Genomic DNA, 72,089 nt, shown 5'->3' with positions numbered 1-72,089 from the left:
TTTGCAACTTCCAATAACAACTCACAATGATTCTTTCAGAGAGAGCAATAATCTGAAATCCACCTCGGATCCTACTTACCCTACTCCTAGATTCTCATGCAATGGAGTTGTGAAAAGTGTCCACAAACACTCGTTTTGTTGTCTTTTATGGTTTTTTAAGATCTTGAAACTTGTCTCATCTATCAATCATCATCAAAATCCTACTCTATTTCTACAATTCTACAATCCTAAAGGCACTCGACAAGTACGATTACTTTCAAGCTACCTCTACACAACACAAGACGACAATCTTAGGCTATGCGATCTCTAAAAGAAAGTTTTGAACTCTAGACGATCCTAGAGGAAGTTAAAGGATCACTTCACAAGACGTTCATGTTTTTCCTTAGTTTAGGTCTCTTCGATCCCCGACAGTGGCGCCAAATGTGAGACGCGTGTCTAATCTCACTATCCTATCTTATTGCAATATTAGCGAGAACCACGATTAAATTATCAATCCACGGGATGAAGCTGACTCGAGTAGTGTGTAGAGGCTACAAGAGGTTTTCAATCTCTCGAAAAACAATTAACAACTTGCATCTAACTCATGCTACACTCAAGTGACAAAAATCACTAAAAGCCAATCGCTCATCGACAAACAAATCACATCCGTTGCAGCATCAAACGACATCCAAACGTAACGAAACTTCTAGGACATGTTTATAAGGCCTAAGTACACATGCTTATGGTCTCAAATCCCACTTTAGGCCGAGTGTCAAAATCGCAATTATTAACAGCACTGGATTTTTGACCTAGTCGTTTTCGACCAAGAATGCATCTAAATGCTTAACAATGATGCCCAAATACCCCGCCTATGCTTAGTTTTTTATTTGAAAGTGTAAATTTCCAGTTATGATGAAATTAGGCCGTAGGTCGACGATGCCAAAAGCTACAAAATATCGTGATGTGTTTACGTCAATGCATAGAGCTCTTACCTGCGGTTGCAATGCAACAAACGCGACTGCAATGTGACAATCGGGGAGGGAGTAGGAAACTCAAGAAGGAGAGAAGTGAGCGCCGTTATCTCACGCTGTGTATTTCATTATCCAAAACTTAATAATAACTTACACAAATTGGCTTTTATACCTTAGCCAAGGTTTTTTGGTGGTCAAAACTAATAATCTGGGAGTTCTACCAAAGATGGGTAATGACAGGTTGATACAATCTGGAAACTTGTAGCCCCGGCTCATCAATTACAAGGTTTATCCGAAAAAATAGGAGTTACAATAATTCCGATTTATCAAAATAAGAAGTGTTTTTACAATGAGAACTCCAAAAAATGGTATCAATGGTATCCATGGTATCTGTGTTAGCTTGCTGCTAACATTCATTCCTTCCTTCAACCATCTTTTGATCTCAAATTCTAGAGATCCGAAATCATACGAAGAAGCTATGCATCACTAATCCAAATAAGAATGTATGAAGAGCATGCAAGTGGAGATGGACTCATTACATCACAACCAAACATGGGAGTTGGTTGAGTTGCCTAAAGGTAAGTAAGCACTACAGAACAAATGGGTGTATAAGCTGAAGAAAGAAGAAGGTGGGAAGAAAAGGACAAGTCTAAGCTTGGTAAAAGGGTTTTCTCAAAAGAAAGGTATTGGCTTCAATGAAATATTTTCTCCTGTTGTAAAAATGAACTCAATTAGGCTTATCTTAAGCCTTGTGGCTGCTCATGATTTGAATCTTGAGCAAATGGAAGTAAATACAGTGTTCCCTCACGGTGACTTAGAGGAGGAAATTTACATGCTTCAACCAAAGGGGTATGAAGTAAAAGGTAAGGAGAAAATGGTTTGCACATTAAAGGAGAGCTTGTATGGTTTAAAGCAAGCATCGAGACAATGGTACTCGAAGTTCAATTGATGGATGTTGGATCATGGATTTAGAAGGTGCAACTGAGATCACTGCGTCTATACGAAGAATTTGGCAGATGGGAAGTTCATCATCCTAATGTTGTATATTGATGACATGTTGATTGCAAGTGCTAACATGTAGGACATCAAAGACCTAAAATAAGAGTTGTCTAAATCTTTTTTAATAAAATATTTAGGTGTTGCATAGAGGATACTTGGTATGAAGATATCAAGGGAAAGGATGAAGAAGACAATAAATCTATCTCAAGAGGATTAAATCAAGAAGGTATTGGAAAGGTTTACAATGCAAAAACGGTTTCTACACCTTTGGCTGGTCACTTTAAACTAACCAAGGATATGTGTCCAAAGACACAAGAGGAGATTGCCTATATGTCTAAAGCTCCATATGCTGCAACGGTAGGTTCTCTAATGTATGCTATGGTTTGGACAAGGCCAGATGTTGCACATGCAGTGAGAGTTGTAAGTAGGTTCATGGACAACCCAGTTAAAGAGCAATGGCAAGTTGTGAAGTGGATACTTAGGTATCTGAAAGGGACAACAATAAATGCTTTTATTTTGGAGGAACTGATATTTTTCTTCAAGGGTATGATGATGCAGATATGCAAGTAATAAAGATACTCGAAGAAGCACTACTGGCTATGTCTTCACGGTTGGAGGCACAGTAGTAAGCTAAGCTTCAAAGCCACAGAAAGTGGTCTCACTTTCTACCACGGAAGCAGAGCATGTAGAAATGGCAGAGGCAAGCAAAGAAATTTTGTGGCTTCACAAATTCATAGAAGAGATTGGATTCAAACAAGACAATTGTGTCTTGTACAGTGATAGCCAAAGCGCTATCCATCTTGCAAAGAACTCAGCCTTTCATTAAAGGACAAAGCACATTGAGGTGAGATATCATCTCATACATAGTCTTTTGGAAGAGTGACAACTAAACCTAGGAAAGGTGCATGCAAGTGAAAATCCTACAGACATGTTTACAAAGGTGGTCAACAAGGAGAAGTTGAGATTTTGGTCATCTCCAATTGGCGTTCAAGGATAAGTGGCCAGGATGGAAAGCAATCACAGGTTTGGTTTGGAGATCAGTCTCCAAGTGGGAGATTGTTAAGTATGGAGCCTGATTTAACCCTTGTACTTTTTTGTATTAAAAACGTACATTTGTAAGGCCCCCATTATGAGGAGAAGCCATTGTGCGTGAAGAAAAATCACTCACCGAATACCAAAATTTCCACTGTCGGAATATTCCTTTTTGCCGGAATATTATGGCTAGCCGACGATCGAAAAGTGGTTGGAAAACGATCGGTCAGTTGGTAGTTGGCTGGTGGCCGGTGGCCGAAGGTCAATGATTGGTGGCTGAATTCAAACGCGGACTTGTCTTCTCAAGGGCGGCCACACATGGGCGGATTAGAGGGTCCGATTTGAACTTGTTTAAGAGGGCATCCCTTTTGGCCTATAAAAGGAGGCCATTTCTACACACATTTCAGAGTGTGAAGTTGATGCAACAAGGTGGGTGTGAAGTGGTGAGAGTGAAGCAAGGCGGGAGCTCTATTAAGGATATAATCCCTTTGTAACATACTTCTTGTTTGAAGTACTAAAGCCATTGAGTGACTGCTTTCTTGTGGATGTAACCCACATTGGGTGAACCACGTATATCGTGTGCTCTCTCTCTCTCTCTCTCTCTCTCTCTCTCTCTCTCTCTCTCTCTCTCTCTCTCTCTCTAATCTCGTGTGTAAAAATTTGTCTCTCTCCATTAAGTAAGCTACTCAAATATCTATTAGCTACATCTTATTTCCTAACACCTCTTATAGAGTATGCGTACAATAACATTGTACATACTTCTATGGGGAAAGCACATTTCAAGGTTAAAGAGGGAAGATTCAAAAGTCCCTTACTACTTAAAGTACATGGGAAGATCTTCGCTATTGATGATAATAGCCAAGACACGCAATAATCTTTTCCAAAGATTAAAGAGGCTATATCCATCTCGAAGTAAAGGCAAAAAGGGTTGCTGCTAATAAGCACAAAAGAGCCCTAACCTTTAAAGAAAATGATTGGGTCTTGCTAAAGTTTCTCAACGATTGTCTAAGGAATACTACGGACAAGAAGATCATTGTATGCATTTTGAATGAAAAATATTTTGTCTTATAAGACTAGTTCTCTTTTTATTGTGCACAAATTTAAATAGTATGCATGCTTAGAATCATGTTTGTGGTGACGACGTCTCTCAAACACCAAGTAGAACTTGTCACTCTACTTTGGAAGTATGATATGGACTAAAGAGCAGACATGCTTGCGGAATCTACATCTCCCAAGCACCGAATGGATTAGCCACCCATTTTGGAATGATGTCGTAGGGTAAAAAGGGATCCTCTACCCGCAAAGAAACATTGACTAATGACTAGGCTTTATCTTCTCTACCTTATAGTTAAGGATGACTATGATTTCAAGAGAGAGGTAATGTCATAAAATCTAATATCTAGCTAACCCAAATAATTTTCTCATATTAAACTGATCATTTAATGTGGGAGAATAAATGGGAATAAGAGTTAGAATAGAGACATGTGCTTCTAGACCTATCTCAGCAAGGGACCAAAAGAAGAGATGGTTGCATCTCAATAGGGGTTCAAAAGGAGATGGTCTACCAAAGAGCAATGTGTAATAAGTGCTTCTAAACCTATCTCAGCAGGGGACCAAAAGGAGAGATGGTTGCATCTCAATAGGGGTCCAAAAGGAGGCGGTCTACCAAAGAGCAATGTGCAATAAGTGCTTCTAAACTTATCTCAATAGGGGACCAAGAGGAGAGATGGTTGCATCTCAATATGGGTCCAAAAGGAGGTAGTCTATTAAAGAGCAATGTGTATCTAATGGAGCTTAAAAGACCTTAGGGTTAGCTTCATTAAAGACCTCCATGGGTTAGTGTTAAAAGTCCTTTGAATTCAAAGATTCAATAAACTTCAAGCTCCAAAGCCAAAAAGGATTTGCGTCTCGAATTCCAAAGGCAACAAGCAAGCTCAAAAGCTTACAGCTACTAGTGAAGGGTGACTTCACTTCCAAAGGTGAAAATGTACTTCACACGAAGCTATTTTTTTCAATAAAGTTGCCAATTGGTCCATTTTCCATAAAAAGCTCCCTCTAAAAGCTCTCTCCATTCCTCTACTCCTAAAGCTTGAAATGAAACTGAGATCTCTTTGATTGTTATGAGACTGGGCACCCTCTTGTTATATGTGGTGAATTGAAATTGGGATAGCTGGCTTAATGGTTAATTATGTGGTCTATTTGAATTTACTAATGGTGACTTGATAATGAATTGTAGATTGTAATTTTGGGAGTTGAAAAGGAGGTGCCAATAAATAATAATCCTCTTGGTCATTTTATTTTTGCACAGTATTTTAGATTTTTATTCAATAAGCCACTATGGATGCTTGTAACAAGCTCTAGTGAGAACTCACCCTTAGGGGACATGCAATAAGTGATGTGCTCCACTCAAGTACTAAAGTGGACTAGTTGTAAAAGAGAGGCCTCCAATTTTGGCACCCAAAACTCAAATAATAAATTAAATACAAAACTCCACAAGAAGGGTGCCGTGGAGTTTGGGGCTATGATTTTAGGCCTTTCTTGTATAAATTCTCTCAATTTTTCCTTGCCTCTCTCTTATGCTATGATGTGTTTTTTTGTGTACTCCCTAATATTTCTACATCTCTTACACTTTGTTACACTTTGTCCTTGTCAATATTTTCTGTTTTGTGTGTGTGTGTGTGTGTGTGTGTGTGTGTGTGTGTGTGTACTTGGATTTGGAGAGAAGGTGACATGTTGATGGTGAAGTTTGTGATGAATTGTTGAATTATCCAAGCAACTAGTTTTCCCACTCTCCCAACAATGGTATCAGAGTAGCAGGTTCGAGGAAACTGGCAATCGAATCCAAATTTTAAGGAGAAAATTGCGAATTTGTTGCCTCGAGTACCGCAAATTGAAGCTAGTCGACGCTTACCACCAATTACTTTTAATCATTGACAATTGAGAGCCGGTATGACCATGTTTAGAATTCAATTTTATGGCTAATTTTAGAGAATTTTGAAGATGAAGGAAGCAGGAAGACTCGAAGGTTTTTGAAGGAAGGCTATCACGAATTGATTGTCAAAGTGCTTACATAACTTGGAAAGGGTTGAATTTGGCTAAAGCAAAGGAATTAAGCAAATAGGTTTCAACTTGATTAAAGCTTTGAAGAAGGGATGGGTAGAAAACACGGCATTCGAGAGAATTCAAGTCTATTTTAAAGGAGAAATTGGGATTCGAAGCGAAGCCGGCAAGCAATTTGTGCATCCCTAATCTCCAATCTAAAGGATCAAGCTTGATCACATGCCCATGAAAATTTCGAAGCTTCTATGGCGATAACCATCACTGCATGGTATTTTTGGCGACCACCTTGCAGTGACACCAAACGGCCATGGAAATTGGGCCTTTCATGTGGAGAAGTGACTTTGTCGACCACGCCCAAAACGTGTTAGTTCTGCATCAAAAGGGGTGCCTAGGCCCGCTGGTCATTTTCTCCTTCTTCCTTGCGGTGTGACAAGGCCCTTGTCGGACGCCAGCTCTCCTTCTCTTCCATGGCGCAGTCATTTTCCTCATCTACATGCTGCCATGCCTTATTTCCTGCATGTACACACCTTTTCTTCAAAAGGTGTGGCTTAAAAATAAATTGAACTTCTTTTGGTCGGCCACCCATTGCATGCCATTTCAACCTCATGTTTAAGGGTGCAATCACGCCATAGCCCATTGTTGCCTGCTCGTAGACGACTTCATAAGATGTTGTTCCCACCTTTACTTTAAAGAGGTGTGGCTTAACTTAGCCATTCAAGTGGCCGGCCACCCACTGAACTCCCAAAGCCATGCAAATTAAAGAACTCATTCACACCCCTTTAAGCCCCATTGACCGATCGCAATGAGCATAAGGAGAATAAATATATCTATACAAAATAAGGTAGGTCGCCCATCATCTACAATCTTTGTAGGCCACCCTTAAAATACAACCCTTGCAGATCATCCTCAAAAACCTTCGGCCGCCCACTCTTCATATTTTCTTTGACCGCCATGACATTTTCAAGGGTGATGCATTAACCAAAGATAAGCCGACTCTACGAACCGAACTTCACGATGAAAATTAAATTATTTTGTCGATTGCCATTGCTTTTGGGACACGAGAGATTGAACGTCAGTGAAAAATCCAATTGCTCTGCAGACTAATTGCTCAATTGTTCATCGTTTTCAACCATACCTGAGTACCCCACATTTTGGACTGGACGCCGTCATCAATCTACGAGCTACATATCCATTACTTTGTTATTTACTTTATTTTTCTCATTAATTCCACATACCCAGCATACATCTATTACTACATAGTCATTTTATTTTATTTAAAAAAATAAACAAAAAACTATTAAAAAAAAACAAAAAGAAAAAAATTAAAGAAAGAAGAAGAAGAAAGAAAAGGATGCAATCACAACACACCTTCCACAAGCACCCATAGTTGCTAAGCAGCTCGCTAATTTACAACAATCTCTCACGTATGAACGCATGAGAAGGCAACAACTTGAAGATAAATTACTGCATTCTGTACGCATAGAATCTGCACCTGCACCAAAGCAAAACAAAATTAGCAGAAAAGCCTTCACTTTAAAGGATTTTGATGGCACTAAGGATGCTAGCATGATTCTTGCATGGGTTAGTCAGCTAGATGACTATTTTAATGATGAAGATTTTTTCGAATGTAAAATGGTAAAGTGTGCATCAAATGATCTCACGAGTAGCATTGAATTGTGGTGGAACACCCCCAAACAGCATGGTAAAAGACCACGTACCTGGCATGCATTCAAAAAGTTGTTTTTACCTCAATTTTTACCCACAGAGTATAAATCTAAAGCACGATATCAATGGGATTTGATTTGACAAGGTCGAAATGAAGATAAACAGGGCTACATTGATCATTTTTGGAACTGTTTAATTCAATTGTAAGCTATTGAACATGCAGTCGCAAGAAATTAAAGCGTAAGTATATATCTGGCTTAGCACTACAAATTGGTGTTGAAGTAGGTTTGTTTGAAATGGATTCACTATCAAAGGCTATTAATTTGGTTTTTAATGTGAGGAAGAAGAAAGGTGGACAACCTTCTCACATTGAATAGATTGCTAACACTAATCGTAACAAGAGAGCTTTTTTCTCTCCTAACTTTGACAGGAACAAACATCAAAGCCGTACCTTTTTCAAGAGACATAGATTTGACAATTTTTCTACTACAACTTCTCAACCCTATGGCAACAACAACAACAAACATCAGCGAGGCAACCAGAATTCTTCCAACCAATGTCCTGCTCAAAACTCTAATGGTATCAAAAAGGTGAAGTGGTCTAAATGATTTTAGTATGATCACTACCCAAATAAGTGTCCAGAAGGTCTTGCTAAGAGCAATGGCCAACCCAATGGAGTCACCCGAAATCCAAACCAAAGAGCTTTCAACAAAAACCACCCCAATGGTGCTACTGTTAACCTCATCGAAGATGCTAATTCCAACGACAATGAAGTGGAAGCTAATTATGGTGAGGGATATGATCATGAAAACAACCCGTCTTCAGGTACTTCTATATCTCCTCACACTCTGTTTAAAGTGCAAGGCACAATCAAGAGTGAAATTGTTACCATTCTTTTAGATGATTGCAGTAGCCCATGATTTTATGTCTGCATGACTGCACAACAACTCTCTCTCTTTGAAATTTCTTCTCCTCACAAAGTCAAAATTGTTTCAAATAATCAACGTTTTAATTGCAAAACCCAAGTCATTATTGAAGTTTGCATTGGTGAATTTACACAAGCACGTACATTTCTGATAGCACCATTACATGGTCTTGACATGATTTTGGGAATCCCATTCCGTCATGAATTTGAGTCGTTGATTAATTATAAAACACGTACCATGTCTCTCACTCATAATAATAAAAATTTCTCCATGAAGAAACACTAGCACATAAAAAATTTCCACTTCTCTCTCACACTCAAGCCAAAAGAGCAATTCAAAAGCAGGTGAAAACATATTTGGTGTTGGTAAATCAAATCTCCGCTAAAAATGAAACTCCACATAACTCCTCATATGATGATTTTCTCTCAAAATGTAAGAATTGTTTCATGCATGACTTGCCACTTGGAATTCCACCTTCACGCGCAGAAGACCACAAAATAGATATTATACCATGTAGTGAACCTCCTTGTAGAGCACCTTACCGTGTAAATTCCCGATTGCACAGAGGGAGACACAAACTCAAATCACTGACTTGCTTGATCAAGGACTTATAAGACCTAATAGTTCACCATAAGGAGCTCTAGTACTTCTTGTAAGAAAAAAAAATGGAAATTTTTGTATGTGTATTGACTACAGGGCTTTAAACAAGATCATCATCAAGAATAGGTTCCCTATTCCTAGAGTGGATGATCTATTAGACAAACTGAAAGGGGCAAACATCTTTAGCAAAATTGATCTCAAATCAGGGTATCATCAAGTCAAAATGTTTGACCAAGATGTCTACAAAACTGCTTTCAGAACACAAACGGGACATTATGAATTTCTTGTCATGCCATTTGTTCTAACAAATGCACCAACCACATTCACACGCATGATGAATAGAATTTTCATTGCCCATCAAGATTTTGTGATTATATTCTTTGACGACATTCTTGTTTTCAGTAATTCGGAACAAGAGCATAAAAAGCATTTAACACATGTATTTGATTGGCTTGCACACAAACACTTGTATTTGAGTCCTGAAAAGATATCATTTTTCCAATTTGAGATTGAATATTTGGGACACATTGTATCGAGAAAGGGAATACATGTAGACCCAAGAAAATTGAAGCCATTCAGTTATGGCCTAGACCCAAAAATTTGCATGAACTTTGAGTCTATGCAGTTATTACAGGAAGTTTGTATGTAACTTTGCTTACAAATCTCATTACCTCACTCTCTTGTTAAAGAAAAATTCTCCCTATGCATGGTCTGATTTGCAAGAAAGTTCCTTTAATGCACTCAAGAATGCTTTGATCAATGCACCTACACTACACTACCTTATTTTGATAACCTATTCTTTGTCGTAGTCATTGATGCTAGTGGAAAAGGTATCGATGCAGTTCTTATACAAGGTAACCATCCACTTGCATTTGAAAGTCGTAAGTTTAAACCGTCTCAAGCAAAATTTAGTACATATGACAAAGAGTTGATTATTGTTGTACATGCATTGAAACATTTGGAAACACTATTTAATGGATGTTGATTTAATAATAAAAACTGATCAACAAAGTATCAAATACCTACTCTCTCAATCCTTAATAGATGATAGACATATTAAGTGGATTGCCTTCATTCAAAGTTTTCAACCCAACGTTCAATACCAACCTGGTAAGGAAAATGTTGTAGTTGATGCTTTGAGTCGAAGATCCTCTCTTAATAATCATCATTTGATTCAATGCATAACACTTATACACAATATGATGATTTCAAAACCACATGGTTGCATATGATTGACAATTCTGTGCACACATTTTTGGAATACACTATTCAAGAAAACTTTCTTTCTTACAAACAAAAATTATGTGTAACTAAATCTTCTCGTACATTAATCATTGAAGAGTTGCACAAACCACCCTATGTTGGACATCGAGGATTTGCTACTATTTTTCAAAACTTATGTCGTGATTTCTATTGGCTTGCTATGGGAAGTGATGTTAAATAGTATGTTTCAACTTGTTTGATTTGTCAAAAGATCAAAGTAGCAACATATAAGAAATTGGGACTTTTACACCCTCTCTCTATTCCTAAAATACCTTGGGAACATATTTCAATGGATTTTGTTACTGGTTTTTCACTCACTGCTCATAAGCATGATATGATTTGGATTGTTATTGATCCTTTTTCTAAAAAAACATACTTTATTCCTTGTAAGAAAACACTCATAGCACGTCAAGCTGCACTTCTATCTCTTAAAACTGTCTTTCCACATCATGGTTTGCCTAAAGTCATAATATCTTATGGAGATTCCAAGTTTTGTAGTGCTTTTTGGACTACTAGTTTTGAAAATCTTGGAACTACACTTGATTTTACTTATGCATTCCATCTTGAGTCTAATGGTCAAACCAAAGTCATTGATCGCACTATCACTGGCTTGCTAAAAGCTTATGTTTTTTCTAGGATGATTACCTGCATTTTTTATAGGCTATATATAGCAACACCACTCACACTTTCACATGTACATCTCCATTTGAAACTGCGTACGGTCATTCTCTGCCTACTCCTGCTTCACGCATTTCTAATGTTGTGCCGCTGATGATTTTACTGTTAATTTTCATGATGTTTATGCAAGTGTGCATTCTAGCATTAAACACTCACATGGTTAGCTCGCTTAATGGTTAATTATGTGATGTCTATTTGAATTTACTAATAGTAAGTTGATGATGATTTGTAGATTGGAATTCTGGGAGTTGAAAAGGAGGCACTGACAAATAATAATCCTCTCGGTCATTTTACCTTTGCACAATATTTTAGACTTTATTCAATAAGCCACTATGGCTGCTTGTAACTAGCTCTAGTGCTGACCCTTGGGGGACATGCAATAAGTGATGTGCTCCACTCAAGTACTAAAGTGGACTAGTTGTAAAAGAGAGGCTTCCAATTATAGCACCCAAAACTCAAATAATAAATTAAATACCAAACTCCACAAGAAGGGTGTCGTGGAGTTTGGGGCTATGATCTTAGGCTTCTTTTGTGTAGATTGTCATAAAACCTAATATCTAATTCTCCCAAATGATTTTCTCATGTTAACTTGATCATTTAATATGGGGAGGTACCAGGGGAGTAAAAGCTAGAATATTGGTAAGGCTGTCAGACCGGTCTCAGGAGGGATCCAAAGGAGGGAAAATAGGGATCCAAAGGGGGTTGTCTGCCAAAGAGCAATGTGCATCATATGGCTTAAAGGACCTAAGGTTCAACTCCATTAAGACTTCCATAGGCTAAGGTTCCAAAATTTAATTATAAAGTCCAATGGCCAAAAGTGGGAATATTGGATAGTAATGGGAATACTAAAAAGTCTTCCCACATCCCTAGGAAGGAGGGGGATGAGCCCTAACGGTAGGGGAAGAGAGAGAAACACACACACACACACACACACACTCCCAAGCTCTTCCTTTACACAAAGGGAATAATGGACACATGGCAGGCTCCTAGCCCAGATGCCCCCAATCTCCCCTCAAATCCTATTGGGTGGCCATAGAGGTGGACCAATGAGAATTAAGCTAGAGTAAAATTAGTCTAATCAATTTAAAAATGCTTGATAAAAGAGCCAATAGAAATCAAGCTCCCTAGAAGACTATTGGACAGTCTACCAAGGGGTCCAATGAGCATCTAATGTTGTGCTTCACGCATGCTTCACGCCTTTCTAATGTTGCATCATTGACGATTTTACTGCTAATCCACTCCCGCTTCACGCTTTCTAATGTTGTGCTGCTGATGATTTTACTGTTAATTTTCATGATGTTTATGCAAGTGTGCATTTTACCATTAAACACTTACATGGTTAGTTGGATTAATGATGTCTATTTGAATTTACTAATAGTAAGTTGATGATGATTTGTAGATTGGAATTCTAGAAGCTGAAAAGGAGGCACCGGCACATAATAATCCTCTCGGTCATTTTACCTTTGCACAATATTTTAGACTTTTATTCAATAAGCCACTATGGCTGCTTGTAACTAGCTCTAGTGAGAACTCACCCTTGGGGGACATGCAATAAGTGATGTGCTCCACTCAAGTACTAAAGTGGACTACTTGTAATAGAGAGGCCTCCAATTTTGGCACCCAAAAATCAAATAATAAATTAAATACAAAACTCCACAAGAAGGGTGCTGTGGAGTTTGGGGCTATGATTTTAGGCCTTTTTTGTGTAGATTGTCATAGAAAAAAATAACTAATTCTCCCAAATGATTTTTCTCATGTTAAACTGATCATTTAATATGGGGAGCTACCAGGGGAGTAAAAGCTAGAATATTGGTAAGACTGCCATACTAGTCTCAGCAAGGATCCAAAGGAGGGAAAATAGGGATCCAAAGGGGGACAGCCTGCAAAAGAGCAATGTGCATCAATAGAGCTTAAAAGACCTAAGGTTCAACTCCTTTAAGACTTCCATAGGCTAAGGTTCCAAAATTTAATTAAAAAGTCCAATGTGGTATATTGGATGGTTAGTCTTCCCACATCCCTAGGAAGGAGGGGGTGAGCCCTAAAGGTAGAGAAAGAGAGAGAAACAAACACACACACACACACACACACACACACACACACTCCCAAGCTCTCCCTTTACACAAAGGGAATAATGGACACATGGCAGGCTCCTAGCCCAGATGCCCCCAATGTCCCCTCAAATCCTATTGGATAGCCATAGAGGTGGACCAATGAGAATTAGGCTAGAGTAAAATTAGTTTAATCAATTTAAAAATGCTTGATAAAAGAACCAATAGAAATTAAGCTCCCTAGAAGACTATTGGACAGTCTACCAAGGGGTCCAATGAGCATCCAACAGCCCAATGGTTGCTTGATTCCTATTGGCCAAAAGACTAAAAGGTCCAATGAGAGTCTAAATAAATTATTTTAATTACCTAAAGCTCTCACAAAAGGGGAAAAGGGGACACTTGTCACAAGACTATCAACTATGCTTCTTAATTGCTATTGGCTAAGCTTTGTAGGAGCCAATGGGAAGCTAGCAATAGCAAATGGGAAGAGTTGGCATTTTTAGGCTAACTAATTTTGCTACACACACACACACACACACACACACACACACACACACACAACTCATGTGTTGAGCAAGAACTTCATCTCTTTCTCCAAGCATTGAGAAGTAGAGGCCTACACCAACAACTCTTGGTTATGGAATGCAAATCCAACCAAGAGCCAAGCTTCAATGGCATGCTCATCTCCTCTACCATGCTAATTACTAAGCTAAACTATGCTATAAGAGTGATTATGTGAGGAGAATACTTCTTTCTCGTAAGATACACCTTCTTCCTCTTCATCTTTCCTCATTCCCTGCCAGCTCTCACCATCTTTGAAGGTGTGCGAGGTCTTGGGACTGAGGTTAGGCCCACTAGACGTGTTTTTCAAGCACAACTTGGTGCATGAAGCTTCAATCTTCATTGCACCAACGAGTTTTGTCAAGGAACACAAAGATTGTATTATACAAAAGTCTCCCTTGATGAGAGAAGCTATAATACAAAGCCTTTTTGGAGGGGGGACCGGCTCCATGTAAATCCGGTCCTCAAATGTTGTCAATTGTTCTATTTCTCTCTCTTTTCAAGTATTGTCTAGCTAGGTGTAATTTGTTATGTTGCTTTCTCCAACCAAGTACTCTCTCTATGCTCACTAGGAACTTGTTCTTAATGAAATGCTCACTATGTTATCATTTTCCGCTACACACAAGTTACTAGTGCATTAAATGTTACAGAGATGCTCTCAATTTTCCCTTCCCTCTCTCTTATGCTATGATGTGTTATTCTGTGTACTCCCTAATATGTCTACATCTCTTACACTCTGTCCAGGTGTGTGCATGTGCGTGTGTGTGTACTTGGATTTGGGAGAGAAGGTGACATGTTGATGGTGAAGTCTCTGATGAATTGTTGAATTATCCAAGCAACTGGTCTCCCCACTCTCCCAACATGGATAAAACGAAGTGGGCTAGGCCAACTAGCTAGAGAAAGTTTTGGATGCATACAGTGTGAGGACATCCTTCCTAGGTGTCCTTCCAAATGCAACAACACTCCTTTGCATGTGTAGGATAGGTCAATATATTGAGCAACAAAAGAGAGTAGGCTATGAGAGTGTAAAAACACGCACCTCTATGTGCAAGAATGGAAAGTGAGGTTTTGATAGAGAGCTTAATGGAATCTCTTAAAGATAGGTGACCCCCCAAAAGAAAAATCCCCTAAAGGAAACTTCAGAATCGATTTAAGAGTATACTCCACAAGTATCCCAAATACAACAGGTAACATCTAGGAAAGGGCTCCTTCCTAGAATACTAGCCTAACTCCAAACATCCATAGTGTAGTCATTATGGTATGGTGGAAAAGGACCAAGAACGGTTAAGTATGGAAGCATATATGATTTATAACGTAATCTAGAGTGTTTAAGTCGCATGATTGATGTTCTTGTACATGCTACACACCTAGAAAGTCTATATAAATTATCCAAGGCATGCCTTTTTCTCCTTGTGTGCTATTTGGCAGTGCCTTGGACGCTTGTTAAACTTACAAAATAATTGGTTTTTTGTAGGATTTGGATTGAAAATTGTAACTTTGATCATCTCTCATTTGTCTAGGTACTATAAGTATGACAAATCAAAAGAATTGACACTTGTAGGCTATTTATTAAGTTAATTGGGTTGTTGAATGCCAAATTTAAAACTTTACCCTTCACATTCTTAAGTTCTACCTTTTTCTTGGAAAGGACACACACCACACTTCCTCCCAAGCTTTGGATCTATGAGGATAGTCTCGATGATGCTTGAACCCCCAACCTTAAGGACTATATTCGAGCACCTCACCAACTGAGCTATCACCCAATGACTACTAGCTTTCTCTTATCAACCCATGCTTCCACTATAATATGCCTAGTAAATTTTCAACAAAATGTCATGAAACATTTACTACTCTTTGAAGATAGATCTACAAAGGTTTCTTGGGATTATTCGTACGACATTAAAAATCCTCTCTCTCTCTCTCTCTCTCTCTCTCTCTCTCAAACCTATTAAGGGGCCATTTCTGGTTGGATTTTTGTATACGCAGCAACCTCTGAGCGTGGGGGAGCCATTCTGCACAATTTAGGCTGCAATTCATGGCCGCGGTTTGAAGTCGACGAAATGTACAGGTCTAGCAGGTCTACTCCGAGCCTTCTCAAACACCGAAGTCTATGTGGGCAGCGTGGCAGAGAAAAGATTTTACATTCTAATGCAGCCCTTCTAGCAAACGGGCTCCATAGCCTTCAGTCTGATACATCCCTTCTTACGATTGGGGTCCATAGCCTTTGCTCTTCACCTTTCTTTGCTCCAGCTGCCTACCGACACAGTTATGCACTCTCGAAATACCTTTCCTCCCCCCATTTCTGGCACCATTCTCTACGGCATTTTTGTCGAAGCTGTGATGAGGATATAGATAAGAAAAGCTCACCCTTGGCGAGTGCTGATGCTGGTAAAGATGAGATCGATGAGTCCAAAAAGGTTGAGGCAATCAAGGCAGACTGTGAATTGCCCTCAGAGTCTGAGAGCACCCGTCGATCACGGTCAAAGGAATCACAGCAAGAACAGATATTGGCGGTACCACCCACAGGTGAAAATGCACAAGAAAACCAGGAAGTCCAGCAAGAAGACTTTGGAGGAAAGCCACCTGACAATGAGAAAAAAAAAGGAAATGGAAAAGTGAACCCTTTAAAGATGAAATTCAAAAAAATGCTGATAAGCTGGGATAAGATCCATGAAACATTTGACAATTTTCCATATTACCTCAAGTAAGTACTCCTTTAAGCAAGGTTAGGAGGTAGTTAAGATTTTGGATTTTGTTCTCGTGCTTTGGGGTGACGAGGTGCAAGTAGAGTGGTTGAGATTGTATACTCATCCTACTGCATATGTGCTCTTTTGCATGGCAAAACGGACAAGGTTGAGAGGTTGGAAAGATTTGTCTTTTTTGTGGTAGTTCCAAGTTATCATGCACGTTAAAGTGACACAAGTGGAGCGGTCCTGCACAACTTGCATGTATATCTTTGCGTGTATGTACATACACACGTGAGCATTATGATACACACATGTAACACATACAAGTCTATATGTAAATATGCTGTTAGGAGAATGATACACACACATACACCTGTGTTTATAATATATGTGTGTATGACACAAATAGTTATTCTAATGTTGTTTTTGACTATCTGTTTTTCAATTAGGTATAGAAAATCTACTAGAGTAATATAAAAGCGTACTTTTGTTGTCATTTTTTTTTGTATATTTGGAGTAGTTGGTGAAACATATGCTAAACTAGAGTTAGACTCGCATTGTCTATGTTGTGTACGCATATTAAAGTCTCTTATGAGGTTCTTGTCCAATCAAAATGAAGAATGGGGTACCTTTGATAAGTCTCCAACCCTACTTTTATAAACTGAGAGAGAACCAATGGACATTACCCTTGCCACACTTGTAGCTTTAGGCGCGAGCCACTATTGAAGGGTTGGGCTCATCTTGCATTGTGGAATCTAAGGAGAAACATAACCCGATAGTAATGCTCTATTTCTAAACTCTACATAGGCACCATAGGTTTGTGAGTCTCAACATAATAGATCCTCAAGCAAGAGGTAGTGACTGTTCAACTTTACTATAGGCTAGTCCCTAAGGCATAACACTGGCTACGCTAACAAAAAGAAAAAAAAAATAAATTGAAAAGCAACCCCATTGATCAGGTCAACTTGTCGGTAGAATGTTGCCGTCGGGGCTTCATTCTCCCACTTTCCAAACCATAGTCACACCACTTGGCTTTTTGTTTTCGAACTACTACCACGATGTAGAAAACATTCAAGTACTTATCAGTTTATCTCACATGTTGATTTCATTAGCCTTTCAAATAGTATTGGAGGCATTCATTTAAAAACAAAGGAGTAGATCAATTTTGTTCAAGACACTCTTGGAATAGATTTCTCTTAGAAATTCTACTTACCCAATCATGACAGATCTGTATATACATTATCCAAAAAAAAAAAAAGCCATTCATGAGCATCTCATACCGCTCGACAAGTAACTCGCTAAGACAACCTGGGTGTACTCCTGCCACAGCAATAGCGGTGGTAACTTGAAAGTCGTCTCACGCAACAACAAAATAAGAAGTGCCGTATTTCGCTGGGCCAACCCGAACGTACTCTCATTAGAGTGACAACGGTGCACCTGTCACGATTGTGACTATGTTAACAGTATTACATCTACTCCTAGTTGTAGATATGCGAAGTGCCATGCCAAGAAGGACCCCTGCGTTTGGATGGTCACAACCCTTTACCCAAAAGACGTGTCTCTTCGTCAAGAGCCACACTCCTTTGATGACTGGTCACACCTCTTCGCTATATGGTTGCGACTCTTCGTCCAATGGTTGCAGCTCTTCATCGAAAGGATGTATCTTTACGTCTAAAGTCGCGTTTCTTCACCATGAGACGAGTGTTTTATTTTGTGTCTCTTTGTCTCCTACATAAGGAGCCTATTGTACTTAGTTTTCAGGCATTTGTTTAATCAATCAAACATCAGTGTTCTTGTCTTTTGAGTCTCAGTTTGATCTTAATTATGAAGTTTTAGTCTTAAACTGTCACGTGACACATCCAACCGTATGTGCCCGTGGACAAGCTGCAGCACGATCATAAGCATTCCCATCAGAATCCATCAGAATCCTTCAGGGGAATTTTCTAGTGCATTTAGCCTAATTTCCCTATTTTTGACCATTTTCACTATTATGTTTAAGTGACTTTTGTTGGAAAGTAGGTAGGGCAATTTTGCTAAGTTTGTATATAAGCAAACCAGAGCTAGCACTTTCTGGCAGAAGAGGCAGCAGGAGCACCGCTCAACAGGCACCTCCTCAACAGGAACCCTGTCACAAAACGGGAGCGTACAGAGCACTTAGAAAATCTGAAAATTATAATTCTTTGAAAACATGAGAGAAGGGAGAAGATCGACACAGTATTGGGGACCAGAAGATGGGTTGGTCCCCCCCCCGTTAAGAGTATTCTTTTATTCAGGGAGAATTCTTATACAAGCACGAGAACCCGAGGAAACCCCTTCGTTCTGTAATCTTAGACCCGAAGGTCGTGCTTTCCCGTAAAGGGGCTTGGGCACAAGGCCGTTCCTTCCCGTAAGGGACTTAGGCGCGAAGCCGTGCTTTCCCGTAAGGGACTTAGACGTGAAGCCGTACTTCCCGTGAAGGGCCTTCCCGTGAGACGAGAGATTCCTGCAAAACAAACCACACAAAACAACAATTCTCAAAGCGTACCAACACCTTATACCTGTCGCTTCTTGCTCGGAGAATCGACCTCCGTACTCAGTCGTCACGCGAATACTTGCAGTTTCCGTCGCCAGACTTTGCTCCAAAATCCTAGCGCTGGTGCTTTTCTATTGCTTCCGGCTCTCTCAAACTGAAACGTTGGCTACCCTTTTATAGGGTCTGACACCCGGCAGGAATAGGGTCAAAAAGCAGAGCTTGGCGCTCCTACAGAGAGGAGAGAGAAAATCACGTTTTCTAGAGAGAGGAGAGAGAGAGATCGCAATTCAGCCCCCTCCCTTGATTTTAGCGCTGGCTTTTTTTATAAGGGCCTTGCTTGCTTTATTTTATTAATAAAAGCCTGGTCACCTTAATAAAATAAAGTGTGAACCTGTTCAAACTTTAAAAACTCACTTAGTTAGTGAAAACAATGCTTACACGGACACATTCCAGGCGTCCCCGGGTGTAGGGCACGACACAGATGCAATGCAGACACAGACTCCTCGCGGGAAAACAATTGTCTTCCCGCGACTGTTCATGCTTTTCGTAAAAAGCGTCATTGAACCCATCTTTATTCTTGTGCTTGCGTTCTTACGCGTACTTTCTTACTCAGTTCGGATTTCCTCCTTAGCCTACGGGATGCCCCCTTACTGATGCGCCCGTCACCCATCATGTGACGCATCAGGGGCACTCGTAACCCGGCCCTTTCCACCGAACTTATGGAAACTCCTTCGCGATGTTTACCGTCACCCATCAAATGACACATCAGAGTTGTCCGTTCCTGATGGTAGTTCCTGTAGCTACAATCTTTTAACAGTTCTTAGTGCACATAATAAAATATCCTAAAAAAAAGATTTAGTCATTAAAAATAAGAAAATAGTCCAATTAGCAACATTTCTCTGGCTTCTAAACAGTTGACCTCAACTGTAGTGCTTGGATATATACCTCCAGTATCTCGGGATAAGCTGCTAATTCCTCCTGCGTCATCCACTGAGCATCTAGATTCGAGTAGTTCTTAAACTTAACCAAATACTTCCGTGTTATCTTTCCGGATTTGAGAGACCGCTCCTGATGACTTACTATCTGCTCCGGTTGGAGTATTTCTTCCGTTTCCTCAACCTGAGGAGGTTCCTCAGGACTAGGTTGGCTTAGAGGCGGTCCCATATACGGCCGGAGTAAATTGACATGGAAAGCATTATGGATCTTCCAATTAGGCGGTAGCTCTAATCGAAAAGCAACATCATTCACTCGCTCAGTAATCTTAAACGGCCCATAATAACGGGTAGAAAGTTTTACCACTTTCCCCTTATGAGACGCTTGTTTCTTAAGTCTTGCCTTCTCAAACTTGAGTAAGACTAACTGTCCGACTGTTAAGTCTAGATTCCTTCTGTGCTTGTCTGCAGCTTTCTTATGCTTTTCCTGAGAGCGTAGAATAGCTCTCCTAACTTGCCCGTAGGCTGTGTCCAAATCCCGGACAAATTCATGTGCTGCAAAGATCTTATCCTTAGTTAAAAGGATCGGTGGAAGCAAAGGCTTACCATAGAGAATCTCAAAAGGTGCTTTCCCCGTCGATGAGTGTATGGTATTGTTATACGCATACTCGACAAGAGGCAAATATTTCTCCCAGTCAGATTGCGGGTCTGACACATAAGCTTTTAACATATCCAATACTGTGGAATTGGCTATCTCACTCTGCCCATCCGTTTGAAGATTGTAGGCAGATGAAAAATTCAGCTTCGTACCAAGATTATCCATCAAGGCACGCCAAAAATTTCCTGTCATGCGAGGATCTCGATCACTCACAATAGACTTAGGCATTCCATGATGCTTAAAGATCTGTGCTAGAAAGACCCTAGCCATATGATCTGCTTTGATCGTTTTCTTGACTGGTATAAAGTGTGCTTGCTTGCTAAACCTGTCCACCATGGTCCAGATCGCGTCATTTCTAGTCTGAGTTCTAGGGAGGTCCATGATGAAGTCCATGGCAATACTTTCCCAAGGTTCATTAGGCACAAGCAAAGTTTGTAGCAACCCAGGCGTCTTATGCCGATCATACTTCACTTTTTGGCAAACCAAGCATTCCTTGACATACTTATCAATGTCTGCTTTAAGGCTAGGCCAAAAGAAATATCTTTCCATTGCTAAGGTCGTAGGGAGAATACCCCGATGACCCGCATAAGGCGAAGCGTGTGCTTCATCCATGATCTTCTTTCTTAATGGTTCCGCCACACATATGGCCTGATGGTGGTAGAGATAACCGTCCCGAATGGAATAGGGAAACTCATTCTCTCCACGATGTAGCTTTCCCCAAATGGTGGAGAAATCTGGATCATTCGGATACAAATCCGGTAATGCTTCTAATTCTTGGTGGTACACCGAAGTGATAGCGTTCACCCTTGGCCGCCTAGACAATGCGTCTGCGACTACATTCTTACTCCCAGCCGTGTGAAGGATCTGGAAGTGAAACATAGACAAAAAGTTTGCCCATCTCATCTGCTTTTCAGATAGTTTCCTTTGCGTAAGAAAATACCGCAAACTCTGGTGATCAGTCTTGATCACAAAATCCGCTCCTAGAAGATAGTGCTTCCAGTTGGATAAGGCGTGAATCACAGCCGAGAGTTCCTTTTCGTAGATTGATGCATGCAACTCTGCATCCTTAAGCCGTCTGCTTTCGTATGCCACTGCATGGCCTTCTTGGTTTAACACTGCTCCGATGCAATCACCTGAAGCATCGCAGCGAACCTCAAATGGTTTCCTTAAGTCAGGCACTATCAAAATAGGTCCATGGCTTAGCAAGTACTTGAGCCGATCAAAAGCTCCTTGTTGTCTCGATCCCCATCTGAAAGGAATCTTCTTCTTTGTCAAATCATGAAGTGGTCCTGCTACATGAGCAAATCCTCGGACAAACCTTCGATAGTATGAACATAATCCCAGGAAGCTACGTACATCATGTACCGTAGTGGGAATAGGCCAATCTTCGACCACTCGGATCTTGGCAAGATCCATACTCACTTGATTGTGAGAGACTATATGGCCGAGATAGTGTATCTCAGAGAGAAAGAACTCGCTCTTCTTTGCATTCACATGCAACTCATGCTTTCGCAATTCTTGAAACACTAAGTCCAAGTGCTTCCGATGTTCCTCTTCTGACTTAGAGAAGATGAGTATGTCGTCAAAGAATACTCCCGTAAAAGCTCGATAGGGGCTGAAAATGCGGTCCATCATGCGATTGAATGTCGCAGGAGCATTGGTCAAGCCGAAAGGCATTACCAAAAATTCATATAGTCCAAAGGTTGTGCGGAAAGCAGTCTTATGGACATCCTCAGGGGCGATCCGTATCTGATGATACCCACTCTTTAAGTCTATGCGACTAAAGACACTTGCACCCTGCAACTTATCAAGTATATCATCAATCCGAGGGATCGAAAAGGGATTCTTGATCGTGATCTTGTTTAAAGACCGATAGTCTATGCACATTCGAAACGTGCCATCTTTCTTCTACACCAGTAGAACTGGAGAGCAGTAGGGTGAAGCACTGGGCCGTACTAACCCTTTCTCTAGAAGCTCGTTGACTTGCTTCAAAATTTCCTCTTGCTGAGCAAGACTCACCCGATAAGGGGGTTGATTGGGAGGTGAGCTACCCGGTATGAGATCTATGCGGTGATCTTCCGGGCGTACCGGAGGGAGTTCATCAGGAAGTGTTTCCGTGAAACATTCCTTGTACTTTTCAATAAATTGAAGACGCTTAATTTCCAGACTAGAGAGAGAGTCCCTACTAGTTTTATCCTTTGCAAAAATCAAGTAAGCAGAAACACACTTCTTCATTTCTTTCTTAATGGAGATATGGCTTACAATTGGGAACTGCCAATCTCCTGCATCAGCTTGAATCTTTATTTCTTACCCCCATGATCGAAAGTGAGGGTCTTTTCCACATAATCGGGAATAGATGTCATGTGAAAGTGCCATGGCATACCCAAGATGATATCACATCCCTCGATGGGTGCCATCAAAAATGATTCGCGGTCCTTGTACTCGCCAATCCGAAGATTGAGCTGTCCTTGCACGGGAGTTGCATTGGTTGTCAACCCCTCGAATGCCGATCTTGATGTAACCGGTGTGCCAAGCTGAGCCGGTGTGAGGCACAAACGTTCTGCAGTATCCAGGGAGATGAAGTTATCCCGTGGATCCTGGATCATAAAGAATCAATACTCGCTGGTTGTTCAAAGACCCCCAGCCCTTCAGAAGTTGACGCTTCCCTTTCTCAGATTCTATGTTTCCTTGAACATTTGGGATTGAGTTCGAACTTGGTGGTGCGGGTTCCTTCCTTGCTTTCTCTTGCCTCGTAGAGGCTTGTTCTTGCCGTTGCTGCTTTAGCAGGCAATCCGGTTTCATATGTCCTTTCTCGCCACAGTAGAAGCATCTTCCTTCCTCTCTGAAAGTTTGAAGTTGAGTAGGAGAAAGATACTTAGTTCGCTTGCCAGTGCCCTCTGGCTTCTTAGAATGATCATCGTCTCCAGATGGAGGACGTTTTCTTCCTTGGCCCCCATGGTCATCGTAGACCCCTCTTTGTCTTGCACGGTAAGTGCTATGCTCCATCTTTCTGGGCGTCCCAGTTGAGTGCAAATCCTTAGCAATGATTGCTGATTCCATCATCCTTTGAAGAGTATCATGCGGATACACCTTCATACTCTTTCGAAGCTACGGTTGGAGACCCGCTTCGAACTTTCTCTTCTTTTCCTCGTCGGCAATCTTCTTGAAGGGAGTGACCTTCAGAAGAACCGACCAATACTTGTCCACATAAGTCGTTACTCTTTCATGTTCCTTCTGGGCAAGCCAATCCCATTCCTTCCGTATGTCCTGCTCGAAGTCAGGTGGAAGAAATTGTTCATAAAATTCAGATTTGAAGCTCTCCCAAGTTTTGGCCTGAGAACCTTCCAGAATCTTGGCTAACCACCAATTACTTGCCGTTTCCTTGAGGTGCATCCCCACATGGTGTAATTTGGATCTTTCTGTGAAGTGCCCATTGGTAAAGGCAACTTCGAACTGTCTGATGAAGGACAGCACTTTGGAGATGTCTCTCCGTCCGTTGTAGGTTTCGAACTTGATGTCCTTCTCGCCTGATTTGAAGACTCTCATACGATGTTGAGACTTGCGACCTTGCTTCTTGAATCGAGGCTTATCTTCAGGTTGATGTAGGGTAGTGGCAGTAGTAGCTGCTTCCTTCTTGTGACGAGATGATCGAGAAGTAGAAGTATAATCAGGAGAGTAAGATGGAGATGAGATAGAGATGTCCTTGCTCTCGTCTAGCAAAGAGAGCGCTTTTTCCTGGCCTTTCCTTGAAGTAGGCCGTTCATTCCGATCCAAAGATCCTTTGTGCGCCTCGGCACGTTCTTCTTCTCTTGCCTCCTGTGGTCTCACGCCAACAGTGTTGTCTGGATGCTTGGGTGCATCAATTTCATTCGTTTTCTTCATTCCGCCCAAAAGCTTTTGGACGTCTAGCAACAGTAAGATTTGTTGCAACTCCGCAAGCTGAGCTTGCACTTGTTGAAGCTCCTCTTCAACGCTTCTCCCTTAGCTCGACATGGTTCTTCCCGTTCTTCCCGGAATCGTCCTTCTTTGCAGAGAAAGAGAGGAGTCCGAGCTCTGATACCACTGTCACAAAACGGGAGCGTACAGAGCACTTAGAAAATCTGAAAATTATAATTCTTTGAAAACATGAGAGAAGGGAGAAGATCGACACAGTATTGGGGACCAGAAGATGGGCTGGTCCCCCCCCGTTAAGAGTATTCTTTTATTCAGGGAGAATTCTTATACAAGCACGAGAACCCGAGGAAACCCCTTCGTTCTGTAATCTTAGACCCGAAGGTCGTGCTTTCCCGTAAAGGGGCTTGGGCACAAGGCCGTTCCTTCCCGTAAGGGACTTAGGCGCGAAGCCGTGCTTTCCCGTAAGGGACTTAGGCGTGAAGCCGTACTTCCCGTGAAGGGCCTTCCCGTGAGACGGGAGATTCCTGCAAAACAAACCACACAAAACAACAATTCTCAAAGCGTACCAACACCTTATACATGTCGCTTCTTGCTCGGAGAATCGACCTCCGTACTCAGTCGTCACGCGAATACTTGCAGTTTCCGTCGCCAGACTCTGCTCCAAAATCCTAGCGTTGGTGCTTTTCTGCTGCTTCCGGCTCTCTCAAACTGAAACGCTGGCTACCCTTTTATAGGGTCTGACACCCGGCAGGAATAGGGGTCAAAAAGCAGAGCTTGGCGCTCCTAGAGAGAGGAGAGAGAAAACCGCGTTTTCTAGAGAGAGGAGAGAGAGGGATCGCAATTCAGCCCCCTCCCTTGATTTTAGCGCTGGCTTTTTTTATAAGGGCCTTGCTTGCTTTATTTTATTAATAAAAGCCTGGTCACTTAAAAGTGACCGGCCACTTTAATAAAATAAAGTGTGTAACTTGTTCAAACTTTAAAAACTCACTTAGTTAGTGAAAACAATGCTACACGGACACATTCCAGGTGTCCCCGGGTGTAGGGCACGACACAGATGCAATGCAGACACAGACTCCTCGCGGGAAAACAACTGTCTCCCCGCGACTGTTCATGCTTTTCGTAAAAAGTGTCATTGAACCCACCTTTATTCTTGTGCTTGCGTTCTTACGCGTACTTTCTTACTCAGTTCGGATTTCCTCCTTAGCCTATGGGATGCCCCCTTACTGATGCACCCGTCACCCATCATGTGACGCATCAGGGGCACTCGTAACCCGGCCCTTTCCACCTAACTTACGGAAACTCCTTCGCGATGTTTACCGTCAACCATCAAATGACACATCAGAGTTGTCCGTTCGTGATGGCAGTTCCTGTAGCTACAATCTTTTAACAGTTCTTAGTGCACATAATAAAATATCCTAAAAAAAAGATTTAGTCATTAAAAATAAGAAAATAGTGCAATTAGCAACAAACCCCCAGCAAGGCCTAGCGTTTTTGCTACACAGCAGAGAGGCTAGCATTTTGCATCAAGGCCCCAGACCAGCCAGCGTTTTTGCATTTGCAGATTCCCGGTGACAACAGAACCACAGATCATCCTAGCGTTTTGCATTTGCAGGACATCCAGGGATAGTAGATCAGTTTTCAGCCCTAGCGTTTTTGGTTTGCAGATCAGCCCTGGCGTTTTGCAGATCTACCGCGACGGAACATCAAGAAACCCTAGCGTTTTCAGTTTTCAGCCTTTAGACACCGCAGATCAAGTCCCAAACCTCGCAGATCTCACCTTCCCACAGCAGTTCCTCGCCGCACGGTGGAATCCATCGAAGTTTACAGTTTCAGCCCGAAAAGCGCAGATTTCAGCATTTGCGTTTTCAGCGCGTCGTCGTCGTACCGTTGTCATCAACATAGAGTCAGAATTCAACAGGTAAAGATTTGCAGATTTCAGCCCTCAGCAGTTTCATATTTCAGCCTGTCTCGTCGTCGTCCTCATCGTTGTCGACATCGTCGGCGAGTCCAAGCATTGAAGAGATTTGTGCAATCATAAAGTAGACCGCTCTCGCCATAGAGAGTGGGGCCTTCGGAGGAGGGTTTTACATCTTTGGTGTCATATTCTCTTCTCTCTCTATCTCTCAGTCTCATACACTTGCACCCACAGTGTCCATTCACTTTGTTTGTGATCATTGCACTCTCTCACTAAGAACGGAAGGCTCTCCGTGCCACAAGAACAAAAGGAACCTTGAGCAGAGTTCGGAGCACTCATCTTTAGCAAAGTTCAAACATTCATTCCGCGACACCTAACATTGGTATCAGAGCTTTGGCAGTGTTCTGTATCACTCAAGGAAAGAACCACAAGAATCACAAGGATTTTTTTTGATTGTTGCGGTCTCACGAACCGAAGTTCGCTTGCGCGTGTCGATTCCTAATCTTGTTTATGAGAGTGACAGGAATCCCAGGAAAGAAGGGCTTGTCTAGCCTCCCCTTGTGTCTCTTTTCACTCATTGAGAGTGGACCGTGCACTTAGCGGCCGGCCAATCGACGTGAGGTGGGAAAAAGCAACCTTGGTGTGAGTGCAAGGCCGCCAAGGGGTGCACCCGTGGAAAGGAGTAGAACTCGGGTGAAGAGAAGATCCTTCTCAAACACGGTTTGCAAGCGAAAGAAAACCTCAAGACCCTTGAGAACCTCAAGAACCTCAAGACCCTCAAGAACTCAAGAACCTCAAGACCCTCAAGAACCCAAGTTCCTCGTGAACTTAAGAAACCAAGACCCCCAAGAACCCAAGTTCCTCGTGAACTTAAGAACCCAAGACCACAAGAACCCACAAGAACCCACGACTTCAATGGATGGTCATCGCTCGAAGCGGAATAGATACTTTGCTTGGAGGTGATGAGCATGAGAGAGGCAAAGAAGAATTTTCCCCACCAGGAGGTTTTTCCAACCCTCCCCCTTCCCCATCTACGCCAAGGATTGCAGTAACTCCTATGGAGGAGTTGAAGCAATCGTTTCTGGAAAGAAAGTTAGAACGCGAAGAAAGAGAAGCAGAAAGAAAGGCCTATGAAGAAGAAATGGCAGCCATAGATCGTGACTACGAAGAAAGCGTGGCAGCCATAGAGCGTAAGTACGACTTGGAAGAAAAAGAAAATCAAGCCGAATTTGATCGCGAGAACAAAGCAAGAATGAAAGAGATGTTGCGACTCTTTTCTCAAATGCAGGCATAGATGCAAGAGATTCGGAAAAAGGAGACTCTCTCAGTCTCTTCTTCTCCACAGCATGATACACAGGATTTACATGATGATGAGCATGATGATTTGCATGAGCAAGGTGTGATTTCTCACAAGCATGATGAGTTGCATGAAGATGATGTGATTGTTCACAAGGATGATGTGTTAGTGGATGCTTTTTCTGGCGAAGCTAACCTTGTTGTAGATTCAATCAATCACGAAGAACCGATCTTGGCTTTCGAGTCGAGGTCCAAAGAACCCCCACAAGACGATTCGATCATTCAGGAAGAACCGATCTTGGCTCTCGAGCCTAGGTCCAAAGATCCCTCACAGGAAGTGTTCGCATGATTGATAGGCACGCATTGTTCGAGTGTTTCATTCGTGATCGTTTCCTGTATTTTAGTCAGCGTCTTTATGTGATCCCTTTTCCTAGGCATGACATATTGTACGTTGAGCACGTTTCACTCATGAATGAGTACGAATGTATGCGGATTGTTCATGAAAAGCTGGAAAGTATGCATTCAAGGACGTCACTTTCCATGTCTCTTCCTTGGCATGACACATTCGTAGAACGAGCACATGAAAGTAGGAGCACCAACTGCCACCAAGCATGGGCATTTCCGTTGTGATTTGCCACAGTTGATTGCTTTAGATCAGAAGAGAAAGATTCGATCTCATTGTTTGCGTGTGTGTGGTGAACGGTTTGGCACTCCGTCTCTTTGTTCATCTACATTGCATGCACAGTCTATTAGGACGACCGGATTTTTTCTACTTACTTTACATTGAATAGGTATGTTCATGGTTTTGTGTTGGAAAGGGGTTCATGAAATTTCAGCCATTGAGATTCTTGAAGAAAAAAGAAGCATGATACTCGACAAAGTGGAACCATCAAAGGAGCCACAGAAGACTTTGTGTCGCTTTCGGCGCGGCCCAAAGAAGCAAGCGTTGCAGACCTTTACAAAGTTCAAGTACCGCACGACCCACACATCAGAGTGGGCCGGCAAAGAGTCCCTTCCAGGATTCCGGATGCTATTGGCGATCTCCCTCGACGCCATACAGTTCGGTACCAGTACCTCACTTTGAAAAGGAGGGGATGTCACGTGACACATCCAACCCGTTGTGTCCGTGGACAAGCTACAGCACGACAAGGGTTCAGTCAGTCCAGTCAGTCTAGATTTAGAAGTGATCTGGCACTTTTGTGAGTCTGTTCGCAGACCGTGCATGCTCAGACACTTAGTGTAGATGCATATCCTCTGGTTGCACACAGCGTGATCATAAGCATTCCCATCAGAATCCATCAGAATCCTTCAGGGGAATTTTCCAGTGCATTTAGCCTAATTTCCCTATTTTTGACATTTTTCACTTATTATTTTTAAGTGACTTTTGTTGGAAAGTAGGTAGGGCAATTTTGCTAAGTTTGTATATAAGCAAACCAGAGCTAGCACTTTCTGGTAGAAGAGGCAGCAGGAGCACCGCTCAACAGGCACCTCCTCAGTAGGAACCCCCAGCAAGGCCTAGCGTTTTTGCTACACAGCAGAGAGGCTAGCATTTTGCATCAAGACCCCAGACCAGCCAGTGTTTTTGCATTTGCAGATTCCCGGCGACAACAGAACCATAGATCAGCCTAGCGTTTTGCATTTGCAGGACATCCAGCGACAGTAGATCAGTTTTCAGCCCCGGCGTTTTTGGTTTGCAGATCAGCCCCGGCGTTTTGCAGATCTACCACGACGGAACATCAAGAAACCTCATCGTTTTCAGTTTTTAGCCTTTAGACACCGCAGATCAAGTCCCAAACCTCGCAGATCTCACCTCCCCGCAGCAGTTCCTCGCCGCACGGTGGAATCCATCGAAGTTTACAGTTTCAGCCCGGAAAACGCAGATTTCAGCATCTGCGTTTTCAGCGCGTTGTCGTCGTATTGTCGTGATATCGTCATCGACATAGAGTAAGAATTCTGCAGATAAAGATTTGCAGATTTCAGCCCTCAGCAGGTTCAGATTTCAGCCCGTCTCGTCGTCGTTCTCATCGTCGTCGACATCGTCGGCAAGTCCAAGAATTGAAGAGATTTGTGCAATCATAAAGTAGACCGCTCTCGCCATAGAGAGTGGGGCCTTCGGAGGAGGGTTTTACAACGTCTCTGGTGTCGTATTCTCTTCTCTCTCTATCTCTCAGTCTCATACACTTGCACCCACAATGTCCATTCACTTTGTTTGTGATCATTGCACTCTCTCACTAAGAACGGAAGGCTCTCCCTGCCATAAGAACAAAAGGAACCTTGAGCACAGTTCGGAGCACTCATCTTGAGCAAAGTTCAAACATTCATTCCGCTGCACCTTACATAAACATAGGATTAGCACCACTAATCCTCACAGTAATATTAGAGCAATTTTTTCCGGGACCCGAAGGTTGTGAGCCTCTAACCCTTGCCGCTACACTCTATCCCTTTCCCGGAGTTGTATGGAAGCAGAAGAAAGATGGAAGTCAACTTCTTTGTTAATGGTATGAGGTAATTCATTTAATTCTATGCATATAAAAGCAACATAAACAGAATGGGACAGCCATGAGTGTGTGCAATGTATCCGACAAAATTATGCACCCTTTCGCTTCTCCGTGCTTGCACCCTTTCTAACGAAAGGTTATCGTGATCAGCCACTTCTGTCACAAAGTGATGACGTGGCGGACAACAAAAACCCTAAAATTCCTGCAAACCCTAATTTTTGCCAGAAATTCTAATTCCGGAAATCGCAGAGGCTATTAAAATTTTTTTTTTTTTTTTTTTTGAAAATGATGAGCAACGCAAATTTTGCTTTTTCTCTACAATATGAGAAAGAGAGAGAGAATGCTTTTGCTTTCAAGTTTTGACTCTCTGTGAGAGAGAGAGAGCAATTGCTTTTGATTTGAAGCTTTTGGGGCTCTGCTTTTGGGCATCCCTTGTAACCTTTAAATTAGTGGTGAGGGCCTCACTTCTGATAGCATCTGGACGCAGAGTCTGAGAGTGAAACCCTAGCCACTCTCTTGTACTTTGAACTGATTAATATAAAAAGAAATATCGAAAGGGACGCCAGTCTTTGGGGCCAATATCTCTAGGCACGGAACTCCGCCGGGCCAGTGCAAATCGATTGTGATCTGTGAATTGTTTTGAAGTGGTTATTTGGTGCTGTCGCGATTGATTTTTGACTTGGAGTGTCCAAGTCTGTTACAGTGGTATCAGAGCACGACCGATTTCTCTTCTACGGGAAATCCGATCCCCGAATTTTTTTTCCGCGGCACCTATGGCTTAAGGCAATGATCAGTCGACTCCCTCTGCATCTGGAGATGCGGGCAGGGATCACAACGAAGATTCCGGCAGAGAGTATGGCCCGCCTTGGCCTACTTAGGCGGAGCGGCGAGAGATGGAGCGTCGCCAGTTGATCGGCGATGCAACAAAGATGATGCTCAATTTTGCCAAGGACCCGAAGATGGCAAAATATATGAACCAGACCTCTTTGGAAGAGGTACAGATGGAGTGGCAGAGAATCACAATACCACTCCCGAAACCCGCTCTCAAGAAACCTTCTGCCTCCAAGAAAATATACGGAGAAGGAAGTGGAGAACGTGGTTGACGCACGGATTGCTCAGCTTTTTGACGCGCAAAAGAAAGCCAAAAAGCACGGCAAAAAGCAGAAGAAAAGCACTGACTTTCCAGGTTATTTGGGTCGTCAGTCGACTTTTGACAAGGCAAAGAAACAGAAGAAGCGTGTTCGATTTGAAGGAGTACCCAGTTCTTCTTCTTCTTCTTCTTCTTCTTCTTCTTCTTCTGCTGATAGTTCTTCTAGCTCCTCGGATTCGAGCGAAGAAGACATAAAAGGTAAAAAGCGAAGCAAGAAACAAAGCTTCGGAAAGGGCAAGAAAAAGGCAAAGAAGGCTACATCTTGCCCAGAGATAGGCATGGAACTTCTCCGGGCCAGTGCAACTCTATTGTGATTTGTGAATTGTTTTGAAGTGGTTATTTGGTGCTGTCGTGATTGATTCTTGACTTGGAGTGTCCAAGTCTGTTACAAAAATACCCCTCCTGGTGACACACCCCACCCTTGAAATACTGTAAGCGACCTCGCTTGCATGCCAATAATACATGCGGCATCTCTTGATATCACATGTATTCTATGATGGGAATCCAAGGTATACATGCTTTCGGAAATGTAGCATTGGACGATTAAACAATCCCACCAACCTGGCTACGACACATATATCAAGCATAGAAGTCTTCTAGTGTACTCTCGAGCACAAACTTCTCTAGCTAAATTCTGTATGGAAAGAGTAGATACAATTGTTTAACTACTTTGTTGAGCATCATGAGCCATGCTCTTGCCTTGCTCCAAAAGGGCTACATCAAGTCACTGTGGGTTCCATTCGAAAGGCTTCAAGATACAATTGCAATAGCTGAGGTGAATCAACCAATTCAGACTCTTCCATTCATTTGGCGATCCATCCGTACCCCATCTTTTGAAACAAAGTGCCCAAGGAAGTGAATCTCTTGCACAAGATCTATGGTATGATCCTCATGTCTCTTAGGAGGTAACTCCCCTGGCAAAGAGTCCGAAAAACAATCACTGAAACCACTCAAAAAAGTTGACCTGTCTTTATCTAAGGTAGACAAATTAGATACAACTTCAGGTACTTCTTTTGCAAAGATCAAGTACGCAGAAAGATGATTCTTTATTACAGATGAAATAGCAGAAGCAGAAACAATTGGAACACTCGCCTTTAAGCTTTACATCAAGGACATGAGTCTTTCCTGTATGTACAAGGGTAATTTTTTTGTTGTAAGTATCCACCATAGCATGCAACCTGTAACACCTTGGGATACCAAGTAACACATCACAACCCTCAAGTGGCATAATATGAAATTCTTTCGCATCCACATAGCTCTGAATGTGCAGACGAAGCTTCCCCAAATGGGAGTAACAGGCTTTGAATGACCTGGGCATGCCAAACCTGCTTCCCCTGTCATACCCATCTCCTCTGCACGAATGCCCAACTTTGATGCCAATTCTGGTGATATGAAATTTGCACGGGCTCTTCGATCAAAGAAAACCAGCACTGTCTGGTCTCTAACTTTGCCCCAAGCTCTGCACAGTTCCGTGGCATCTATGTTTGGTTCGTCTCCAACCAAATCTGGGACAAGTCCTGCACTCAGCTTTGGCTTCTTGCCTTTATGGTCTGACTTGTCATCCTTATCCTGTGACTTCTTCTGTGGGCATTCATTTGCAAAATGTCCTTCCTGTTCACAAATGTAGCATTTCTTGGCCTGTCTAAGAGCTTTCCTTTCTTCAAAGGTTTTGCTAGAAAAATGCCTTTTTTGTCCTTGTCCTTGTCCGAAGGAGATTTAGACTGCTTCTTGGACGTATCAGCTTCTTCATTGGAGGGTTTCTTTGTGGGAGGCTCAGAAGGCTTTGCTGCAACATTGTCCTTGGCTGAAAAGTGTTTGCCTTGGGATCCTTTCTTGTGGCTATTAAATCCACCGGAATCTCCCTTCGACAGATTGCTGGCCACTCTTGCATTCTCTATCAACTGAAACATATTCATGACAGCAGTCTTTGTGCAGTAGTCCCTGATTTTCTTGGGCAATCTGCAACAGTACTTCCCAATCTGTTCTGACAATGGCACAAACCTGTAAGAGGTGACTGGTCACAGTTCGGCCCAAAACTGTTTATTGTACTCTTCCAGATTCGTACACTGTTTAGCATTCAACTCGTGCCATTCTGTCATCACATCCACTTCTGAATTGGACCAACGTTGTTGGGGCTTGACCCTGGTTCAACAATGCGGTCCACCATTGAAGCGCATTCCCTTTCAAGAAAGTGGCAGCCTTGCGTATCTCAAGGAGACTACAAGCAACTGGTGGCTAGCCAAAATTCTGGAAGGTACTCAAGCCAGAACTAGGGCTCAATTCAAAGCTGAATTCTATGAATAATTTCTTCCACCTGATTTCGAAAAGGACATTCGGAAGGAATGGGACTGGCTCGCCCAGAAGGAACAAGAGGAAGTCACGGCTTATGTTGACAAGTTTTGGTCGGTTCTTCTGAAAGTTACGCCTTTCATGAAGATTTCCGACAAGGAAAAGATAAGAAAGTTTGAAGTAGGTCTTCAACCACCGCTTCGGAAGAGCATGAAGGTGTACCCACACGACACCCTTCAGCGGATGATGGATTTGACAATTATTGCCGAGGATTTACATTCCATTGGTACCCCCAGACAGATGGAACATAGCACATACCATGCAAGGCAAAGAGCGGTCTATGATGACCATAACAACCAAGGCAAAAAGCGCTCCCGAGAGGACCCGGATGAGCCTAGGAAGCTAGAGGGTACCGGAAAACGTCAAGTATCTGACACCGAACCAAGTACAAACCTTCAAAGAACAAGGAAGGTGCTTCTACTGTGGTGAAAAAGGACATATGAAGCCTGACTGCCTTGTACGGCAGCAACGGCAAGAACAACCATCTTCGAAGAAGGAACAATCGAAGAAGGAATCCGCTCCATCGAGCTTCAATTCCATTCCTGATGTGCAAGGGAATACAGAAACCAAGAAAGGGAAGCGCCAGCTCCTTAACGGCTGGGGATCTGTGAATAGTCAGTGAGTGTTGATCCTCTATGACCTTGGATCGACAGATAACTTCATCTCACTGGAAACTGCAGAACGCTTGGGCCTTACACCGGATCAGCTTGGAACTCCGGTCACTTCCGGATTGGCATTCAAGGGATTGACCACCAATGCAACTCCCGTGCAAGGACAACTCAATCTTCGGATTGGTGAATACAAGGACCGCGAATGTTTTTTGATGGCACCTATCGCGGGATGTGATATCGTCTTGGGTATGCCATGGCATTACCATATGCAACCGGTCCCGGATTATGTAGAAACGACCCTCGTTTTTGAGCACGAGGACAAGAACATTAAAATTTTTGCTGATGGAGGGGAATTCGGAAATTGTGTGCGGAGTCTTGACTCCGAGTACAGACGGAAAAAGATTGAGAGCTCGTCTCTCGGATTTCCCTTACGGGAAGAAACGACCATTGAGTCGGAGAATTAGAACGGAGGGGTTTTCTCCGGTTCTTGTGCTTGTAAAAAGATTCTCCCTAATACAGGATTCTCTCTAAGGGGGGGGACCAGCCCATCTTCTGGTCCCTAATATTGTGTCAAACTTCTCCCTCAACTCTGTTTAGATCTTGTTGATTATTCGTGTGTGCTCCCGTTTGTGGCAATAAAGAACAAAGCCAACCTTCAAATCACGGCCGAGGGGCCTAAACCCTAAGAAGAACAAGCAACAGCAGAAGAAGAAATCCTACCAACTTATGGGGACCCCGTCCGATGGGTCCCCAGTGACATAAAGGAACTAAAATAAAGCAAGACTGAAGTACCGGCTTGTACTGTCTTGATGCAAGATAAAGAAATACCGAAAGGGGCGCCAAGGTTTGGGGCCAATACTCTTTGAGGTGGAATTCCGCCACTCCGTGTCGTGTGTCGTCTCTCCCTTTCATTTCAATTGTTATTGAAGTGTTAAAAGTCTGTTCAGTCTGTTCTTTTCTATTGGCAAGTGGTGCCCATCTTGTGACAGTGGTATTAGAGCATTAGGCGTGTGCTTTTTGAAAGCATACTGGTCCTACAAAAGAGCAGACAAAGCGAACCAAAGACTACTGGAAATTGTTATTTGAAGTATCTTTGAGTCCCGACCCCGGACTTATCAGCCACTCCCACCCTTCATACATCGCTCATCGGACGCGCTCCCGTCTACACCGCTCATGTCTTACAGGGCATAAGCCAAAAAGGTCACTTGCAAGAGAAGGATCCAAGATTTGTTTAGAGCCACTGTTTTTCTCAAAAGCAGTGCCATGCAGATGTTGATCTATATAGCTACCAAGCCACACACTCCAAGGACTTTGCAAGCTTTCAATATTTTTTTTGCCCGAAGTTATATGGTTTCTGACATCTTCCTTCGGAGTGCAACTTCTGACAGAGGGTTATATCTTGAAATGCTTGCCATGGAAACCCTAGCAGATTATAACTTGAAATTTCTCGACATCCCTCAGTAGATGTCTCTTCTCGAGTTGATGACCTTGGAGGTCCGGTATGATTGCTATGTCTTGGAATGGAACTACTATCGCCGCCAGAGGAAACATATCTGTCCAAGAGCTGTTGGATGATACTGTGGTCGGCTACGACCTTATGGAAGGAATCTAACCCTAATTTTTGGTGCATGTTACAGGATGGAAAGCCAATCGACTTTTCGAGCTCGTTGAGATTGTTTTTTTAAGTTTGAGAACTTGTTTGGTGATCCCGTTTGAAATTTGTTTAAAATGGCTGGTATCTGTTTTGAACCTGTTTTGGTGCCGATTTGGTTTTAATACTGGTTTCAATGATTGGTGATTTTACTCCCGGGTGGAGAGGTGAGATAGTTTTTTGTTGTTGTTTGAACCTCGGAACGACGCAGGCCAATCCCTGGGGAGCGTTTCGTTGTATGTTTGAAAACCTCACGACCAGGCCGATGTCTGGGGAGCATTCCGTTGTATGCTAGAAAACCTCCGAACGATGCAGGCCGATGCCTGGGGAGCGTTTGGTTGTATGCTTGAACCTTCCAGCGACGCAGATTGCGATCTGGGGAGCGTTTGGTTGTATAGTCCTCTGAGCTCATGGCCCGGACCTTTTTAGGTTATTTGTGGGGGGAGTGACGAGGTAGTTGTTGAGTAGCTTCATACCGCAGACCGTTGTCTGGGGGAGTGCTTAGCGGCGCTGTTTGTTGTGTCTTGTAACATGCATATGTAAGCAGTTGTGTTGCATTGTGATGTGCCAAGTACTGAATATTTCTAAATGGATGAGATTGCTTGGGTATGTAATTTTAGTGCATCAAGACACCCGTGGAAGATCAATACCGTCTGGGTGTGATGGCTAATTTTACTACGCTAGCATATCAAGAGTGCCGATTTGGACGAAATGAGAAGCCAACTCCTTGATCAAAAGAGCTGAAAGGCGAAGCCAACTCCTTACCAAAAAAAAAAGCAAATTGATTGTCCCTCGGAAATTTTTTAAACCTAACTTGAGTTGTTTTGCAGATATGCTGTAATCGCGGACGATTACTCTCTTTCAAGAAAAGGAGATGTCACAAACTGCTGACGTGTCAAGTCAGTAAAGAACAGAGTCAACCTTCAAATCACGGCCGAGGGGCCTAAACCCTAAGAAGAACAAGCAACAACAGAAGAGGGACAAAAGAATCTAGTGGCAGATGCACTGTCTTGCAAGCCCTTGGTTCTAGCTATTTTTGCGATACATCATCGAAGTTTCGAGGATATGATTGATCAATACGCCACCGATCGTGATTTTGCAGATACAACAGACTGGGGAACCAGTTGCACGCTATTTCATACGGGACGGCTATTTGATTTGAAAAACGATGTTGTGTGTTACATAGCATTTGTAGGAAAAGGATTTGACAGAGTGCCATTGTTCACCTTTTTCAGGGCACCGTGGCATTGATGTCACCTTGAAGGGTGTTGAGCGTTACTTCTACTGGCCGAGGCTCAAAAAGGATGCGGACGAGTTTGTTCGCAGTTGTTTGGTATGCCAAAAGGTCAAGTTTGACAGGCATAAGGCACCAGGACTTCTATAGCCTTTACCCGTACCCTCCCGGCCTTGGGAAAGCATAGCGATGGATTTTTTTTTTAATCTTCCCAAGATTCAAAGTGGGCATGATGGTATTTGGACAGTCATCGACAGATTCAATAAGCAGGCGTATTTTCATTCCGGTAAAGAAGACAGTCAAGCCTGACCATTTGGCAAGATTGTTTGTTTCACATATTTTTCGTTTACAAGGCATGCCCGAGTCCATAGTCTTGGACAGAGACCCCCGATTCACTAGTTTGTATTGGAGAGCAATTTGGGAGAACATTGGCACACGGTTGCAATTCTCGTCCTCATTTCACTCACAGACAGACGGGCAATCTAAGATAGCTAATGCAGTGGTTTTGGATTTATTGAAGTCTTACATTTCGGACTAGAAGACTCAATGGAAAAAGTACTTGCCTTTGGTGGAATTTGCCTACAACAACACAGTTCATTCATCGACGGGGAAGGCGCTATTTGAAGTAATCGAGGGTGCTAAGAAGGTTCCTCCATTTCTAAGCACCAAAGGTAAGATTTTTGAAGCGGATTAGTATATGAGAGATCTGGACAATGCTTTTGCAAAAGCTTTGCGAGGTTCTTGAGAAGTCTCAAGCACGGCACAAGAAGACAATCGATAAACATCGACGCGAGTTGTAGCTGAAGGAAGATGATTGGGTGCTCTTACGGTTTGAGAAGACACGCCTGGGGAAACGAAAGGGAAAGGAGCGACTTTTTCCAAAGCTAAGTATGCGATATTATGGCCCTTTCCAGATTCAAGAAAAGATAAATGATGTATCCTTCATATTGAAGTTGCCAGATTCTTGGAAGATTCACAATGCTTTTCATGTGAGTCTATTGAAACCGTTCAAGGGTGAGGTGCCAGTCAACAGGGAGCTTGAGGAGCAACGTGAAGTGGAAGAGAGCGAGGAGATTCTCGTTCTAGAACAGATACTGGCTCACCAATAAAGGAAAGTGAAAGGTAAAGTGAATGGCGATTCTTACTTAGTCAAGAACTCTCCTGCATTTGATGCGAAGTGGATGGAAGAGGACCTAGCAAATATTCCTCGGTTATTGGAACTTTACCTTGAGGCTTTCGGTCTAGCTTTGTCTATTCCGAGAGATCTTGCAAATCAGTAGGGTTGAATCTGGTGCAAACGGGACTACACGAGAGGGGGAGTCACTCCGCTCCTTTGTCACAGGTTACCAGATGAAATGAAGTCACCGATTTTCCTTTGGATTTTAGGGATATTGATGGGGTTGACAATATTCTACTAGATGACTTTATGAAAGAAGTACTTCGACATGGGAATTCCTGAATGAATGTGATTTATGTGTGCTCTCTCATGTGAGTCGTGTTTGAGTGCATGTTTGAAAGACGAAATGACTGCAACATTCTGGTCAATCCGGACATCAGTGAGATCTTCGATAGATCTAGATGTGATTGCTAAACACGTTGCCGATAGATCATTGTTCGATATCTCGATGGACTTTATGTGATGTGAAGTGAATGTCAGTGACTGTCGTCTTGGTGCAAGTGCTGGATTTGTGTTTTCTAGTGCGTCAGTACTTGAGAGTGCGTGTAACAGACTTGGACACTCCAAGTCAAGAATCAATCGCGACAGCACCAAATAACCACTTCAAAACAATTCACAGATCACAATAGATTTGCATTGGCCCGGCGGAGTTCCGTGCCTATAAAGATATTGGCCCCAAAGATTGGCGCCCCTTTCGGTATTTCTTTTTATATTAATCAATCATCAAAGTACGAGAGCGGTTAGGGTTTCACTCTAAGACTCCGCGTCCAGATGCTTTGAGAAGTGAAGCCTTCACCACTTATTTAAAGATACAAGGGATGCCCAAAAGCAGAGCCCCAAAAGCTTTTAAAATAAAAAGCATCAGTTCTCTCTCTCTCTCTCTCTCTCTCTCTCTCTCTCTCTCTCTCTCAGAGTCTTTTCACTTTTTTTGTAAAAAAAAAAAAGCAAAATTCGCGTCGCTCTTCATTTTTCAAATATATATATATATATATTATATATATATATATATATATATTTCAGCCTCCGCGATTTCTGGAAATTAGGGTTTCTGGCAGAAATTAGGGTTTGCAGGAATTTTAGGGTTTCTGGCAGAAATTAGGGTTTTTGCTGTCCGCCACGTCATCACTTTGTGACATACCCCCCTCTTGAAAGCATTGTAATCGACCGCGATTACGCCTGCAAAACCGACAAAGGCCATAAACCGTCTTAGCAGACACTTACTGTTAGTACCTACGTACTAGGAACACACATCTAGCACATGTACAAAATCGACAGTCACATCACACGACATCACAGGACATCACTAGACATCACAGGACATCACATGACATTCAACATTCATTCGGATCTTAGACCATGATTTATCGGCAATGTAGCTAGCAATCACATCTAGGTCCAATCGGGACCTCAACGATGTCCGATTGACTAACCCCTATTGCAACCATGTCTATTCGAGATCAATCAGACCAAAATGCTGCAGTCATTTCGTCTATCAGTTCGTGCACTCACAAGAAGTCAAGAACAAATCAGTATCATTATCAGGAATTCCATTTCATAAAGTCATCCAGCAGAATACTGTCAGCTCTCAGTATCCCTGAAGCTCAAAGAGACATCAGTGACTTTAGTATCAAAATCGAGGCATCTGTTAACAGAGGAGCGGAGTAACTGCCCTCTTGTGCATCCCACTGCAACAGATCTTCGGCCAAGCTGAGTTTCTGGGTTCCGTTTGGAGTAGACTATGCTAAACCAAAACATCGAGGTAAAGTTTCACAATCTGAGGAGTATCTGCTAGGTCCTCCTCCTCCATCCACTTCGCATCAAATGCAGGAAAGTTCTTGAACTAAACCAAGAACCGCCTTCGGACTTTACCTTTCTTCGTATCGTTATGTGCCAAAATCTGTTCAGGAACAAGGATCTCCTCGTTTTCTTCCACTTTGGGTTGCTCATCAGGCTCCCCATCATCAGGCACATCACCCTTAACAGGTTTCAGAGACTCACATGCAATGCATTGTGAATCCTCCAAGTATCTGGCAGTTTCAATCGGAAGGAGACATCATTTATCTTGTCAGTGATCTGGAAGGTCCGTAGTATCGCATACTAAGCTTTGGAAAAAGCATCTCCTTTCCCTTTTTCTTTCGTAGGCGTGCCTTCTCAAAAGTAAGAGCACCCAATCCTCCTCCTTCAGTTTCAAGTTGCGACGATGGCGATCCGTTGCCTTTTTCTGTCGTTCTTGAGACTCCTGCAAAGTCTCGCGAACCTTGGCAAAAGCCGTATCCAAATCTCGCGAATATTCATCCGCTTCAAATGTCTAATCTTTCATGCTCAGGAAGGATGGAACCTTCGCAGCACTTTCAACAATCTCACATGGCGTCTTCCCCGTTGAAGAGTGTATCGTGTTATTGTAGGCAAATTCCACCAAAGGTAAGTTCTTTTCCCTTTGAGTCTTCTGATCCGAGATACAAGACTTCAATAAATCTAAAATCACTGAATTGGCAATCTCAAATTGCCCGTCAGTCTGCAAGTGGAACGATGACGAGAACTGCAACTGCGTGCCAATGTTCTCCCAAATTGCCTTCCAAAACAAACTCATAAATCTGGGGTCTCTGTTGGAGACAATCGTCTCAAACGTGCCATGTAATCGGAAAATCATCGTGATCATTCCGTGTTCTCGGGAGATCAAAAAATGAAATCCATTTCAATATTTTCCAAGGGGCGGGTGGGTATGGGTAAAAGGGTGTAACAACCCCTGTGTCTTATGCCTGTCAAACTTGACCTTCTGGCATACTGCGCATAACTCTTCCACGTCCTTTTTGGGTCACGGCCAAAAGAAGTATCTCTCTACCCCTTTCATGGTGGTAGCAATGCCGCGGTGACCCGTAAAAGGTGGACAGTGGCATTTAGTCATAACCTTTTCCCTCAACGGCTGTGTAACGCACAACATAGTCTTTTTCATCAAGTAGCCTTCCCGAAGGGAGTATCAAGCTACTGTCTCCCCATCCCGTATCTGTGTGAAAATATCTGCAAAATCTGTATCTGTGGCATACTGATCGACCATATCCTCGAAGCTCCTATGATGTATCACGGAAATAGCCAGAACCAACGGTTTCCGAGACAAAGCATCTGCCACCACATTCTTCTGTCCCTCACATGGACAATCTGGAAGTGGAACTGTGACAAGATGTTCGCCCACCGCATTTGCTTTTCCGAAAGCTGCTTCTGTGACAAGAAGTAGCGCAAACTCTGATGGTCTGTAAAGACAGTAAAATCCGCTCCGAGTAGGTAATGCCGCCACTGAGTAAGAGCATGGATAACCGCCAAAAGCTCTTTCTCATAAATCTGTGCTGTCATCTCTGGCCTAGAGAACAAACGGCTCTCGTAAGCTATGACATGGCCTTCTTGCATCAAGACCGCACCCAGACTACGACCACAAGCATCACAATATACTTCGAATGACTTCTGCAAGTCCGGCAAAGTCAAAATAGGTCCCGTAGTCAATCTCTCTTTCAATGTCTGAAAGGCAGTCACCTCTGTGGGTCCCCACGAAAAAGGTACTCCTTTCTGTGTCAAGGTATGCAAAGGGGAAGCAACCTCTGCAAACTTTCGAATGAACCGCCTGTAGTACGAACACAGTCCCAAGAAGCTTCTAACTTCATGGACATTCCTCAAATCGGGCCAATCACGGATAGTCTCTATCTTGGTCGGGTCCATTTGCACTCCTGCTGTTGACACAATGTGTCCCAAAAAGTGTATCTCTGGTAGGAAAAATTCACTTTTCTTTGCATTAATCACTAATGTGTGATCTCGTAATGCCTCAAAGACTTGAAGCAGATGATCTCTGTGTTCTGCCTCATTCTTGGAGAAAACAATGATGTCGTCAAAGAAAGTGCCAACAAATAGCCTGTATTCTCGAAAAATCATGTCCATCATCCGGTTAAATGTCGCAGGAGCATTGGTTAAGCCAAAAGGCATCACCAAAAACTCAAATAACCCAAAAGTCGTCTGAAAAGCTGTCTTGTAGACATCTCCTGGCGCTATCCTGATCTGATGATATCCACTCTTCAAGTCAATCTTGCTAAAGCACGAGGATCCCTGTAACTTGTCGAGTATATCATCGATCCTAGGAATCGGAAATCTGTTCTTGATGGTGATTTCGTTGAGAGTGCTATAATCGATGCACATTTCTTCAAGATCCGTCTTTCTTCAAAACCAACAACACTGGAGAGCAATACGGTGAAGTACTAGGCTGGACAAGACCCTTTTCCAAGAGGTCTTTCACTGGGTTCATAATCTTTTCATTCTGTACTCGGCTCACACGGTAAGGTGGCCGGTTCGGTGGCCTGCTTCCAGGTGTCAGATCAATGGTTTGATCTTCAGGCCCTCTGAAAAGCAATCGGCATGAGTGTGGAGAAAAATGTTGGCGTTCTTTTGATCAGGTCAAAACATATTCAACCTTTATCCATCGTTCAGTTCTCTCCCAAAAGAATGAGTAAGACACTGAAGTTCATCAAGTACAATCTCTAAGCCCTTCATTTATCAAAGTCGCTTTCTCGGCCCGGTAGTCAACCATGGCGTAGTTCTTGTGGTACCAAGGGATCTTGAGTAGAACGTCACTCGCGTGCCCTGAACACCCCTGTCATTGCAAACAAAGTTTGCCAATGCTCGGTGTAATGGAAACATCCCATCCGGGTGCTAGTCGAACTACCTCTGCCTCTGGCGTCAGTCTGTCGGGCGTAATTCCAAATCGAGCCGCCAATTCCAAGTGAAAAGAAGTTGGCCTTGGCTCCTTCAAAAGAGCTTCCAGATCCTTCACTTTTCCCCAAAAAGCGGCAAAGTTTGTACTTTCATTCATTTGATGCGGTGCAAGTCCCACGCCATGTGGTACCAGCTCTGCTTTTCTATCTGCCTTTTCTGCCACATTCCTCAGTTGCTCTCGAACTCTCAGACTTGTCGTCGTCTTTATCATTCTGTTCTTTCTGTGCCTTATTAGGGCACTTCGCGGAGATATGTCCCTGTTCCCCGCATCCAAAGCACTTCCCCTCTCTGATGAAGCGAGCTCTCTCCTCGGGAGTAAGCTTGGGTCGTGCATCATTTTTCTCTGGGTTGCTCTTTTTCTTTCTACTTTCATTCCCAGAAGTCTGTTCGGCTCGTTGTGTCATGGCCTCATCTGTGGGGTAGGTCAGACTGCCAGAGTGAATGGCAAAGCCCCGCTTCGCATGACTCGTCAACTCCTGAATAGAAGCTGACTTCTGTTTGAAGCAGTGATCTCGGATCTCTATAGGTAGACCCAAGGTAAACTGCTCAATCTGTTCTCTGAACGAGATCTTCTTGAATGAAGAGGCGGGTAGAAAAGAGCTCCAGAATCTTTCACAATAAGCATTGATTGTATCTTTCTTGGTCATCCGAAGATGGTTCCAAGCAGCTCGTACATCTCGTTCATATTCTTGCGTCAACCAAGAAGAAATAAAAAGCTTCTTAAATTTCAGCCATTTAACGGGCGCAGTCTTGTTTAAAAGAAGCGTGGACCACCAAGTACGAGCATTCCCCTTAAAGTAAGAGGCAGCTCTCCGAATCTTGGAGTGCTCTGAATAGCGTCCTCCCGCGAAAGCGATGTCAAACTGCTGTATAAAAGACAAAGCCTTTGAAGCATTTGAGTATCCTGAACAAGTATCAAACTTGATCGAGTGGCCACCTTCCTTAAACTCTTGGACTTTCTTGTTTTTATCTTCGAGAAAGTCATACTGGTTGGCTTGCCACTCCATCTGTACCTCTTCCAAAGAGGTCTGGTTCATATATTTTGCCATCTTCGGGTCCTTGGCAAAATTGAGCATCATCTTTGTTGCATCGCCAATCAATTGACGACGCTCCATCTCTTGCTGCTCCGCCTGAGTAGGCCTAGGCGGGCCATACTCTCTGTCTGAATCTTCGTTGTGATCCCAGCCCGCATCTCCAAATGCAGAGGGAGTCGACTGATCATTGCCCGAAGCCATAGGTGCCGCGGAAAAAAAATTCGGGGATCGGATTTCCCGTAGAAGAGAAATCGGTCGTGCTCTGATACCACTGTAACAGACTTGGACACTCCAAGTCAAGAATCAATCGCGACAGCACCAAATAACCACTTCAAAACAATTCATAGATCACAATAGATTTGCACTGGCCCGGCGGAGTTCCGTGCCTAGAGATATTGGCCCCAAAGACTGACGCCCCTTTCGGTATTTCTTTTTATATTAATCAATCATCAAAGTACAAGAGAGCGGTTAGGGTTTCACTCTCAGACTCCGCGTCGAGATGCTCTGAGAAGTGAAGCCTTCACCACTTATTTAAAGATACAAGGGATGCCCAAAAGCAGAGCCCCAAAAGCTTTTAAAATAAAAAGCATCAGTTCTCTCTCTCTCTCTCTCTCTCTCTCTCTCTCTCTCTCTCTCATTTTTTTTGTAAAAAAAAAAAGCAAAATTCGCGTCGCTCTTCATTTTTCAAAAAAAAAATAAAAAATAAAAAAAATATATATATATATATAAAAATAAAAATAAAAATATATATATATATATATTTTCAGCCTCCGCGATTTCCGGAAATTAGGGTTTGTGGCAGAAATTAGGGTTTGCAGGAATTTTAGGGTTTCTGCTGTCCGCCACGTCATCACTTTGTGACAGTGCATATCTACTGAACTGGCTTCTGGCTTATGTTTGATTTTGTAGGCGTAATTGAGGACGATTACATTTCTTTCAAGAGGGGGGTATGTCACAAAGTGATGATGTGGCATGACCACCCGGACACGGGGAACTGACAAACTAAAAGTTATAAGTTGTTTCCAACTTATGGGGTACCTTCTGACGGGGCCCTTGGGACACACGACAATTTAAAATAAAAGTTCGCATGAAGATTGCTGAGATGGCTGGCTGTATAGACATCCGCAGTTTGCGCTGATTGTTGAGGTACAGGCTGTAGGGACGCCCACGATTTGCAGCGGAATTTCCACTGGGTTGCGGTGCAGCTTTTGGGACCAGATGCTTTTGAGACTTGGAAGCTTTTCATGTTTTGTTTTTGGGGCTTTGCTTTTGGGGCATCCCTTGTAAGAATAAAAGAGCCCTTGGGGCCTCACTCTGCAGAGCATCTAGACGTAGAGTCTTGAGAGTAGAGGACCCTCAGGAGTTGTACCTTGTTAAGATCAATAAATAAAGAAATACCGAAAGGGGCGCCAGTCTTTGGGGCCAATGCTTCTGGGCGCGGAACTCAGCTGTGCCATGTTGACTCTCTCTCTCTATTAAACTTTAGTGATTTTGAAGTTTCTGTTTCTGTGTTGCTATTGATTTCTCGCTTGGAGTGTCCAAGCAAGAAATCAAACTTCAGTGTTTTTGAAGTTTTTGTTTGTGTGTTGCTATTGATTTCTCGCTTGGAGTGTCCAAGCCTGTTACATCAGGTGCATCTTCCAGTGCCAATTTGACAGTAGTGTAGATCAGACATCAATCATTGCCGATTTTGGACATCGGCCTTTTTTCTACAAGGTTCAGTTGAGAAAAGTGTCCCAACATGTTAAAACTATGCTTTTCTGTTTTGTTAAGTAGGTGAGGTTTTGGTTGTGTTTTCTTTTATGTGTCAAGTCTTGATGTTGTTTGTCCTCATTGATAGTATGCTCCATTTTATGTCTTTTGTTTTTTTTTAAGGTTTTTTTTTTCTTTAGCAACATAGCCTGCTTTCCAGCTTTAATTTGAATGTTTGGTACTGTTTGGGTTCTTGTTAAGATAAATAGCTGAAGGTTGCAATGACCAAAAGCTGTGTTTTTGGTTTTCTAGTGAGCATACAAAGGACCTGCTTATCGAGTCTGCAGCAGCTCAGCTATGGCATCATAAACAAACAAAATTTGGAAATTCACTGCGAACTTCAAGCCGCCTTGTCCTTCTCACTGGGCCACCAGGTTTGTATTAGTCTGCTGCCGTGGACTTGTTACTCTGTTTTGGCATGTTGGGCTTTACTCTTTGGACAATTTGGAAATAGTCTAAAGCTTTCCTTGCGGGAATTGATAGGCTGTGTGAGAAGAGTTTTTATAGTAGCATCAACACACCTTTCAAATAAGTTCTGACCTCTCAAGACTCGAGTGCATCCATTGTACAGCCGATGAAATGAGGTCTGACGTCATTAGGCCACAGAGGATGAAAGCTTTTCTTTTGTAGCAGTATAAGCCCCATAAGACGAACTACAACCCAGAGGCAACACACAAACACAGGCGCGCACGCGCACAGTTAAAAAAGAATAAAAATCTTTGGACTAACTTAGGCCACAGAGGAATGAAAGCTTTTCTTTTGTAGCAGTATAAGCCCCATAAGAAAAACCACAACCCAGAGGCAACACACAGGCAACACACACACACGCACGTGCGCTCGTGTGCGTGCACACACACACAAAAGTATGTTGCGCACCTCGTTTCACTGATATGTGTGTCATTGTGCAATCCTGGAGTGGCACCCTTTGACTGCTATGGTCTTACAGTGGTGCTTGGACCTTTGTAGGCACGGAGATCTATCAAGAGAAGCTGGTCAGGGCTCTTGCTAAGAACCTGAAAGCATCGTTATTGATCCTTGATAGTGATGTCTTAGCTGCTAAGGTAATTTGGTGCTGTCAAATTTCAAACCCTCCGTGTAATTTATTGTTTATAGTGAACGTATGACAAAATGTGACATTCAGTCATGGTTGTACAGCAATGTAAGCCAGATACTCATGATACAAGCACAGACTTGGGAGGAGATACTGGCATAATTCCACCAGAAGGAGGTGAAATTTGGACGATCAACACCACCGATGATGAAGATGGCAACGATGACGAAGAGTCATCCAGTAAAAAGGCTGTATCAGCTGGACCATCTTTATTTCAAACTTTGGGTCTTATGGTGGTATGATTCTCTACATAGCTTGAATAATAACTGCTATTTTACTGCTTGTCATGGGAATTTGTTGGATTTTTTTTTTTGGGTAGAAACAACGGGAGAAGCCTAAAGCTCCAAAAGTAGCAGCAGCAGCAGCAGTGCACGTGACTAAGTCGGATGATGATGATACCGAAGAAGAGGAGTCACAATCAGATGCTATCCAAATTGGTGGGCTGCTCTATACTTGAAGATTTTTTGAGATACTGGATCGTCAAGGATATAGACTGGGTTGTGATGAGTCGTTTCTTGGTTGTTATGAGTCAATAGCTTCATGGTATTCCTTCTATTAGGCATTGCTGTCACATTAGCTCTTCTTTACATTGCTGCACTGTCATGAAGCTCATCGACATCAAATATACATGTTCTTTCATTTGCATTTCGTGCTTCTTCCAACCTATATGTTGGTCTTTAAGTTCAGCTGGAAGACTTAACAACGACGTGTTTTCTTGTCTGTCTATTACAGGGGATCATGTGAGATTTATTGACAGCAAGGCTTCAAAGGGGGCCAAGAAGAGGTGGTACTTTTGGTTTTGATGTTGGTAATTTGCGTTATTATCTGTTCTTAAGCTAGCCTATGTGTCTGCTCTTGCTGATTAAGATTATCTCATAGCCTTACCCTATTGTTGTAGATAATTTCTTGTTGGTTGTATGATGAGAAAAGTTCTCTTTTTACCAGTCTTGTAGATTGTCATGGTCCTCCGTGAAGTTAGGACTAAGGTTTACATGAACATGAGCCACTGTAAGGTTCATTAGTCATGAAATGCAGTGGTTTTTGTCCATAATAATTTGCAGGACACACAAATGGTTGCTAGTAAAAACAACATAATCAAAGGGCCTTTTTCAAGGGTTGTAAATCAGGCTGATTTCGAAAAATTGCATTCATTTTTTGTAAATTGTTTTTGAGTACACACCAAAGATATGAGGATCCGATGGAGTTTCTTGTTATGGAGCTAGCTGGATATAATGCTTTGTTGGGCATGCTATGGTCCCACGGATATGGTGTTGTTCTTTATGCTGGAGATTGTTGTATCTGAAGGCACAGCAAAATCAAGAAGATTTGATTTGTAAAATGAACTCTTGAGCTTAAACATAAAGACCATTTTAAGTTTATTTTTGCTCAATATACCAAATGATATCTAAAAAGAGCATTACATTTCTTGTTTAACTTTAGGATAGCTCTATGTCAATTGGCATCATCACTAAAGAGCTGTCTGTGGATGAGATATTACCCAATGTACAGAGACTTGTGTAGACCCTTTTCTCTATTCAACCTCAAAAATTGGGATCCTTGGGAGCTGCCGATCTTATGTTTTGTGAAAAAATATATATTGACATTTTAGTGGCTGCTTACACCTCCAATAAGTCTTAAACATTGTTTTGTGAAGAAATATATATTGACATCTAAGTGGCTGCCTACACCTCCAATAAATGTTAACCGTTTTCCCCTATAATGGCTTAATGTTTTTTCCTGATTTTTGAGTTTCAATTTTGCACGAGTTGTACTAAATTCGCTAATGCTACCTCTATTTTCATGTGCAAGTTGGTGCTCAAGCAGTGTATCCAATTTAGAATACTGTTTGCAAGTTTCACCAAGCATATTAACAGAAAATTGCTGTTTCAAATACATGTTGTGACATATAAATTTTTGTTATTCTGCTTAGAGCAAGTCCAAGGGTTGGCCAACAGGGCCTAGTAATGTCAGTAACGAAGGAATTGCCTGGGGAAATTGGAGTTAAGTTTGAGAGGGCTAGCAGCAGAAAAGCTGGTGGAAGCTCAAAGGAGAATAGAAGTTTTGTTTTCGTTTGTAATGGTATACTGATCAAGTCCTACAACCACTAAGATTTGTTCTTGTCTTCGTATTGTTTTTTAACGGTTCTGAAAGAATGAATTTCAGTAAAACAGTTGGAAAAAGTGGATGCCAAATGCCCAGAGGAAGTACCTTGGATGGCGCCCATAGAAGCATTTGCTGGGGTAATGTATAGATGCAACCCTTTTGAGCTAGTTTGCTACAGGATTGAAGGTTTAGGTTCTCTTCTGCTCTTGCTTAATGGCTCTTCAACCGCAGTTAGGGCCGTCCCCAGGAGGAACTATTGTTTACTTCCCTGATCTGGAAAAGTGGATGGCCAAGGCAGTATCTAAAGAAGAGAGGAATTTTTTCCTTCATACACTTGCGGATCATCTAGATAGCTCGAAAGGGCCGGTTCTTTTTATAACGGGCCGCAGGATGAAAGTAACAGGTGTAAACAATGAACGTGAAGACTTGCATGGAGTGGTACCTTACAGCTTATGCATTTTGCTATAAATAACAATACACTATGCTTTTTTTAACGGGTTATTTTGTTTTGCTTGCTTTGGTGAATTGCAGAGATCTTTCTTGTCATCCATGCGAGTACAGTTTCGGGTATTTCTCCTTCTTTCTGTGCAGTTTTTCAATGGTCAGTATGAAGTTGTTACCAGTCTGGTCATACATCTGTCAGCAAGCATAATTAATAACGTCTCTAGTTGAATTTATCAGTCTGCAGTTTTGTTCCTTGATCCAGTTCATCAATGTTACAAGCAATTTCTCTGGGCAAGGATCATTATTGGTTTTTGCGCATAGTGTGTGTAGCGTTTTGCTGCGGGCACTTTACAGTAGGTCATAAAGTAAAAGAGAAACTTGTCCCCAAAGAGTTGGTCTAACGGTAAGGCTTTAGCATCTCAACCTACGGGTTGTGGGTTCAAATCCCCTGTTGGGTCACACTCTAGAGGGACACCGGACACCTTGTGCTCACCTGGTGTTCACATTGCTAGGGCTGTTGCCCTTGGATACTCCTCCTGGGGTGGGTCACCCAAGGAGGAGGTTCCTAGCTGGTTGCTACGAGTTCTCTCCATCGTTCCCAGAACGTGGTGCATCAATTAGGTGGCCATGGTGATGCCTGCGCGTGGCTCTTGCCCGATGGTACGCGGCCCTTGCCCGACCATGTAACATGGCTAATATTTGGAAGGGATAAGCACCTCCCCCTGTGGGCCCTCTGGTGTGTCAGAAAAAAGAAGTAAAAGAGAAACTTATGAAGGGAAAAGAAAATTACACAGACATTAAGACATGAACAGTGTATGGTCAGTAGGGATCTTGCATTGGTGTCCTGTGGTGGCAGTGCGAATCCATGGATGCATGCTAGCGTCTTTCAGTGCTATTATTCACCCAAAGCCCTTGGATGCCATTTGCCACTTCTTTGGATGCAAGTGTTCACCTAAAGCCATTTGGGGAGCTACTGTAGTGCATCCATCTCATAGTATGATGGATGCCTGCCAGTTGCCATATTGTGCCATAATTCATTTTGTACATTCTTAGAATCATACATTCATATTGTCTCAAAATACTCTTCCTTGTCTTCAAACCGTGTAATCAACGATTCATGCAGGAATCAAAGCTTTCTGGGTATCTCTGTCTGCTGCATGTTTCATATCTAACACCGATTTTGTTCGTTCTTGTGTCCTTCCATGATGTGGAAATCCATAAATTTTGATCAGCAAATACACTCATCGTTCTGTATACTAATGAGAGTTTGCCATGTTCTTGCCACTTACAGAAGGCTTGTGCACACCTCAAAGGAACAGCCGATGTTAGAGAGATTGAAGAGCTGTTTGATATTTTTAAAAATGTTGTACCAATCCTCCCTCCGCAGGTAGTAAGCACACTGCCACTTTCTGTCCTGGTTTGCTGTATGGTTAATCTGCATGCTTAGGAGCTGCATTCTATCTCCAGATCTCAGTGGTCCAGTGCTCATAATTAAACTACTGATGGGTTTCTGTGGGCTTTTTTAGCAAAGTGTTCTTTTACTAAAAGGTTGTCTCAAACCCAAAGGGCACGATGGTTTTATGTTCGGATTGTCAGAAACTTAATTCTCAGCACACTGTTTGAGTTTAGCACCATTTTAGAGCTTTAAAACCCAGGCAACAGTAGATCATATGTGTTTTTTTTGTAAGCATGAACTTCCCATGATAGCTTGGCTTCAATTCTCAAGCTGATGGTGAAGCAAGATCATGTTGATAGATTTGGATATCTATAAGGCCACATCTCAACTTGTCTACAGGATAATGAGGCTCTTCGACAATGGAGGGAACAGCTTGATCAGGATAAAAAGGAATTGCAACTGCGAAATAATGTTGCAGAGATTGAGAAGGTAGTGTCTGTCTTTTTGGTGTAAGTGATATGGCTGTCACTAATATGCTTACTCATTCCCTCTACTGGACTTCAGGTGCTTTCCGCTAATTCGATGAGATGTAAGGATGTTGTCAAAGTGGATTTTTCAGATTTGCTTTTGACAGAGAAACGTAAGTTTGATTCTCTCTCTCTCTCTCTCTCTCTCTCTCTCTCTCTCTCTCTCCTCTCGACTCTCAGAGAGCTCCATTGTATCAGCTTACCCTTTGTATTTCCTATTCCCTTTGTGTCAGCTTTCACCCCACCCCTACCCACTATTTTCTTTTCAGTTCTTTGTACTTTTTGTACCCAGACCTGCTATTAGATTCACGACATGTAACCTTTTGGTCTCATAGGTCACTTTGGCCTTTTGAAGACGTTAATATTACATTTCATTTCTCTCTCTCGCGTCAGTAGTGGGGCATGTACGCGCTCCAAAGAGGCTATCTACATTGGTTCACTCTACTATCAGGCTGAAGCAGGGCTGCCCGCTCTCTCCTACTCTATTTGGTATGCATGTGAATGGGATTTCTGACTATATTGAGAGAGATGGTGATAGAGGGGCACATTTGGCAGGGACATGGATCTACTGTTGTTATTTGCTGATGATATTGTGTTGATCTCCGACTCTCCATAGGGGATGCAGTGTCACTTGGACGCATTGCATAGGTTTGCCCATGACAATGGTTTGTCTGTCAACCTCGGTAAAACCAAGGTTATGGTGTTAAACACCTGGATCAGGAGAGCAGCACCCACATTCACCTATGGCCATGAGAAAGTGGAGTATATAGACGCTTACACCTACCTTGGGACGGTCTTTAGTGGACCAACACTTTCATTGAGGAGAGCAGTAGAGACAAGATTGACCAGAGCCTATGTAGCATTGGGGGGATTGGAGAGGATGTGTTCACAGATCCAGTTTCAGGAGCCTCAGACGAAGCTCTGGCTTTTTGACACCGTGGTGGCTTCCATAATGCTCTTGAGCTCAGATATGGGGGCCCTCTTTGGACCATCATGGGAGATCGGGTCACATTGATGGATGGAGAGACATGGAGAAGCCCCTGGTCTCTATGATCTCGCGGCTTATTAGAGCCAAGGCTTCAGTACCACATGACATTATTCGAGCAGAGCTAGCTGCCCCCCCACTAGTGGTTGATGCGCTCACCGGATCAGTCTCCTTTATACACTGCTTATGGGACCTCCCCAGAGATAGATATGCCTGCCTAGCACTTGAGTCCTCTCGACAGTTAGCTATGCAGAGAGATACAACATGCTGGTATAGGGAGATGACATCATGGTTTTATGGACATGGGCTCAGCATGGACAGATTGCCCCCTTTCCAGTACACATTGGATGCACCCTCTCTGACTCTTACAATATGTGAGGTTACCAGGCTCATCCGCCGCGACTTGACTCAGCTTGATACAGCGGCGATCTGTCATCTCAAATTCCTTAGCCAAGGTCTCCATAGTATTGCGGATGTGCTCAACATGGCTACGTGTAATCACAAGATCGTCCACATAGAGGATAACAAGTGTCACCAATCCTCCCTCACAATAAATTATAAATCTGGTTCTGTAGAAGATTGTTGAAAGGAGTGGCATAGAAAGAAAGATTTTATTTTCTAGTACCACGCTTGAGGGGCTTGCTCAAGGCCATAGAGAGCCTTTAGCAACCTATGAACCATGTCTCCAAAAGCTTGATCCTTGAACCGTGGAGGTTGCTCCACATACACCTCCTCCTCTAAGTCACCATTGAGAAAAGTCGAAACAACATCCATCTGAAACACCGGCCACCCAAAAAAGGCAGCAAGGGCAAAAAACTATGTGAATGGTCGCTATCCTCATAGTCGGTGCAAAGGTCTTGTCATAGTCCACACCCTGTCTTTGAGGGAAGCCCTTGGCAACGAGCCTTGCCTTGTGCTTGTCCAAAGGTGTCACAAAGTGATGACGGGTTTGCCCGAGAGCATGTGGGAAACCCTAACCCTGACTGCTATGGAAAAACCTAATTCTGCAAACACTAACCCTAAAACCTGCAAACCCTAAAATCTGCCAGAAATTCTAACCCTAACCCTAACCTAGAACCTGTCCAAAACCCTAACCCTAACCCTAGCAGTAGAGGGGCAGATTTCCGGAAAATGCGCTGGCATGCTGACGTGGCACCGTACGGAAAAAGTGGATTTTACGGCGCTGATTTCAGCTTTTGCGTCAAGATTTGTCTACGCAATTGAGCATGAGAGAGAGAGAGAGAAATTCCCTTGCTTTATTTGTAAAAATTCAAGTGAGTTTGTGAGAGAAAAAAAGAGAGTTTGCTTTTGGAATTGAAGCTTTTGGGGCTCTCCTTTTGGCATCCCTTGTAAACTTTAAATTAGCGGTTTGGGCTCACTCTGCAGAGCATGTGGACGCAGAGTCTGAGAGTGAAACCCTAACCGCTCTCTTGTACTTTGACATTGATTAATACATAAAGAAATACCGAAACGGGCGCTAGTCTTTGGGGCCAATATCTCTAGGCGCGGAACTCCGCCGGGCCAGTGCAAATCTATTGTGATCTGTGAATTGTTTTGAAGTGGTTATTTGGTGTTGTCGTGTTTGATTCTTGACTTGGAGTGTCCCAAGTATGTTACAATGGTATCAGAGCACGGCCGATTTCTCTCCTACGGGAAATCCGATCCCCAATTTTTTTTTTCCGCGGCACCTATGGCTGCTTTGCATCTGGAGATGCGGGCAAGGATCACAATGAAGATTCCGGCAGAGTATGGCCCGCCTCGGCCTACTCAGGCGGAGCAGCGAGAGATGAAGCGTTGTCAATTGATCGGCGATGCAACAAAGATGATGCTCAGTTTTGGGAAGGACCCGAAGTTGGCAAAATATATGAGCGAGACTTCTTTTCAGGAAGTGCATGCGTAGTGGCAAAAAACCACTACACCGCCCCTGAAACCCGCTCTCAAGAAACCTTCTGATCACAAGCAATATTCAGAGAAGGAACTAGAAGAGGTGGTTGATGCACGGATTGCTCAGCTTTTCGACGCGCAAAAGAAAGCCAAAAAGCATGGCAAAAAGCAGAAGAAAGGCACTGACTTCCCGGGTTATTTGGGTCGTCAGTCGACATTTGACAAAGCAAAGAAACAGAAGAAGCGTGTTCGATTTGAAGGAGTACCCAATTCTTCTTCTTCTTCTTCTTCTTCTGACAGTTCTTCTAGTGCTTCAAATTCGAGCGAAGAAGACAGAAAAGGCAAAAAGCGAAGCAAGAAACAACGCTTTTGGAAAGGGCAAGAAAAAGGCAAAGAAGTCTAAATCTCGCCCAGTGACTCACAGTTCTACAGAGGACTCGTCTACAGACAGTTCAAACTCCGATGACGGAAACTTTTATGCGAACAAGAAGAATTTTGATAAAGCCAACCAGTATGACTTTCTGAAAGATAAAAGCAAGAAAGTCCGAGAGTTAAAGGAAAGTGGACAGTCGATCAAATTTGACACTTTTTCAGGATACCAAGATGCTTCGAAGGCTTTGTCTTTTATACAGCAGTTTGACATCGCTTTCGCGGGAGGACGCTACTCAGACCACTCCAAGATAGCTGCCTCTTACTTTAAGGGGAATGCTCGCACTTGCTGGTCCACGCTTCTTTTAAACAAGACTGCGCTAGTTAAATGGCTGAAATTTAGGAAGCTTTTTATTTCTTCTTGGTTGACGTAAGAATATGAACGCGGTATACGAGCTGCTTGGAACCATCTTCGGATGACCAAGAGAGATACAATAAATGCTTACTGTGAGAGATTCTGGAGCTCTTTTCTACCCACCTCTTCATTCAAGAAGATCTCGTTCAGAGAACAAATTGAGCGGTTCACCTTGGGTCTACCTATAGAGATTCGAGATCACTGCTTGGAACAGAAGTCAGCTTCTATTCAGGAGTTGATGAGTCATGCGAAGCGGGGCTTTGCCATTCACTCCGGCAGTCTGACCTACCCCACAGATGAGGCCATGACACGACGAGCCGAAAAGACTTGACACGACGAGCCGAAAAGACTTCTGGGAATGTAAGTAGAAAGAGAAAGAGCAACCCCGAGAAGAAGGATGCACGACCCAAGCTTACTCCTCAGGAGCGAGCTCGCTTCATCAGGGAGGGGAAGTGTTTTGGATGTGGGGAACATGGATATATCTCCGCGAAGTGCCCTAAAAACGCATAGAAAGAACATAATGATAGGCATGACGACAAACCTGAGAGTTCGAGAGCAGCTGAGGAACGTGGCAGAAAAGGCAAGATGAAAACAAAACTAGGTCCAGATTGTGTGGGTATCAATCCCAACACCATGGGCGAGAGTACAAAACCTTGCCGAGCTTGGGGCAAAGTGAAAGATCAAGAGGCCCTGATCTTCTTTGATGGAGGAGCCAAGGCCAACTTCATTTCACCGGAATTGGCGGCGCGGCTCGAGATCACTCCCGATCGGATGGGACCACTTGCGGAGGTAGTTCTAGCCGGCAGGGAGGTAGTCATTACACTTGTCATTGGCAAACTTCGGTTGCATTGTCAGGGGTATTTGGGGCATGAGGACTTTTTCATAATGCCTTTTGGAGGGTTGTGATGTTCTCTTAGGGATTCCCTGGTACCACAGGAACAACGCCGTGGTCGATTATCGGGCGAGGAAGCGATATTGACTACAGAGAAGGGCAGAACCATTGTACTTGATATTAAACTGAAGGGCGAGTCTGTCCCTATTGTATCGGCTTCGGCCATTTCTAAATTAATGAAATCTAGTCTGTTTGTTTACTCGATCTTTATGAAAGAATTGAGCGATAAGGATCTAAACTTGATAAAGAACGCCAAGATTTTCTCCACTCTCAGGCCGATTGCTTCTCACAGGGCCTACCAAGCGAGTTACTACCTGCTCGTCCTGAAGACCATACCATTGATCTGATACCTGGAAGCACACCACCGAACCGGCCACCTTACCGTGTGAGCCGAGCACAGAATGAAGAGATTATGAACCAAGTGAAAGACCTCTTGGAAAAGGGTCTTGTCCAGCCTAGTACTTCACCGTATTGCTCTCCAGTGTTGTTGGTTTTGAAGAAAGACGGATCTTGGAGAATGTGCATCGATTATAGAGCTCTCAACAAAATCACCATCAAGAACAGATTTCCGATTCCTAGGATCGATGATATACTCGACACGTTACAGGGATCCTTGTGCTTTAGCAGGATTGATATGAAGAGTGGATATCATCAGATCAGGATCGCGCCTGGAGACGTCTACAAGACAGCTTTTCGGACGACTTTTGGGTTATTTGAGTTTTTGGTGATGCCTTTTGGCTTAACCAATGGTCCTGCGACATTTAACCGGATGATGGACATGATTTTTCGAGAGTATAGGCTATTTGTTGGCACTTTCTTTGACGACATCATTGTTTTCTCCGAGAATGAGGCAGAACACAGAGATCATCTGCTTGAGGTCTTTCAGTCATTACGAGATCACAAGTTAGTGATTAATGCAGAGCAAAGCAAATTTTTCCTACCAGAGATACACTTTTTGGGACACATTGTCTCAGCAGCAGCAGGAGTGCAAATGGATCCGGCCAAGATAGAGACTATACGTGATTGGCCCAATTTGAAGAATGTCCATGAAGTTAGAAGCTTCTTGGAATTGTGTTCGTAGTATAGGCGGTTCATTCAAAAGTTTGCAGAGGTTGCTTCCCCTCTGCATATCTTGACACAGAAAGGAGTCCCTTTCTCGATGGGGATCCACAGAGGTGACTTCCTTTCAGATATTGAAAGAGAAATTGACTACAGGACCAGTGTTGACTTTGCCGGACTTGCGGAAGTCATTTGAAGTATATTGTGATGCTAGGCTTCATTATGGCTGAGTCTGCCCTTGATCTCCGGAGTCATGACAGAAACTCAGCACGTTGAACTTTGTGTCGATGTATGCTCATGTGTGTGTGCGTGTGTTGTGTGTTGTGTTTGGGAGCATATGTTTGTACCTAGTTCTACACCCACTATTGGGCACTGACGACGTTAGTGGGGATGTCGTGGTATTTAGTCAATACTATGCATGATGGAGCTGATGGTTATATTGTCTCGTGGGTGACTACCATGAGGCTATACCTTGCACTTTCCTTCAAGGGTGAATCTGGGTATATCCTGGATTCATCTAGGTATATTTTTTAGTCGTATAGCGGATATGCAGACCTCACATTGTGAAGTTTTCGTCCGAGTTACGACTAGTTGATATTGTGCTAATTCTTTCTATCTTTTGTGGTGCGTATGCCCTATCAACTACCTTTTCTTTTGTGCTAATTTTTCCAATTTAACGCTTCTCTTAGTGCTAGGCTTCATTATGGCTGAGTCTGCCCTTGATCTCCGGAGTCATGACAGAAACTCAGCACGTTGAACTTTGTGTTGATGTATGCTCATGTGTGTGTGCGTGTGTTGTGTGTTGTGTTTGGGAGCATATGTTTGTACCTAGGTCTACACCCACTATTGGGCACTGACGACGTTAGTGGGGATGTCGTGGTATTTAGTCAATACTATGCATGATGGAGCTGATGGTTATATTGTCTCGTGGGTGACTACCATGAGGCTATACCTTGCACTTTCCTTCAAGGGTGAATCTGGGTATATCCTGGATTCATCTAGGTATATTTTTTAGTCGTATAGCGGATATGCATACCTCACATTGTGAAGTTTTCGTCCGAGTTACGACCAGTTGATATTGTGCTAATTCTTTCTATCTTTTGTGGTGCGTATGCCCTATCAACTACCTTTTCTTTTGTGCTAATTTTTCCAATTTAACGCTTCTCTTAGTGCTAGGCTTCATTATGGCTGAGTCTGCCCTTGATCTCCGGAGTCATGACAGAAACTCAGCACGTTGAACTTTGTGTTGATGTATGCTCATGTGTGTGTGCGTGTGTTGTGTGTTGTGTTTGGGAGCATATGTTTGTACCTAGTTCTACACCCACTATTGGGCACTGACGACGTTAGTGGGGATGTCGTGGTATTTAGTCAATACTATGCATGATGGAGTTGATGGTTATATTGTCTTGTGGGTGACTACCATGAGGCTATACCTTGCACTTTCCTTCAAGGGTGAATCTGGGTATATCCTGGATTCATCTAGGTATATATTGTGATGCTTGTGGTCGTAGTCTAGGTGCGGTCTTAATGCAAGAAGGCCATGTCATTGCTAACGAGAGTCGATTGTTCTCAAGGCTGGAGATGACCGCAGATTTATGAGAAAGAGCTTTTGGCGATTATCCATGCCCTTACTCAGTGGCGGCATTACCTACTCGGAGCGGATTTTACTGTATTTACAGACCATCAAAGTTTGCGCTACTTCTTGTCATAGAAGCAGCTTTCGAAAAAGCACATGCGGTGGGCGAACATCTTGTCACAGTTTCACTTCCAGATTGTCCATGTGCAGGGACAAAAGAATGTGGTGGCAGATGCTTTGTCTCGAGAACCGTTGGTTCTGGCTATTTCTGCGATACATTATAGGAGCTTCGAGGATATGGTCGACCAGTATGCCACAGATACAGATTTTGCAGACGTTTTCACATGGATATGGGATGGGGAGATAGTAGCAGGATACTCCATTCGGGAAGGCTACTTGATGAGAAAAACCATGTTGTGCGTTACACAGCCGTTGAGGGAAAAGGTTATGACTTAATGCCACTGTCCACCTTTTACGGGTCACCGCGGCATTGCTACCACCATGAAAGGGGTAGAGAGATACTTCTCTTGGCCGAGACTCAAAAAGGATGTGGAAGAGTTTGTGTGCAGTTGCTTAGTATGCCATAAGGTCAAGTTTGACAGGCATAAGGCACAGGGATTGTTACAGCCTTTACCCATACCCACCCGCCCCTGGGAAAGTATTGCAATGGATTTCAGTTTTGATCTCCCGAGAACACAGAGTGGTCACGATGGTATCTGGACTGTTATTGACAGAAGCAAACTGGCTCAATTCATTCCAATGGCGATCATGAGCTGAAAATGCTGATGGTAAAAGCTGAAAATGCTAGATCTTGCTGCTGCCCAAAAACGCTGATGGAACTCGGAGGAAGTGGTTGGCGATCTGGCTGAAAACGCCAATGAGGTTGAGAACTGCAGGTACTTTTCCTCCTCCAGCTTCCTGCTCTACAAACACTGCCCCCTTGCTGCCTATATACTCACCAAAGGCTGGGTTGAGCAGACTAAAGGCCAGCCCCACGACCAAGTGAATTAATTGGCTGAAAATGACTTATTACTAATGCCAAGTTAGGGGTGGTCCACACGACGTGTCAAATCACCTACATGCTGAAATGAGTGACTGTGCAAGAGAGGGTATGCAATTGTGACCAGCCTGGACATGCACGTCCTGCTAGAGGCTCACAAAGGTGCCAGACTCAGTCCGAAGCTAATGACTCATGTTGGACTGTAGTAGAAGCATGTCCACGTAGCGCAAGTGAAGTGCGCACGTGACACTAAAAAGGATGGATATGTGATTAGACCGGCCTATATGGACACTCATTTTTCCTATGGGATACAATGTGCTATTGGTCAGATGCGCACATCATCGCATCAGCTAGAGATTGAGACTAAGAGATTTAGGAGAATACCAGCAGAAGCTAGGATATGCCTGTTATGGCATATAGAGCTAGAGACAGAGTTAAATCACATTTGTCATTGTCTGGTATACTACGAGATACGAGGCCGCTTTCATTGTCTATTCAAAGAGGGCTTTGGACGGTTGGCTAGAGTCATGAGATATCAGGATCAAAGATGCCTCAGTTTGTTTTTGCTAGAGCTGCCCAGACACTGGGAAAGTCCCTTGAGGAGACCAGGTAGTGGGATTTATTCACAGGGGGAGATCACCGACTTCTTTAGAGCAAGGACTTAGCTGCCGGATGAGCGTGCTTCACAATAGACTTTAGAGCCCACTTCTACCAGAGGTTTATTAGTGGACAGAGCCACTGAGCTCGAGAGAGCTAGACGCCCACCTCTATGGGGGCGACCACGACATCGACGGAGGCTCCGCTAGAGAATCAGGACTATTCTAGGCAGACTGTAACAAACTAGGGCATCCCAAGTCTAGGTTCTGGCATGACACACGAGAGAATCACTGAAATAATTCACAACTTTAAATCACAGTTCAATTGGAGACGACACGGCCCGACATAGTTCCATGCCCGAAGAGATTGGCCCCAAAGACAGGCGCCTCTTTCGGTTTTTCTTTTATATTAATCTTTGAGCAAAGTACAACTCCCGAAGGGTCCTCTGCTCTCAGACTCTACGTCCAGATGTTCTGAGAAGTGAGGCCCTTACGGCTCTTTTATTCTTACAAGGGATGCCCCAAAAGCAGAGCCCGAAAAGCTGTTTATCCCAAAAGCAATAAACTCAAAAGCATCTTGTTCAAAAGTTGCCCAAAAAGCAGTCAGCGTAATTTGCGGAAATCCGTACAGCCTGCCATGTCAGCAATTGTTAGCGCAAAACACAAAAATCTATACTGTCTGCCACGTCAACATGCCAGCGCAAATTTTGGAAATCTGTACTGTCTTTTTCCACGTCATCAGTTTGTGACATACCCCCTTCTTGAAAGAATTGTTATTGCCCTCGATTACGGCTGCAAAGCAGATAAGAGGCCAATGGCCATAAACTCATTCAGTAGACATTGACTCTAAGTACCGACGCACTAGTCACGATACATCTAGCACTTGTACAAAGATGACAATCACATCATTGCACATGACATTACATGACATCACATGACAAATCAACCACAGAAACATTCATTCCAAATCCCAGACCATGACTGCCAGCAACGTATTTAGTACCCACAAGTAGATCCATTCCGGACCTCACTGATTTTGAGTTAAGTAATCCCATAATGCGGTCATGTCTATAGAGATTTTCGACTCAAGCACTGTCGTGTGCGAGTAATCATTCGCCTCAAGCATTGTCGTGTGTGAGAAATCTTTTCCGGGGATCACAATCCATCACCAAGTTCATACTGAACATAGTGGTTTGATCATTCATTTGATTGGAATCAGTCGTGATCCATGATTTGTTATCAGGTTCATTCGGGAGCTGTCACTGCTCCAAAATCATCATCATCATCTCATTCTCAATCCTATTGTCTGTTAACAAATAGAAGGTTCTTCCATATTAGTTTCATTCAAAATTCATGATACCTATCGAATTCATTCTGGAGCGGTCATTGCTCTTCATTGCACTCATCATCATCGATTTCACTTGTTATTTGCACACAACTAGCAAGTTCTTCCAGACAACATTAATCGCATACATAAATCAGAATCATCTTCGAAAATTCATATTTCAAAGTTCTTGATTCACACACTTAGTTCATATTGAACACAGTGTTTCAATCATCTAGTCATCTCATCCGTCAAGAAGTCTTGATGCTCCTAGATTCCTGTGTAGCCATCTCATCCCGCAGGAACTCTTGATGCGCTCACCACAATATCCAATCATCTCATTCATATGGGAATCTTGATGCACTAGAATCATTCAACATGCGTCATCATTCATTCATTCAAATTCATCATTCTTATCTCGAATCGAAAGGATATCCAATTCATTCCTGAGCTGTCGTTGCTCTCGATCTCACCATCTCATCCTTGATTTCACCTGCAAAGCAGATAAGGAGATGGCTCACCTTGTTGCAAAAGAATGGATGTCCAGCTCCATGCTTCCCAATCCATACGGATGCGAGCTCCTCGCTCCTATTTCCGGTTATCTGTCACAAACAACCAGATTGTCAATACATCAGTATCTCTTTCTGTGTCATTTCCAGTATTTGGTTCATCTTCTGGTCAATAGTTTTGTTCCATCTCTTCCTGTGAGTAAAGCGTCCGCTTTTTTGCACTCGTCTGTCCTTTCAGCTTTCATCGTCCTGAGAGGAGACTCAATGGCCTCACGCCATCTCAAGTGAATCTCATCAATCGGGTAATTCTTCAAGTGTTTCGCAAATCTCGGGTCTGTAGAGTACTTCATCAATCTTTTCACACGTGTCAACCTGCAGTTGACGCATGTACTTTGCTCTGGCAAATTAATCTGCCGAAAAATTTGCCCAAATCTTCATTCTTTTCTTCAGTTCCCACGTTTGATTTCAGCTAGGAGGTGTTATTTTTGTCAGATTCTCCACGAGAACCCATGTGTAATCTGGGATTCTTTATGGATTTATGCCCTAAAAGACAGAGCGATGAAAACGGGAGCGTGCCTGATGCGCGATGAAGTAAGGGTCGGAGTGCCTAGTAAGTCCGGGGTCGGGACATGAAGATTCTTCAATATCAAATTCCAAAAGTTGTGCTCAAGTGCCCTTTCTGCTCTTTAATAGGACTGATATGCTTTGAGAAAAGCACATGCCTGATGCTCTGATACCACTGTCACAAGCTTGAGCAGCCCAAGCAGAGAATCCGACACGACACACAAGAGAATCATTGAAACTAATTCACAACTTTAAATCACAGTTCAATTCGAGACGACACGGCCCGGCGTAGTTCCGTGCCCAGAGAGATTGGCCTCAAAGACTGGTGCCCCTTTCGGTTTTTCTTTTATATTAATCTTTGAGCAAAGTACAACTCCCAAAGGGCCTTGTGCTCTTAGACTCTACATCCAGATGCTCTGAGAAGTGAGACCCTTAGAGCTCTTTTATTCTTACAAGGGATGCCCCAAAAGCAGAGCCCCAAAAGTTGTTTATCCCAAAAGCAATAAACTCAAAAGCATCTTGTCCAAAAACTGCCCAAAAAGAAGTTAGCGTAATTTGCGAAAATCCATAGAGCTTGCCACGTCAGCAACTGTCAGTGTAAAACACGGAAATCCGTACTGTCTGCCACATTAGCATGCCAACGCAAATTCCGGAAATTTGTACTGTCTGCTGCCACGTCATCAGTTTGTGACACGGACATTGATGAAGCTCTTCAGCGACCGATGCAATACTTTCTCGGACAACGCCCAATGCCGGGCATCCTCGGGCATGGATGATGATGATGATTTTCAGGCTGATGATATGAGTCTTTTAGTTTTAGTCTTTCACTTTACCTCATTTTATTTTTGTTCCCAGACATTGGATTAAATCCACAAGGATTGTATCAGTTTGGTCTCATAAGGCATTTTGGCCTTTTGAAGATGTTTAATATAACATTTCATTTCATCTCTCTCTCTCTCTCTGTCTCTCTCTCTCTCTCTCTCTCTCCAGGAGCACATGGATACAGCCGACACAGGAGTGGAGCACGAATTTGGCCTTCTACAAAGAGCATCTTCTCCAACTCACGGAGGACGGCTTTGTGACTAGGCCTGCATACATGGATACACATTTATCTCATGGGATAAGATGCGCTATTGGACAGATACGCACATCCTCACATCAGCTCCAGATCGAGACTGGGGGTGCCGGCAGGAGCTAGGATATGTCACCTATGTAACTTAGAGCCAGAGACAGAGTTGCACTACACATGTCACTGCCCGGCATACTATGAGATACGCGGCCGCTTCCACTGTCTATTCAGAGAAGGGTTCGGACCTTTTTCTAGGGTCATGAGATACAAGGATCAGAGGTGTCTCGGATTGTTTCTACTAGAGTTGCGTAGACTTAGGGAAAGCTTGCTGAGGACATCAGGGGAAAGATAGCCTCAGAGACGAAGCACAGATTTCTTTACACCGGATAGAGGAGAGCCAACGGAGCAATCATTATAGCAGATCTGAGAGCCTACTCATACTAGAGGTACACTGCTTGACCGAGCCACTGAACTTGGCAGATCCAGATGTCCACGACCTCGGGGGGTCCCCCACTACTGACGAAGGCTGCAACAGAAGATACATATCACTCTAGCTCGACACGCAAGACGCCCAACCAGAGTTCTGACCATGGAGGAGGTCGATGAGATCCGACAGCGACCGATGAGAGATTTCATCTGAACCCACAACCCCCCCCCCCCCCCCCCCCCCCCCTATTTCCTTTCTCCTTAGTGTTTTAGTGTTAGTTCTTTGTAACTTTGTAACTTTGTAATTTCCGTACTCAGACATGGTATCAGATTCAGCAATTGTAACTTTTTGGTTTCATAGGTCATTTTGGCCTTTTTGAAGATGTTAATGTAACATTTCATTTCATTGCTGGAGCTGCGCAGACACAAAGAGAGCCTGATGAGAGGAGAGGCTAGCCAGTCTCAGAGACAGATCATAGACTTCTTTAGAGTTGCCACTGGACACCCGGAGGAGTTACTACCACAGCAGAGCTCGTCGCCTCACACCAGAGGCACTCTGATTGACCGAGCGACTGAGTTGGGGAGATCCAGACGCCCACGACTGCGGAGGACTACACAACATCGATGGAGGCTGCATCAGAGGATTTGGATCACTTTGGCCCGACATGCATGACGCCCGGTCTGACTATTGACCATGGAGGAGATTGATGAGATCCGCCAGCGATCGATGCTGGATCTCTTGTGATCTAGCTATCCCACCTAGCTACTTAGTTCACACCTAGCAGTTTAGGATTCCATAGTATTTTATTTTGTCATTCTGTCATTTTGTCATCTTGTTACTCTGACTTTGTATCAGATCCACCACATTGTAACTTTCTGGTCTCATAGGTCACTTTGGCCTTTTGAAGACGTTAATATAACATTTCATTTCATCTCTCTCTCTCTCTCTCTCTCTCTCTCTCTCTCTCTCTCTCTCTGGTGCACGGGTCTGGCGCTCCTGTGTGCACGCTAGAAAAAAGAACATATTTGTGTGCAGGAATACTTTTTGATTGACAATCACCCATTTGATACTAGTGCTTCTTGTAATGTCATTCAGAGGCACAAAAGATTGTTGGCTGGGCAAGAAACATTTTCTTGAATTTGAATGAGGTGCAACCGAGGGGAAAGACACTGTCTCTTTCAAGAGAGAGGTAATCTCTTTGTTTTAGCAATGGACTATTCCTTAAGAAAGGATTATTGCATTTCAGCAAAAGGCCTTCTTTGTTCTGACTTTTCTTTTCGGTATTGAGGTTTTATGTTGCCAATGCACAGCCTAGAGCTGGCAGTGACAAGATTTCGAGCCATTGAGACTCCAACTGATAAGCTTGGTGATATTAAGGTGGCTTCTTGTGCTTTGGCAGTAAATATTATTGCTTTCACATTCTTTTCCATACAAAACAGGTTTCTTTTTCTGGTTGTAGTCATTGGCGGAGAATTCATATGAGAGAGAGCTTTTATCCTCAGTAGTTCGAGCTAAAGACATTGGAGTCAGTTTTGAGCAAATTGGTGCACTTGAGGATGTCAAGACTACACTGAAGGAGCTCATTATTCTTCCTTTAAAACGACCAGAGCTGTTCAACAAGGGAAATCTTAGAAAGGTGCGTGTTCAAAAGTTTAAGCATATTCTGGTGTCATTTTCTGTGGTTTTCTAATGAAAGATTTTCCACGTTTTGAATAATTATGGTAATTGCATTTCCTGTATCCAATAATCTGCAAATGATCAGAGGAATAGATCAGGATTGTGGTTGTGGGCTGAGACTTGTTTTTAAGTCTCAGTAGGTCTAATGAGGGGATATATTCTGGTTCAGCTATGATCGGTGCATGACATGCCTGAAACCAGATAGTGTTCTTACAATGGGTCATAAGGCACAGTGGTATGTCACCACATATCAGAATGGCATGTGCAGCAATGTTAGCCTTTGTGAACCGACCACCTCATAAAGTGCTTTAAATATGACTCAAGGCTTATTGATCGTTTTTGTGTTGATCGTCAGATTGGACTGCAGACCCTACACAATACCTGTTGTAGTGTGTGTTGCTGGTTCCCAGGTTAGAATTTGATGTTGACTGTAGGATGGGGAGATGAACTGGCTGTCCATTCCTCATGAGTATGGCACGTGTTACTGTGTGTAGAGATGAACTGGCTGTCCATTCCTCATGAGTATGGCACGTGTTACTGTGTGTAAATAGGATCTTGGAGCATATTAACTACCAACTGAACCTCTTGAAGGCACTCTGTCTAAGGGGAAGAGATTTAATAATTTTTTGTTCAGAAGAAAATAGGTGCTAACAAGGATGGACCATAGTTGCATTTTATCTCGTTTGAAATGATTATCAGTTGGTTGAAAAAATTGGAGTTTGAAATGGGGTTTCAAACTTGACACTAATTGGAATTAAAAATGTAGGGTTTCTTCCGGAAGGTTCATCGATTCACGATTCCTTGGAGTGCATAATGTCATATTGTCATGAAAATGGCACTTGCTTGCAAATGCCTATATTGATACTCAATAGTTATTTGGACTTGAATGCTACAAAATGTTTTTAAAATGCAAAAAATTTAGGGTTGCGTTGGAAATGGCCCAAGGGTTCGAATCAAACTCCTTTCATACTTTCAAACTCATCTGTGTTTGACGTTTGATTGGTGTTTGAAAAAACTATTGATGGGACTGATCACCCTATCTTGTGGCTAATGTGACCATCTAGAATGAATTGGGTAATGCACCTCCTAAAAGGTGCGTGAGCAGGGGAACTACTACATGAAGATATTTTATAACTCAATAATTATCCTAATATGGATAAATGTTGAAGACTTCAAACATCCTGAAACCTTGATCTAGCTATATTATGATGGCTTTGAAATCACTTGTGTCTATGCCTGTATGCATGATCTTTCAATAGCAAATGTGCACTATGGCACTTTTGCTAGGGTGTCCCCAATGACCTGATTGGCTACCTTCTGACAGTCCACAGTTTTTGAACTCCAACGAGAGCTATGGACTTGAGTGCCCCGAACAAGGCAATATGCTTATAGTTACACTTTCACTCTTATCAACTCAAAGAAGACTCTTCTGAATCAGGTAGTTGCAGGAGAAATGATAACAGCCGTTAAAACAGATAGACACAGATGACAATCTGGGTTTGTGCTTTCCCCTAGAAGGAAATTTATGTTTTTGCACTAACCCAAATATCCTAGGGTTGAACTCAGTTATGATCAACCTAAGCATGCAGAAAAGTTCCTTGTTATTGTTTTTTCATTTTCTTCTGTTTGTGTTTGTGTAGTTGTTGTTATTTCTCCTGCAACTCTTTTACAAATTTTGAAGTCTTCTTAGTGGTTAGCAGCAGCAAGCGTATGGATGAAATATGCTTCGTGTCTGAAATTATAGAAAAGGAAACGATGAGGATGTCCTTTGTGCAGATCTTTGGGATTTCACGCGTTTTTCCACCATGCAAGCTTTCAACATAAATTTTTTTACTCATCTATGTGTTATGTTGTCTTCCTAAGCATAAAAGCTTTGTGTCTTAAGAAAGCTCTTTACTATGCTTGCATGCTTGGAATACAATGAATTTGAGTTTTTAATGCTTCAAAATGTTATAGCAAAGCTTAGTTTGTGCTTAACATTTTCAGCCTTGCAAAGGTGTATTGCTGTTTGGTCCTCCTGGGACTGGAAAAACTCTTCTTGCAAAAGCTGTTGCAACTGAAGCCGGTGCTAACTTCATGAGCATCAGTGCTTCAAGTTTAACTTGCAAGGTATTAGCGAGTGAGGTTTGTACATCTTATTATTCGGAAAATGTGAAGTGATAGATCATGAGTTTTTGCAGTATTTTGGAGAATCAGAAAAGCTTGCAAAAAGCTTATTCACACTGGCCAGAAAATTGGAACCTGCTATTATCTTTATCGATGAGGTGTGTTGTACAGTTAAGTGGGTTGAAAAGAATCGTTAGGTTGTAAGTAGCCTTTTAAACTGATGAATCTGATAGGTGGATGGCATATTGCGTGCTCGTGGAGATGAGAATGAACATGAAGCTTCAAGAAGGGTCAGGAATGAGCTGATGGCTGCTTGGGATGGTCTTCAAACTAAGGACCGAGAAAGGATTCTTGTCTTGGCAACTACAAATCGTCCTTTCGATCTTGATGATGCTGTTATAAGGCGTCTTCCTCGACGGTTGGTGAATGGAATTGTTGTTGCTTAGGTAATGAGTGTGTCTGCTTTGCTCTCTGGATCAACTCACAGGTTATTGTTTTTCTTTGATAAAGCATTTTTATCGACCTACCTAATGCCACTAACCGAGAAAAGATACTGCACAAGCTCTTGGTGGAAGAGGATTTGAGCAAGGATTTTGATTATGAAGTTTTAGCTGCTCAAACAGAGGGATTCTCAGGCAGTGATTTAAAGGTAGTTGTCCAAGTGATTTTTTAGCAATGGAGTACAATTTCAAGAGGCATTCTAATGTCACATTTTCTATGCAGAACCTTTGTGTTGCAGCCGCTTATCGCCCCATTCAAGAGTTTCTAGAGGCTGAAAAACAGGTTCAGACATAAGCTTTTGATGCGTTCGAAGCTTGCTTTACCACCTCTATTGGCACTGCAATGCAAATAAAGCAAAGAAGGTTCTGAGCCTGTCTTTTTTGGAACAGGGTATTAAAAATGAGTTTGTCAACACTATCAACAGCCCGAAAGATAGACAAGTCTCTTTGCGGCCCTTGTGTTTAGATGACTTTATTCAAGCAAAAGTGAAGGTATAACAAATGTGATGTGTTCTTAAATGCGGCCCATCCTCCCCCCCCCTCCCCCCCCCCCCCGAAAACTCCATGCCTTTCCAGGTGCCCCAAAAGGTAAACATAGAAAATGCAGACACCCCTTTCTTGTGGTGGAATTACGTTTGTGTTGATTACAATACTGTACATGACATAGCTACCCAAAATGGGTGGAGCCATAGTTGCATTCAAACTGGTTTGCAATGATTATCAGGCGTCTGAAAAAGTTTGAAACATTTGGAGTTTTGAAATGGGGTTTCAAACTCAACACTAATTGGATTAAAAAACTTAGGGTTTCTTCCGGAATGTTCATTGATTCACGATTCCTTGGAGGGCATACGTCATGTTGTCATGAAAATATCACTTGCTTGCAAATGCTCTATTTCAGTACTCAATGGTTATTTGGACTCGAATGCTACAAAATGTTTCTAAAATGCTCAAAGATTAAGGTTGTGTTTGAAATGGCCCAAGGGTTTGAATCAAACTTGTCTCATACTTTCAAAGTCGTCTGCGTTTGATGTTTGATCGACATTCGAAAAAATTATGGGTGGAGCCATGTAAGAGAACAATATCGTGGAGAACCGCAAACTGCTGAAATGAAATGTGTGCCAGAAGGACACAATCACAAAGAACTGAAAGAGACCAAACGAGTCGCTTCTTGGCTGCGGACAATCAAGACACCTATTTTTTCTCGTGTTTTGGGTGCCGTGATCAAAATGTTCAGAGTCCCATGGATTTTATGACTTTGTTAAGGTGGTTCCAATCAGTGTTACCTATTGAGTTTCCGAATCCCATGGCAGTTGGACTAGGTGGTTATGTATGACTGATTCCTGCAATCTTTTGCATGGTACCACGAAGCTCTTGCTAAAAATCTTAGTCTGCAATTATTCAATTAGCTGATGCAGCTTCCTGATGTGTTCAGGTTGGATTGTCCGTTGCATACGATGCAAGCAGCATGGTTCAAATTCGGAAATGGAATGAGCAATTTGGTGAAGGGGGTAGTAGATTGAAGTCATCTTTTGGGTTCATTAAATAAAGAAGAGGACAGACATTTGGGGCAAAGCACACAGCGAAAACTTTTGTAAGCTCGTCTGCAAAAACTCTCTTCACAGGTGTGTGTGTGTGTGTGTGTGTGTGTGTGTTATGTTTGCAATAGAGGCAGGGAGAAGCGTCAATTTGTGGTTGTAATAGATGTCTGGAGAAGCATCGTCCTAAAAGTGAAAGTTTCTTGGTTGGTTCAATGCAGGTCATGCAACTTTATCAAAGGAAGTATTAACAGAGTCCTCTAGTTGGGGTGGTGTTGTGCCCCTGCATGTACAGCTGGAGCATGTCAGATAGGCCCTAATTGGGTCCGCTTTAGGTCACACAATATTTGCAGTGGCTGTTTTCTAAAAAAATGCAGCTGTATTGTAAACGAGGCTGGCAGGAGGCCAAGCTTAAAGCAATTTTGTAAAGCTACATTAGGAAGGGGGTGCTGCCTTCCATTCAAGGCTGCTGCCCAGTAGGCATAAGACCTTGATTTGATCGTTTCCATTTATTTGTAAAGCAGAGCTTGACCGGGGATTTCTTTGTAGTACTAGTATTGTTGCAGACTACATCCGTGTCTACTCTCCTTGTCATCATGCTCACCATCTTTTCCAAACATTTGGTATCAGAGCCTTATCCTGTGCTTTTGAAGATGGTAATGATTATGTTTCGTTTGGATAGGCGCTCTCAAAAAATTCTCTGTATCACCTCACACGCCTTTCCATACTCGAACTGCATCAGATGTGGAAGTGTGGTGCCACGTTATCGATAAAGGTAGTGTATGAATGACACAGCTTCACAGGGGGTCTTTGTTGAATTCATAGTTGCCATGAAGTTTTGAAACGTATCGTATGAAACGAGCTTCAAAGGTTTTGACACGGTTTCACTACTCTTTGAAACACCACAATAGAAGAAGTTTCATCGAAATCTCAGTGTCAAGCAATAATCATGTATGCTTAGAGCTTACCCTCATAACACATGTACAGACAAACCAACATAAAAAGATTAGGAGATTCAAAAACTCACTTTGAAGTCATATATGTACAAGACCATGTGATTGGAACACTAGTAGAAAGCATTCGCCTTTGGAATCATATAAAGAACTTGAATAAGTAACCAAGCAGTTTCTTTAATTGAAGAAATGGAGTTGCATAAGAGTTTATTGTTTAGATAATTTTCTCTTTCTTACTGGCATGTAAGATTTCTTGTATTGGAAGAAGGGGTTGAAGGGCCTTAACGCTTGATCCCAATGGTTAGAGGTAGCCTCGCACGTGGTGCTCTTTGTAGCATGTGGCTAGAGCTCTATGCCACTAGCTATTAGATATACCTTACTAGTGTAGTTAAGCAGAGAATTTGGAACTGCTTGGTTAATTTTTCGTGTTGCTTGTATGAGATTGTCACCATTTGGTTTTGGTGATGAGAGTTTGTGAAATTGTGACATGGTTCTACCTAAAATTGAACTAAAAGGTATACCTAATGGCAAAAAAAATAAATAAATCACGAACTATATAGTGCAAGAACGCTCTAAAGAGATGAAAACCTTAAAAGGAAACTAAGCAAAAGAAAAACACAAATGTATGGATGTGCACTCGGCCATCTCTTCTGTATATGGACACAAAAAATTAAAATTTTAACTTTCCACTTTCATGAGTCTTTTTATTTCTTAAACTCACCTTTCACTTGTGTACTTAAGATGTTTTGAAAGGATTTTTATTTTTCCGAGATTGGGGAGACCTAATGCTTTGTGGTGTTAAATAGAGTGACTATTGGTTACAAACCTCTCTTTCTTTAGGTACCAGGCCTTGTGCTTCTTGTGTAGTCTTGTTGCTTAGTGAAGTCTTAAGTTAAAATCCTTTTTAGATTGATGTGGGTAGAAAATATCTTAGAAGTTATCTTGTAGAGTCTCCTCTTAAAGTATTTTTTTTGTTGTTGTGCAAATGCAGTGAGGCTTAGTGATTAGTGCTCGCACGAGCTGGAAGTTTAGTGCTTGCATGCAGTTCTCAGGTCGTTCCTTGTGGCACATTTATTTCTTTTTGGTACTTCCTTTCAAGAGAAAGGGATGGTAAATGCAAAGGTTTTTTGAGCCCGGTTAAAGCAGGTTTTCTTTTTTCATTTATGCCATGTGACGGTGCGTAG

The 72,089-nt window shown here is 42.7% G+C and overlaps 1 protein-coding gene across 2 annotated transcripts; it reads left to right on the top strand.

The window, feature by feature from the left end:
* Positions 1-15,730: 15,730 nt before the first annotated feature.
* On the top strand, positions 15,731-70,631 carry LOC147426346 (uncharacterized). 2 transcript variants are annotated; one of them, XR_015186283.1, is made up of 24 exons: positions 15,731-16,486; positions 46,137-46,258; positions 46,851-46,945; positions 47,040-47,231; positions 47,315-47,432; positions 47,728-47,779; positions 48,926-49,074; positions 49,159-49,235; positions 49,330-49,536; positions 49,630-49,665; positions 50,834-50,929; positions 51,338-51,427; positions 51,503-51,578; positions 65,230-65,323; positions 65,445-65,511; positions 65,594-65,770; positions 67,798-67,920; positions 67,992-68,075; positions 68,151-68,335; positions 68,428-68,566; positions 68,641-68,700; positions 68,808-68,909; positions 69,850-70,039; positions 70,174-70,631. XR_015186283.1 is itself a non-coding variant. In XM_086499019.1 (24 exons), the coding sequence occupies exons 1-23, from the start codon at positions 15,843-15,845 to the stop codon at positions 69,961-69,963; spliced, it is 3,099 nt and encodes a 1,032-aa protein (XP_086355145.1). In that variant the 5' UTR covers positions 15,731-15,842; the 3' UTR covers positions 69,964-70,008; positions 70,174-70,631. The 2 variants fall into 2 exon arrangements, 1 of the variants encoding a protein (XP_086355145.1); XM_086499019.1 differs by having other exon boundaries at positions 69,850-70,008.
* The last annotated feature ends 1,458 nt before the right edge of the window (positions 70,632-72,089 follow it).

Source organism: Adiantum capillus-veneris, chromosome 24 (assembly GCF_014529385.1).
Source record: "Adiantum capillus-veneris isolate H3 chromosome 24, ASM1452938v2, whole genome shotgun sequence".
Classification (NCBI taxonomy): Eukaryota; Viridiplantae; Streptophyta; class Polypodiopsida; order Polypodiales; family Pteridaceae; genus Adiantum; species Adiantum capillus-veneris.
This window is presented reverse-complemented; position numbering and strand designations above follow the sequence as displayed.

Excerpts from the sequence above, each read along its gene's own strand:
- LOC147426346 (XM_086499019.1), top strand. The coding sequence starts at position 15,843 with ATGTACAGGTCTAGCAGGTCTACTCCGAGCCTTCTCAAACACCGAAGT. Across the intron at positions 47,780-48,925 it reads TCAAAGGGGGCCAAGAAGAG|AGCAAGTCCAAGGGTTGGCC; the intron begins GTGGTACTTTTG and ends TATTCTGCTTAG. Across the intron at positions 68,336-68,427 it reads ATAAGGCGTCTTCCTCGACG|CATTTTTATCGACCTACCTA; the intron begins GTTGGTGAATGG and ends TCTTTGATAAAG.